This window comes from Hibiscus syriacus, unplaced genomic scaffold (assembly GCF_006381635.1).
Source record: "Hibiscus syriacus cultivar Baekdansim isolate YM2019G1 unplaced genomic scaffold, ASM638163v2 tig00110319_pilon, whole genome shotgun sequence".
Classification (NCBI taxonomy): domain Eukaryota; kingdom Viridiplantae; phylum Streptophyta; class Magnoliopsida; order Malvales; family Malvaceae; genus Hibiscus; species Hibiscus syriacus.
Window position 1 is genome coordinate 1149931 of NW_024062678.1, and position 60948 is coordinate 1210878.

Below are 60948 nucleotides of genomic sequence, written 5' to 3' on the forward strand. Positions count from 1 at the left end.
ATTTACAAAAAATCTATAATTAAAATTTTATATGAATTCAGGGGTTAAAATAAAATTTTACCCTTTCATTAAACCATTTTATATTTTTAATTTTGTAAAAAAAATATATAATTTATGAATTTAAATTTTTAAAGAAATATATAAAATTTTCTAACTTGTTAAAAAGTAAATATATAATAAGGACAATTTGATCAAATATACATTCCAATAATCTTTTATTCATTTAACCAAACACGATAATCTTACATTCTTGCTAAACCAACCAAACACAAAATACAACATTCCCAATAATCTTATTCCCTGATAATCTTACATTCCCACATGTAATACATTTCGTGAACCACACGCACCCTAAAGTTCAAAGGAAATAATGTTGTTTACTTTTTCAATATATCTTTTTCTTTTTTCTCTAGATCATCACGATCAGGGGCGGACCTCCATGGTGCCTGAGGTATCTCGGGCAACCCCTCATCCAGGGGAGGACCTCCATGGTGCTCGGGGTATCCCAAGCAACCCCTCCACAAGCGTCACACTCAATACAAGTGACACCCTTCAAAAGTGTCACCCCTGGAGCTCTTGCAACTCTGCATATAATTCAAAAAGAATGAAACATCTAAGATCACCATACTTCTACTCAGATTATCAATAATTATGAATTTTGATTCATTTCATATCTATTTTGAGGTGAAATCAATATCTTCGTATATATTGCACAATAATGTATATAAAGTGTATCTAGGCACGAACTAAGATAAATGATGGTTGTTCTTAAATGTTTCAAGTTTGAGCACAAGAGAGTGCAATAGGTTTAAGTTTTATTGTCAAATGGTTAAGAATCTTTAAAACATATATATCTTATAATTCCTAGACTAATAAAAAAAGGCCCTATAATCATGTTCAAATAAGTTTAAATAATGCCTCTTTTATTACTCCAACCATAATAGATTAAGGTATACAAGCAGTTATGATAAAGGATCATAGTATCGAAAGTGATTCATCGTTATGATCTGTTCGTACAAGTGATAGACTATTAAGTTTTATAATTGTTATAATGATTATAATTCTCTTTTAAAAAGACGTATGTAGAAATAAACATTAAAGAAATTTTAGAAGAAATAAACGATTGAACTTAATTTAAATAATATATATATTGTAATTTAATTTTAATTATAAAATAATATAAATACAGTTTTTATAAAAAAATTAATATATAAACAGTAAAACAAACTAGTTGATTAAAATAAATTTAAATTTTAAAAATAAATCAATTTACAGTGCAATTTATTATACCACCTCCTCCCTAATTAACTCCTCCAAACGATTAAAGTTTTCGAAGAGACAAAGTTATGCATTCTTAGATTTTATATTATCCGACCAATCATTTTTCTAAACAAGATTTTAACTAAATCATGTGATATGTTATAGTTAAATTTACTGTTAAATAATTATGTACTATTCAACTTGTCGATATGTGAAGTAATAATCATGATTATAGAGTATAGACATGATACTTGTAGCAAGAGTTACTGTAAAATTTTCTTATCAATATTAGAAAATAGTTTTATTAAAATTTTTCACGCACTTTTTAAAACTTCTAGATCAGATATTATCATTAATTATAAAACACCACAATCAACTATGAAATAAAGTTAAATAAGCAGAAATACAGCATAATCATATCACCATGGCTAATTCCTCACCGTCAATTTTAGTAATAATTCTGCACCGTCAATTAATTCCAATTTCCAAGTCTTTTCACGATGAAGCAGACATCTGGTGGACCCCGGATCACAAGACACGTTCTACGGCGTCGTTTCGTCACCTGTTCCAACGTGAATACATTAAAAGAGAATTAAAAAAGATAAAGAGTAAACTACACTTTTAGTATTACAACTATTACTTTTATTCCATTTTGGAAACAAAACTATTTGTTTCTTTTCAAAATCATACTTAATATTATGTTTTAATTTTATTCCTATCATTTAACGTTAAAAAATCAACAAAATTGCTAATGTTATTTTTTATTTTTTTATTCATAACGTGACATTACTTTAAGGTGACATATCATCATTGTTGTTAATTGTTTAATAACAAATGATCAAACTAAAATAAAAAATAAACATATATAAAATAATTGAATGATCAAACGAAACAAAATTAATAGTTGGGATTCTAAATCTGTAGTTTATCCAAAAATAAAATTAAGCTCACATTTCTAAGATTGAAGAGTGACCAGCGACCGTTAATTCCCTGCAAGTTACGGGCCCCACTTAACACGTGGGAAGCAGAATGTTAGCACACTTAGACATCGGAACAGACTCAACCAATATTATAATGCCGCGTGTTATCCGTTGGTCAGCATTGAAATCAATACCATGTGAACTTCCATTACTGATATAACCCAACTCAGCCAGCTGCACTCGCTACTCAGTGAACCATCTGGGATTCTTCAAGTACTGGTTTCATCTTTCTGGTCTCAGCTTTCTCACTGCTTGAAGGTATCCCAACAATGGCAGCCGTGACAGCCTCCACCCACTTCGTTTCACCAAGATCGCGTTTCACCAGCCATAAGTTTGTGCCCAGGAATCAAGCCATGGTTCACAGTGGTTTGAGGTGTCTGAACCAGGTAGATGCGTTGCAGATGAGAACCAATGGCAAGGCTGTTGCTACTAAGAAAGCTGTGAAACCTGCAAATCCCGGAAAAATCATTTGCGGGATAGGGATGAACATAGTGTTTGTGTCAGCTGAGTGTAGCCCGTGGAGCAAAACCGGTGGACTTGGTGATGTCCTTGGTGGACTTCCTCCAGCAATGGCGGTGAGTAGAGATTTTGGCTTTTTTTTTTGCTTCTTAAGTATGAGATAATAGCTAACTATTGCTTAATCATCATTTAATAGGCCAAAGGACACCGAGTTATGACAGTGTCTCCTCGATATGATCAGTACAAGGATGCATGGGACACAAGCGTTGTAATTGAAGTAAAGTTTCATGTTTTACTTTTTCTGATACTTCAAACTCCATTTAAGCAGGGATTTAAATTGCGGTCCGTAACGGTTTCCAACGGCAGACAACTATTTAAATCCCTGCATTGAAGTGAGCTATGTTTTGGGTTAGATTCTTAAAGTTCTCCTATATCACAGCTAAAAGTAGGGGACAAAGTTGAGACTCTTCGATTCTTCCACTGCTACAAACGTGGAGTTGATCGTGTCTTTGTCGATCACCCTATGTTCCTTGAGAAGGTCACTGAGTTCATGTTCCTGTGTAAACGATTCAAGTAATCATTTCTGCATTGATTTTAACTTCGCTATTTTGATGATTTCAGGTATGGGGCAAAACAGCATCCAAAATCTATGGCCCCAGGACAGGTGTAGACTACAAAGACAATCAACTGCGGTTCAGCTTGTTATGCCAGGTAAATAAAAAGTTTCCGTATAGTCAGGGGTGCTAACTGAGTTGAACAGCTCAAGCTCGACTCGATCAAAACACTATCAATGCTCAACTCGAATTGATTCATCTCCGGCTTGATTTGAGACCTTAACGAGTTGAGTCGAACATGGACAAGTTCACGAAGAGTTTTGTTGTGCAACCACTAATTTGTTGAAAATTTTGCAGGCTGCCCTACTGGCACCCAGGGTTCTGAATTTGAATAGCAGCAAATATTTCTCAGGACCATATGGTATGGAATATTGACCTTTGTTTTTTTTTTAGTCTTAGCCTTGGAGGTTTAACTATTCATGAAGTGGTTTAGGCTAATGTGCTTCATCATCTTCTGCAGGAGAAGATGTTGTCTTTATAGCCAATGATTGGCACACTGCTCTTCTACCATGCTATTTGAAGAGCATGTACCAGTCAAGGGGAATCTACATGAGTGCAAAGGTATATGGTTGATAGCGTCTGGTTCTCGTTGATTCCGACATTCGGAAGCTCAGAACTTACATCGTGCGTGATAAACATGACAGGTTGTGTTTTGCATCCACAACATAGCCTATCAGGGAAGATTTGCCTTTGCAGATTTCTCACTTCTCAATTTGCCTGATCGGTTCAAGAGTTCATTTGACTTCATTGATGGGTATGAAACCATAAGTGCTGCTGGTGTTATTTTCTTCCGTCGAGGAATTAAAAGTTTTTTTTTTCATCTTCAGGTACAACAAACCTGTCAAGGGAAGGAAAATTAATTGTATGAAGGCTGGAATATTGGAATCAGATAGAGTCATGACAGTGAGCCCATACTACGCCCAGGAGCTTGTATCTGGTGAAGACAAAGGTGTTGAACTCGATAACATCATTCGTAAAACTGGCATCACGGGCATCGTGAATGGCATGGATGTTCAAGAATGGAATCCTGCCACCGACAAATACACCTGTGTCAAATATGATGCAGAAACTGTAAGTGCTTTCTATAGCATCAGATTTCTCGGTTGGTTGTGGTATTGGAATACTGGTTTTACGGTAACGACGGTTGCAGGTAATGGATGCAAAGCCATTGTTGAAAGAGGCTCTTCAAGCTGAGGTGGGGCTGCCTTGTGACAGGGATGCTCCCTTGATTGGCTTCATTGGTAGGCTAGAAGAGCAGAAGGGTTCGGATATTTTGGCGGAAGCTATTCCGAAATTCATTGGAGAAAATTGCCAGATTGTGGTCCTTGTTAGTGTCAAACTTAAAAATTCTCCCTCCTGTGGTTGTTAGTGTTGCTTCAATGAGTATAGTATTGATGAAGGGGTCTATTTTCCTTTCAGGGAACTGGCAAAAAACCCATGGAGAAGCAAATCGAGCGGCTGGACCTCGAATATCCTGACAAGGCCAGAGGAATAGCCAAATTTAATGTTGCATTGGCCCATATGATCATTGCTGGTGCTGATTTCATTTTGGTCCCTAGTAGATTCGAACCATGCGGCCTCATTCAACTGCATGCTATGCGATACGGAACGGTAATTGCTTCGACTATTCCTTTCCTGCAACAACTGATTTAACTCGATGAATCTGCATATATATATATATATATATATATATAGGTTCCGATAGTTGCCTCGACCGGTGGACTAGTCGACACTGTCAAGGAAGGTTTCACGGGGTTCCAAATGGGAGAATTCAGTGTTGAAGTAAGTAAAAATTGTTTATATCTTTGTCGCCTACATAATCATGGGAAGATCATTCATCTGAATGTGATGTTTTTTGCAGTGTGATGAAGTGGATCCAAGTGATGTTGACAAGGTGGTAAGAACCGTTTGGAGAGCTCTCGCGACATACGGGACTAGAGCGTTGATGGAAATGATCCAGAACTGTATGGCACAAGATCTTTCATGGAAGGTTAGTAGTAGTAGCTCATGTAGGAACAATGCAGAGGAGCTTTAGGAAGAAATGAATAGTATACTAAATTGAAGATTTTATCGGTTTATGCAGGGGCCGTCAAGGTTGTGGGAGAAGATGTTGCTGAGCCTGGAGGTGTCCGGCAGTGAGGCCGGCGTGGAAGGAGAGGAGATTGCTCCACTTGCCAAGGAAAATGTTGCCACTCCCTGAGCATACGGTCTTGTAACATTGCAGCAGCCAAGAAAAGCTAAGATTATATATTATAGCAGCAGCATCTAACTGGTGTTGTTTATGTTGTCGATGACTCGAGGAAGGAATTTGTCTGCGTAGTGTTTTGAGCATTGACCGAGTTATGTGGAATAAAATAAAAGACTAAGTTCTAATTAAGGTGTCGTGTGCAAATGAATGCTGCGCCATATTTGTGCAAATGCATGTCATAGATAAGGTAAACCACAAGTTTAATACTCTAATTATCATTTTTTAAAAAATTATTAATCTAATTATTTTTTTAATATAATATTGGTTTCAAAATTAATGGTGATATTAACGTAAAATTTTCTTGTACACGTTAGAAAAATTCTAACAACAGTAAGATGGCTTTATTTTAAATATTAGAGTTTATAACTTGAATTTCGGCAATGTCTAGACAAAATTCACAATGTAAATATCAAATTCAACTTTTGAATGTTAGGAAAGATTAAAAGTTTGAGAGAAAATGATCATCCTCTCAAAACGTGTAAAAGAAAAGTTATGTTTTTAGCATGAAGGAATGGTTGGGCGTAGGGATTGGGCACAGGAATTGAATCTGATAGGTTTCGATTTAATTGGGTCGAGTTTTTTTTATATAAAAAATTAAATACAATCAGAGTCTGGTCGATTTTTAAAATATAAGATTGGATTAGGTTGGGTTTAAGTTTATAATGAAAAATATATGATTTTATCCGAAAAATAATATAATTATATTTTATATATTTAAGGATAATTATAATAATATTTTTATATTATTATTAATTAAATCTCTATTTTATTGAATAAAATTAATAATTTTATATAATTTCGGATCGAGTTGGAATTGAACTTTATCTCAAAAGTTGAATCGGCTTTTGAATTGGATAAAATTATCCTAAATTCGGGTCAAATTGAATTTCGGACAAAGTGTATAAAATTTTTAGATCTAGTTGGTCATTTAACCAGACCCATACTTATCCCCAAATGGGTGGATGAAGGTGGAGATGGAATGAGGCGAAATTATATGGCTTATTTTTTTTCTTTTCTGAAGTATGAAATTATATGGCTTAAATTGAAGGCAAACGTGATGTTTACCACTGACTGCAAACAACAACAAATGGAGGGAACCGAAAGCCTCTCCCACAGTCCCACTCCCACTACCGTGGTCTCTTTTAATATGCCATTTTTTTTCTCTCCTTTTATTTTTAAATAATTATAAGGTAATATATATTTAAAAACAATTATATATTATACATACGCAGCTGTTTGAATCCAGAATATTTATAAAAATAACATTTTCTTTTATTACTAAAGTAATTTGATGGGTTGTCTTCTTTTAATATACCATTTTTTCCTTTTTATTTTTGAATAATTATAAGGTAGTATATATTAACAAAAACTATTATTATTAATGCATATATTATACTTATGCAACTGTTTGAATCCGGGATCTTTATGAAAAACAACATTTTCTTTTACTACTAAAATAACTCGATGAGATATCTTCTTTTTGAATAAAAGATTTTATTAAATGAAAAAAATATAATATATAATAAAGACAATACAATTATAACATTAAAACTATACGTAATATTGATGAAAAATAAAATCGTAACTTTTCCTTATTTATATGTTTCATCTTTTAAAAAAACTTTAGCAAATATTAATAATATTCGTGTATTTGTTTGAACCTATACAATATCGATGAAGACGTGGAGATTAAGAGAATAAATCTGACAAATTATTCTGCAAACGATTTTGAATGCATCGATAAAATGTGGCGAAAGAGAATATAAATATACAAGATCATTGATTTTTCGTGATCATTATGATGAATACAACATGGCACGTTAAACTATCGTAACAATAGAGAAAACTAATCCATAAAAATCAATGAACAATGGCACTAATAAAGCAGACAAAACAATCACTTTGAAAATATATTATAAGAAAGAAAGAAATCAAAATCAGACAATGTTTATTTAGATATAAATAAAAAAATTAAACTGATAGAGACTTTATTATTATTAATAATATAAAATGTTATAAGATAATATTTGTTTGAAAGAATTTTAATTATTTGACAAAAAACGTCTAGAGACCTCTGAATATATTGTGATTGAATATAAAACATTTAAGAATAACAATCATATATTTAATCATTTTATTCGAGTAATAGAGAAAAATCCATGACAAAAGCGAATATGCCCTTTCTTTTATCTTCTTCCCATCACATATTCATGTATCACTCTCAAACCGCTCTGAATTCCATTAATTACTTTTACTAACTTCCTAATACTCATTTATCAACTTTCTCATTTGCTCATTACACTTTGATTGCGTTGTTCAACGCCTTTGCCTTCTTCTCCACTCGCATCTTTCACCTTTAAAACATATGCACGTTGAGCCAATCATCTTCTTCCCCCACTCACCATAACTATGGACCTCACTAACTTCTTCAACTATGGTTCCCTTCTTCTCATTGCACCTTGCTTGCTTCCAGTTATGGTTGGTTCAATCGGGGTAAACTATGGACAAATAGCAGACAATCTTCCACCGCCGGAAGACGTTGTGCCACTGGTGAAATCCATCGGAGCAACCCAAGTTAAACTCTACGACGCAGACCCCAGGGTCCTCGGCGCATTTGCGAACACCGGCATCGAATTCATGGTGGGGTTAGGCAACGAGTACTTGGACAAGATGCGAGACCCAGCCAAAGCTCAAGCATGGGTCAAACAAAACGTTCAGTCCCATTTACCGGCAACCAAAATCACCTCCATCTTCGTCGGCAACGAGGTTCTCACGCTCAACGACTCTTCTCTCTCCGATAACCTTCTCCCGGCAATGCAAAGCGTCCATGCTGCGCTGGTTAACCTCGGACTCGACAAGCAAGTCACCGTCACAACAACACATTCATTGGCCATTCTTCAAACATCGTATCCGCCTTCGGCTGGATCGTTCCGTGTAGACTTGATCGATCGTTTGTGCCAAACTTTGGGTTTTCATCAGAAAACAGGGTCTCCTTTCTTGATCAATGCGTATCCGTATTTTGCTTATAAGGCAAACCCCACACAAATCCCCTTGGATTTCGTTCTTTTTCAGCCAAATCAAGGAGTTACCGACCCAGAAACGAATTTACATTACGACAACATGTTATACGCTCAAATCGACGCAGTTTACTCTGCTTTAGCTTCGCTAGGTTACAGCAAACTCCCGGTTCATATATCGGAAACAGGGTGGCCTTCAAAAGGAGATGAAGACGAAGCAGGCGCTACACCGGAAAATGCCAAGAAATACAATGGGAATTTGATTAAATTGATGTCGGGGAAAACAGGGACTCCAATGAGGCCCGATTCGGATCTAAATATTTACATTTTTGCTTTGTTTAATGAGAACTTGAAACCAGGTCCAACTTCAGAGAGGAATTACGGGTTGTTTAAGCCCGATGGAACTGCTGCCTATTCTCTTGGGATTCGTGGAATCAATGTCGTCGCCGGTGGAAGTTCCGGGAATGCCGTGACAACGCCGTCGTATCCCACGGGTTCTTCCACTGATTATTTGTCGATATCTTCCGCAACGGTAAGTAGTAGTGGCCGTGGGTGAGGATGTTAGGTGTTCACCATTTTTCATTGTTGAATTCTCAGTTTTCGCTTTCGTTGTGGAGATTCCGTTTTGTTGATGAGATTTTAAGGGATGGAATAGAAATCCCACAGCTTTGATTGGATTCCGTTTTCTTTGCCTCTCATAATGACAAGCTTTTTGTTGATAGCAGAAAAGATATGGGCATGTGGTGCTGATGATAGCGCCATTGTTATTGCTTAAAACGTTGGTTTAACAGACGGATTCAATTCAAGGCTCTTTCTTTGTATCAGATTCGTTGGTGGAGAAAATAAAGGTAAATTCTATTCCCGTATGGAATATCATCAAAGAGGCAAAGAGTTGTATTATATGTTACTTTAAATCTCTAATATTAACCCTAAATCATGCATACGATATATGATAACATTAGAATATCGTTTGTGTTTTTCGGTGTCAGTATATGAGATAATAATTATTATTATTTAATATACAAATTGTAAGATTTTCACAAATCTATATATTTTAGTATTAGCATGATACCAAAAATAGTTACTTCAACGTTTACTGAAATGATCATTTTTATTTATTATTCTTGTTTTGGAATATTTTTGACCCCTAACGTTTTATTTTAGAGCAAAACTCTCTCTCTATAGATGAAAACTATTAGTTAACACACTATTAACGCTCCAAAATATGAGTTTTTTAACCTAAAATGAAACGTTGAAGGCTAAAATGCTCCCAAAAAAAATAGTAAGGGACAAAGTGACTATTATGTCAAATAGTAGGGGTCTTTTTGCCCTAAAATAAAACGTCGGGGCCAAAATGCTCCAAAAATAAAATAGGGAACAAAATGATTATTTTGATAAATGTTGGAGGCGAATTTTGATATCTTGTCTTTAGTATTACGTATCATATTTAAGGTTTAAGGTTTTTTATTTAAGAGGTAGGGTTTTAGATTTTGAGATTCAAATAAACACGGTTACGTAGACTTTAGTTTACTTGGATAATAATCCTTTAATTTTATAAGAAATTACTTACTACAAATAGTGCAAAATTTAGATTTCACAAAGATATATATATATTTAAACATCATTTGATATATTTGTATAACTTTACATTTAAATAAAACATATTGTCAATATAATCCAATTGCGGAATATTTTTCGTTACCACTTAATGAGATAATAAAGTTAATTTTATACGGTATTTCATATTTTAATACATTTATGTTAAACTATGTTAGCAGTGTTTTAGGACTGTTTTGGGTTGCTTTCAATATATTTACTTGTCACTTTCATTCATGTGGGTGTGTATGCCTTTCTTGCTCTTAAAGTCTTTTTGGTTATATACTGCAGGGTGTTATGTTTGGTGGAGAGGGAAGGCATCTCATATAATACTAGTTTAGGTCATAATAATTTGCTACAATTATTGTTTATATTCCTCATCTCCCTTTTGATTATTGTAGGGACCCCTACTAACATGTACCATTATTTTTTCTACATCGAACTCAAACCAGCAACCTCTTGATTTATATCGCTGTTCAATTCGGTTCAGAGTTGGTAGTAGTAGGAGAATCAAATAATCTTATATATAATTGCTGTAGTTAAGAGCTTGATTAAGAATAAGATTCCACAACCATTCTTTCCTCCTTTACAAAGATAAAATTCCCAGAAAGGTAAAGGTAAAGGGAAATGGGATGGAATAAAGTGGAACTTGATGCCCTAAAGAATAAAATTAACATTCTACCTAAACAATCTACTAATGTTTTGATGACTATAAAATACACCAGTCCACCGTATAAAGGAGGTAACAATATATCCTATTACTCTGTAAAAATAATTCCTTCATCAAAGTGAATAAACAAATTAATGAATTATTCAACTAACTTCAACCTACCTTTGAGTTGTGTCACCCTTTCCTGAGATACGGACCGTCGGTTTCATACATGCATGCGGGCTTGTCCGGCTTGCTCGTATATCTAAGTAAATCATCTGTTTGCAACATATAATAACAGTAACTGTCGCAGGTGAGCCCGGTCTAACCTCAATTGGAGGTTGCTACCGGACAGGGCTCAACAGATGGAATGACTTTACCATGCTTCTCCTGTCTCTGCCTTGGATACAGTTCTTACTCTCTTATAGAACAACAGATAAGCAGCTGAGGTTTTGATGTCGGATTCTTTGACCGGGAAACATGACTATCGTCAAAAAGGTACCATCTATTCTCATTGATCAACTGCAAAACCAGATTTCAAACGAAAATCAGTACGTCATACAGAAGAAGGTAACTCCAAAGATCCATGATGCAGATGTAGAATTAAGTGCATGAGTACTAGTCAAGTAGTTTATAACTTTACCTTAGCATAGGCAGTGTAGTGACCACCACCTAATTCACCATAATGGTTGCTTATGGCATATAGCCCATACACATAAGATTGTCCATCTTTGTTCATGACATATTTTCTCAAATCAAGATTGTGGATTGGGAAATTCACAAAAGTGCCAATCTTGTTCTTTAGGTATCTGCCGTAAGTGAAGCGTTTCAAGTGAAAAACGATTATCTCTGGTAGCATCCACAGGTCTAGCTTCTTTACAGCTTGTCTATGTTCCTTGCAACAAGGACAATACCTGCATTTATCATTTAGGACATTACACTAATGCAAAAATACCTGGTACAAGTAAAAGAGAGAACCCACAAACTTTTCATCCGACATACATTTAAACATAATTTAGGCACGTACCACATGTCATCTGGACCTAGAGGTTCTTCCATCAAGAAAGCATCCAAACATGAAGATAGTGAGATGGCTTCTTGCCGGGTCTTCTTTGCAGCAAACCCTGATTTATGAACCTCTGGTATGCCCTTCAAGTAGCTGGCATCGTATAACTCTTGTTCTTTGTAGGTCCAATCTAGCACAACCTTTAAGATCTTCCCAGATTCAAATATCGTATCCTTCTTAAAAGCTGTGAAGCTCGTAAACGTATCATCAGTTAAAAGGAGCGGGAGCGATAAGCCTGTGCTTGATGTACCCTCAAGTTCTGCCTTCTCAACTGTCTGAGCATCAGAACTACTGCATTGTAAATCAAGACCATCTGTGGGAAAGCCGTTTTCCTTGCCAATAGGAGCCTTAGCAGAAGAGTACATTCTTTTGAAAGGTGACAGTACTTTGAAAACAGCACTTACAATATCAGCTCCACTTGGTTGATCTTCCCCCATATAAGTAACCAGTGGAGTTCCAAAAAGCTTCGAGCCGCTCTTATGATACTCTGATGCAGATCTGGCAAGTCCAATACTTTGGTTTAACATAACGACGAAAAAGAAAAAAACAGTATATCTTATTCAACAAATTCTAGTGACTTTCTCCCTGCCCTCAAACAACATAGGCCAAATCTACCTCTTTCTCTTGGTGCTTAAGTACGGAATCGGATCGATATGAAACTACTTTCTCCCTCTTTGAAAAAGTTAAGTCAAAATAAGAACCCAAAGAAGCTCATTCCTTACTACCTAGTAGACTGCAGAAGTCATGAAAACTTCTGCAAATTTTCTTAACCAAATTAATACCACATGGTGTGCATAAATGGAAGACTCGGCTGACTTGGATAATTCGTACTTAAAAATAGCAAAGATAAAATTAATGACCAATGGCAATTATAGATGAAACTATGGACCCTATCCAAAATATCAAACTATGAAAAAAAATAATTTGCTTGGGAGAAGGAAAACTGCTAGAGAAATGAAGCAAACTTACTTTTCCGGGCATCGGTGAAAAATTACTAGCTTAGTTTTTCCCATCCCTTTTTTCGGATATCTAAAGGCCACAATATGCTCATCATCCTTTATCGAAATTAAAGGCTCCAAAGGCATCTCCAAATATCGGTAAATCTTGTTTTCGAATACCTGATATAGATTATCTACTACTTCTGCCCATCAAGGTGATAACATAAACGGATAAAATGAAGTTAATAAGCAACTCAAGATATGTTTACCTCTGCAAGCAGAAGGTTCTCATCACACTTCAAGCAACATGCACGACCTAATGCCGAAAGGAGATCTTTGCAGAAACCATTTTTCAACAAAGAGACGGTGTATGGCATGGGGAGACCACTTCCATCACCATAAAATACTGTCACTGTCATTGTCCTGGTGATAGTTGAAGGTAGTGGCAATGATAAATACATGAAGGGGTCGAATGTAATCGAAATTTTGCTGCAAACCGGGCAAACCAGAGTAGACTTATATTGACCCTGAAAGGCAAGAACGGGAAGAAAAAAACGAACTTCTAATTGCTTTTCTATGTACCAAAAAAACCTGATACACTACTTTCCAATGACACTACAAGGACGAAAATACGAAATGCAGCTCTGAATCAAAACACGCAGGTAAAATAAGAAGATTTATTACTTGGAAAACATCCACAATCACAGAATCGTTCCGAGCCTTGTGATTTCTCCAACACTCAACTGAAACTTCCTCATCAGGACGACCGTCGGAATCCTTCATTTCAATGTAAGGTTTTTGTTTGACTCGATTCAAGTCTTCATGCAGCCCATCCAGTAAGAAGGCCAAAAGTTCCTAAGGAGATTACACTCTACCATTAGTCACATTTACAGAATAATGCAAGAGGCCCATACTAATCTATACTAGTTACCCAATTGCCAAAAATGAAGAACAGAGTAGTAAGACATCGGAATATACTTGAGAATCATGCTGGTTATAACCACCAAATTGGGGTGCGAACCGAGAAAGTTTTCCCTTGAATACACGTGGAGCAATTGCCGTTCGTCCTGCAGAACATAATTTCCGTAACAACTCACCAAATGCAATTGCAAGTTCCCCCTACACAAGTACAGGTTATGTTAGAGATTTTGTGAAGTGCTCAAGAGGAGGTGTCGAAATAATCGAAAAGAATAGTTCACATTAAGGTAAAAAAGACTCGGTCGATAGCACTGCAGCTTACATGCATCCCCAAAGGATTTTTCGTGTTGATCTCATCCCTGTAATCTTTCAAGAAATACTCCATCAGAGGTGGGGTGTGCACTAAACATTGGAGAGCACTATTCATAAAACAAGTATTTCCCAGGTTCTGCAATCCAGCCAAAGCCACCTTCTCTCCTTTTTTGGGAGAGCTATTAGCATCTAAACCGTCATCCGTCTCTGTTAATCCCGAGCCTAACGAACTACCCGGATACAGATTTGATCTGTGACCCGAGGAGTGACCGTTGGACAAGGTTTGCCCTCTAACAATTGCCGAGGATGATCTTGAAGGTTGCAAGGAAACTGAAGCAAGTTTGTTTCCTGTAGAATCCAAGCCAAATCTTGAAGAATGATGCACATCAACTTGCTCCAGAAGAATCTGTAAAGTTTTATAAAACATGACGATGAATCAAAACCAATTAGAAACCGAAAGAGATAAGGACAAACAAAAATGATCCTCACATCTTGATCCATCTGCAAGTTTACTTCCTCCAGGCTTTTGTTCGAAACTAACAACTGTGCATGCTTTCTCTTGTTGAAGTAATCCCATATGCGAGCCTAGCGATATATAACGATCCACATGTAATCGAAGTCGAATTGAAACAAACAGATTTTCTTCTAAAAATAACTGTTAAACAATACATACTTAAAAGAGGGAGGAAAAGTAAACCTCACTTTATCCTGCTCTATTCCTCTAAGTGCACAGACCTTCTGGAATAGCTCGGTTACAGATGCCTAAACATACCAACCAACCAAATAGAAGTGAGGAAAAGGGAGAGTTATACTTATACCCCGCATTGTCTACAACAAAATTGCAAATTTCAAGTACACTTAAGACCTGAAACAAGTTAAGAAACAAAAAGGCAGTCGGAAATCGCTTTAACGGTTGGTTTCGCTTGGAATTATTTCCGGTTTCATCTTAGATTTCGAAACTCATGATGAACAGATATCGATACTAGAAGTCTGTGTTAACAGAAAAACTATAGCTATCATTTTCCATTTGGCCTGATCTAGATAAAAAAAAAAGAGAAAAACTAAACCAGTGCCAATAAAAGGCCATACCTTTCTGCTTAACCTTAGAATCGACCGACTCTCATCCCTCGAATCTATCAAGTTAAGACAAAGTGGGTAAACCTCCACATCGAAATTTCTGTGATATACACCCTGCACAATCATCTTTCTTGGCAATGCCGGCCCTCCTCCATACCTAATGAAAAGAAAAAGATATATGTCTCTAAAACAGAAAGATAAGTGATCGAACTAGAACGGAAAAGATGGGTACATTCAGGTATACAGCATACAATCAAGTTCCTTCCAATGAAGGAAGCATGTATCATGTACACTATAAATATCAATAGGAGAAGTTCAAGAGATGAAGCATTACCATTGATGAAGTTTTTCCCAAACACCTTGTGGCACCAAAACATAGTCCTGCCCTTCCATCAACGTTCTCCGAAGCTGTATCTCATGCTCCTTGCAATCACAATCACCTCCATTTTCAATAATGTCGGAGTTGTCGATAGGACCTGACCTTTCTGCCACCGAAGAAGAAGCCCCATTCGAATGCCGAGAATCAGAAGATTGATTCCCATTCAGATTTTTATCGGTGCCTATCTGGACATACCTCTCCCACCTTTGAAACCATCTGCAGAAAGCCCAAATTATACAGTAAAAACTAGGTAATTAAGTTAAATTTCATCTATATCGACATTCGATTTGCACATTGAAAAACTAAATGTATTTTCCTAATAGATTTTCCAAACAACAACACAAAGAAAGAAAGATCTGAAATTCTTGGGGGGGGGAAAGGGACCTGCTTGAAATGACGAAATACAAGTTGCCTTCTTTCAAACTTCGCTCGGATTCGTTTCTTAAATCAGTGACGATTTTATTTTCTTCCTCGGGCGTGCACGGCAAGCAACTTGCCCCCTGTTCCATCATCAATCCCGAACCCGGAATCGTCATGATCGATGAATCACCACCCTACGCATAAAAAAACACCCTTTTCAAAAGAATCACGAAAGCTTCAGTCGAAAATTCAAGCAGATATTGGATCCCATAAAATTATCAGAACAATAAAAACGATACAATGCAGGGAAAATGTAACCCTAAACAGATCGAAAGAGAGGGTTGGAGTTAATTTGGAGAAAGACGCTAAAACATACCGTCTTCTGAAGGATCTTGTCTTTCTTCCTCAACTTTGAGTCGCGCACCTTTCTATAAGCCTCGACGATAAAACGGGAAAAAAACCAAATCATAGAATCAAAAAAGGGTGTCTTTCTTTTTTGTCTTTTCTTTGTTTCTGCTGTGAAAGATTATTACTTTGGTTTAAACATAAAACATTGAACTCCGGTTTTATAGGAAGATTTCCCTTTTTTTATTTTTAGTTGACGCTATCCCTTTCTTAAGGAAAAAAAAAAGATTAAAAACCTTTTTTTTTATGAACAATGGTTCGAGTTATGCCATGTATTCTTATATCAAGCAAACAAAACATGAAGATCTAGTATTCTCCCCAAGCATCAACTTTGGTATGAAACTTCATGGCAGACATGTTTTACCTGCACCTCTCACTACCGCCAATAGAATACATATAATTATTAAAAAATTTTTATTAATAAGAATATTTTTATATATCATAATTTAAGTTGATATATATTATATAATATTATTAAAAATTATAAATTATTTAAATATATATTTTTAACTTACAACATCAGGTCTAAAATAAATCATTTACATTTTCAAAAGCACTTTTTGACAGTAATACTAAACATTATTAAATAATCTAAAAATACTTTTCAAATGTCTATTTTAAAAGTACCTTTCAACCCCACTTCTCAAAAGTAAGTTAAACTGAACCTTTATTTCTTAGGATATTCGGTTATCCGATTTATGCGAGTTTCATGAACTTATACAAATTTAGTATGAATAAAAATAAAATATCAATAAAAAAATTAAAATATATATTAAAAAAATTCTAGAAGCAACTGCTTCATATGATCGACTTCTGTCCATCCCCGAATGTTACAAAAGTGTCACCATTTCGGGTAGTTCTGCGATCCGGCGCCTAAAAAACGGTTAATATACGGCGTGACCGGTTAAACAATTGACCGATTAAAATTTATATCGGTTATGTTATATTATTTAACCGGAAATATTATAAAGTACAATAACATACTAGGTAGCGCTTATATAATGTAATAGGTAGCGCTTATATTTACCTATTTTATAAGTAAACCGGTATATTTAGACCGATAGTATTGTAAATTTACCTATTACATTATATTATATTGAAAGCGTCCATACTTTTTATAAAAATGATCGATACTTCTTTTAAAGTTATGTAATTTATGTTTCAATTTTTTTTAATAGTGTTTCATGTTTTTCCACCTACAATATTAATTTAATAATTTCATTTGCACAAAAAATTATTTGATTTTTTGATATTTTATAAAATATTATTTAGAATTTTTAATTTAATAATAATATATATCGTAACGTAAAAAATAAATCATTAGACGCCTATAATTACTAAATTAATATCTTAAAACTCACTCAAAAGATAACCTTAAATTAATGTTTTCCACAGTGAAAAAAGTATGGACACTTTTATAAAAAGGATAGACACTTTACAATATAACCACTACATATTACATTATATAAACGATACCTATTACATTATATAAGCGCTACATATTACATCATATTTTTACCTATTATATTGAAGTGTCCATACTTTTTATAAAAAGGATCGATACTTCTTTTAAAGTTATGTAATTTATGTTTCAATTTTTTTTAATAGTGTTTCATGTTTTCCACCTACAATATTAATTTAATAATTTCATTTGCACAAAAAATTATTTGATTATTTGATATTTTATAAAATATTATTTAGAATTTTTAATTTAACAACATTAAACCAAAGATAATAATAAATATGTAATATATATGTTTATTGTTTTTAATTTAATAATAATATATACAACATCAAAACACATTCCAAGCTATAAATTACAAGCTAAGGACACTTGAAGAAGCAAGAGAACAACTATCCAAGCAATCAAAAACGAGAAAATCCCAACATGATAACAACTGAACATATCATATCAATGTTCAAACTCAAGTTGTAGATTTTGATTTCCTTTTGCTTGGCATCATATGAGATTTAAATTTTGATTTCCTTTTGCTTGGCACCATATGAGTTTGGATTTTGATGAGCATCGGAAGTATTTCGGACTTATGATTTGGGTGGTACTCAGAAGCATTTCGGACTTATGATTTTAGTTGCTATTTGTTTACCACCCAGATCATACGCCCGAAACGTTTCTGACGCTTTAAAGTTGACCAAAAAATACAATGGTCGGGATTTCCCTCGCGTTTAAACGTTGGAAAAAAATAATGGAAATTAGGAATAATCAATGATAACATGCATATGGCTTGGGCTAATATTATAGTGGAGCCGAAATATATATTGAAATTCAAACTCAAATTGAAATTTAAATTCAACTCCAATTAATGAAATGAATTTGAAATGCAGTGTTAAATTGAACATGAAAATTGCATAATTGATTCATATTGTTCAAGTACATGCTTTATGAACCATCAAGCTAAAAGACAATATTGATTGAGTTCAAAGCTGAGTTGTGAGTTGATGGAGTTGTCACACTTGTCACATGGTTGGAATAAAGTAATTTGATTTAATAATTTTATTTGCACAAAAAATTATTGATTGTTTTGATATTTTATAAAAAATATTTAGAATTTGTAATTTAATAATAATATATATCGTAACGTAAAAATAAATCATTAGACGCCTATAATTACTAAATTAATATCTTAAACTCACTCAAAAGATAACCTTAAATTAATGTTTTCCACAGTGAAAAAAGTATGGACACTTTTATAAAAAATAGACACTTTACAATATAACCACTACCTATTACATTACCTATTACATCATATGTTTACCTATTATATTGAAAGTGTCCATACTTTTTATAAAAAGGATCGATACTTTTTTTAAAAGTTATGTAATTTATGTTTCAATTTTTTTAACAGTGTTTCATGTTTTCCACCTACAATATTAATTTAATAATTTCATTTACACAAAAAATTATTTGATTGTTTTGATATTTTATAAAATAATATTATAATTTAAATTTAACAACATTAACCAAAGATAATAATAAATATGTATATATATGTTTATTGTTTTTAATTAATAATAATATATACCGTAACGTAAAAAATAAATCATTAGACGCCTATAATTACTAAATTAATATCTTAAAACTCACTCAAAAGATGTATATACATAAATATGTAGTTAACAAACATACCTAAATATGTAGTTATTGTACATACCTAAATTTAATGATATATATACTTGTAGTTATTGTACATACCTAAATATGTACTGCGAATTTAATGTTGTACCCACCCTTTAACTACCACTACCAATGCCACATCATAGTGAAAGCATCACGACTGAAACATGTTCAAAATGAACCTTTGCTTACATCTCCATCAACTCCTGGAGCACTGAACTTGCACAACAAAATTTTTGCCATGGATATACTGATGTAGACAATGTTAAGCCAACCGATGAATGCCATGAAGTACATAATGTTTGATGAATCTGACAGATTGGTTGGTCAGCTCTTCTGTTCACGTGATCAAGCTTGGCACTTTTACAAGGGATTCGCACGGGAACATGGGTTTAGTGCACGTAAGGGAACAACACGGCTTGACGTGGAAGGGAATGTGAAGACACAAGAATTTTGTTGTTCCAAAGAAGGGTTTCGAGTATCAAAAGTCAATACTGTTGATCGTCAACGTGCTCATACGCCAGTCACAAGAACATGATGTAAGGCTAGAGTCGTAGTTACAGCAACAATATACAAACGATCAGTGGGTTATAGTAAGTCTGATCAGAAACATAATCATGCATTGTGCACATCTGCTATGACACCATTTATGCGTTCTAATAGAGCTGTAAGTAAGGCTGATATCGATGAGGCAACAACATTGAAAGAGGTCGGTGTTGGCACGTCACAAGTAATGAACTATTTAACGCAGCAGGCATGGGGCTATCATAATGTTGGATTTACACATAAAGACCTCTACAATGCACTTCAAAGAGGTAAAGCAAAGGAAATCGTCGATGGGGATGTGAATGCGCTTATTGCCTACTTTGATTATAAGAAACATGATGATCCCGGGTTTTTATGACATACTCGGTAGACGAATCGGGGCATTATATAATCTTATTTGGTCGGATTCTACATCGAGATCGGATTACACATGCTTCGGTGATGTAATTGCGTTCGACACAACGTACAAAGATAATTTGTATGGTCGACCAATTATGCCTATTGTTGGTGTCAATCATCACCATAACACAATTGTGTTTGCCACTGCCATAATCGCTGATGAGACGTCTCAATCTTTCGAGTGGGTGCTACAGAATTTTTTAGAAGCCATGATGAATAAATCACCTATTTTCATTGTAACCGATGGGGATAGGGCAATGCAGAGGGCTATCAAATCTGTTATCCCTTATGCTAAGCACAGATTATGTTCTTGGCATCTTTCTCGCAATGCACAAGCTAACATTGGTGACCCAAAGTTTACAGCAGCATTCTCAAAATGCATGGCTTCCTGGTGGACAACCAAGGAATTTGATATTCAATGGCGTTCGATTGTTTCAGAATTCAACGTCCAAAAGCATCCATGGGTGATTGAGAAGGAAATACACGACACTTATGGGCACAAGCATATCTAACCGGTAATTTCTTTGCCAATATTCGCTCAACACAAAGGTATGAGTCTATGAATGCTTCACTAGCTATTGCACTGAAACACAAGAAGACATATTTAGATGTTGTTCGTGCAATTGAAGATGGAATTAGTAGAATGCGTATGAACGAGTTGAAAGCGGATTACTTAAGTTCCATACGAAGCCCTTCCAGATAACAAAACTGGTCGACCTTGAAAGCCATACCGCTGCGATTTTACCGCGAATCTTTCGTGTGTTCCAAGATGAACTTATACGGAGACATTGTACCGGATTGAGGCAGAGATTAAGTCCTTATCAGATGAATGTCAACATTATATTTTGTCAAAGTACGCAGAAAAAAATAGGAAATTTGAAATTAGTTTGATCTCGACGAAAACTCTAATTTGCTCCTGCAAAAAATTCGAGACCGTTGGACTTCCGTGTCGCCATCAACTTCACATTTTGAAGCAATTGGACTACACATATTTGCCCGGGACTTTGATTCAATAGGTGGACTAATGATGCGAAGGCTTCTGCACCCAGCTATGTTGATTTGAATGTGTCTCCAGAAGTGATGCAAATGGCAAGGTTCGCTGCTCTACGTCAACGTCAAGTAGGTTTTACATTGCATCAAAGACAGACGAGTCTTTCAAAACCGCAGAGATGAGATGAAAAAACTAATAGAAGAATTAGAAAACTCGTTGGTTTGAATCATTCAGTCAACCAGAGCATTGTAGTAAACAATGTTCGTGACCCTCAACGAAAACAACGCAAGCGAAAAGAAGTGCCGAAGAACAAGGTCGAGAAGAAAATTAGGCGATGTGGGTACTGCAACGGTGAGGGGCATAACAAACTAACATGTCCTCAGTCAAGCTCAGTTTGAGTACAAGCACACAGCCTACATCAACTGATTTTTCGAAGACGGAATGGAATGACAACGATCTTTATATAATATATCGTAAGTATCAACATGACTCCTATTGTGTACATATAATATTTTGAATGAAGGAGAAAAACCGCGTTACTTAAAATACCGACCTTTTAAATGGTATCGACACATTTTCTTCCAATCTGGACAAAGTACCGACACAATATTATAAAGTGTCGATATAGTTGTAGACTTATTCGCTCATAAAACCGGTATATTTATACCGGTTATATTACAAAATTATCTATTACATTATAAATCTGGGTTCCGATGTAAATGTCGATACTTTTTAAATCGTATCGACACATTTTTCTTCCAATATGGACATAAAGTACCGACACAATATTAAAAGTGTCGATATAGTTGTAGACCTATTCGCGCATAAAACCGGTATATTTACCGGTTATATTACAAAATTATCTATTACATTATAATTATGGTTCGATGTGTAAATGTCGACACTTTTAACAATGTATCGACATATTTTCTTCCAATCTGGACATAAAGTACCGACACATCGATATTTTTTTAAAGATATGTAATTTATGTTTCAATTTTTTTAAGTATGTTTCATGTTTTCCACCTACAATATAATTTAATAATTCATTTGCACAAAAAATTAGTTGTTTTGATATTTATAAAATAATATAAGAATTTTAATTAATAATAATATACCGTAACGTAAAAAATAAATCATTAGACACCTATAATTACTAAATTAATATCTTAAAACTCACTCAAAAGATAACCTTAAATTAATGTTTCCACAGTGAAAAAAGTATAGACACTTTATAAAAAGGATAGATACTTTACAATATATTAAAAAAGTATAGACACTCAAATGTATATGTACACATAGAAGCAAATATGGAATAATTAATGAAAATACACAATATAATCACACCAAAAATAAATACACAAGAATGTTCAAATAATGTCCGACAAACAAATTAATCCGATGAAAAAGGGTTGTTTCTAACGAAGTCCGGAACATTAGAGGCCTTCACAAATTTTCCAAATACTCTCGTATGTTTCCGCCTTTTTCTGAGGACATACATAAATAATTTCAATTATCAAACTAATGAGGTGCAATTTTACTAAAAATAAATTAAATTCGCATAAGCATGAATAAATTTGTGTCATACCTAGAGCTTTGTCGTTCGAAGGGAAGCAGCATCAAAGGTATGTGGACATATGTAATTGTATTTCTATATAAACACATAAGTTGTTAAAATAATCAATGTCTGAACACCTGTTCAACTGGAAAAACATATTGCATAAATGCAACTTACCGGATTATAAATCATTTTTCCGTTGAATCATCGACCAAAAGTGTATTAGCGTTAAAATCTGGACACGCGTTCCAAACATCACTGAGATCTTTACAGTAGGTAACAGAATCGTATGTTTTGCATTTTGATCCTGTTCACAAACAGTCGAAAAATATGTAGGAATCATAGACAACGAAAAGTCAGCAAACTGTAATGACATTCATCTTACCCACACGAATAGAAAATGCTCGGAAAATACAGGTAGTTTCTCAAGTACACGGTCGACGTTATGCCTGAGATTGTAATCAAGTTTGAATGTTAACATTCAAATGTATGTTAACGATTTGACTACAGTAATTCAATTGCCTCAACATGTTCTAACTCATCTTTGAAGACCAAAGGGCAACAACAAATTGTCGACACAAAATTGCATAAATTCAATAATCTCTTCTGAGGACAACATCTACAACATGAAGAAAATGAGATTAAAGTTCTAGCTTATATGTTAAAATAATGGATAAAAGAGAATTAAAACCTGCCGGCAGTCTTGGATGTAGGCAAGGACACCATTGAGATCAAAAATTAAAAGTTTCTTGAAGGCGGCGTTGCAGACACGATATACTTGTTTGGATCATCATCTTCATCATCATCATCATCGTCATCATCTTCATCGCCAGCTTCACGTCATCATCTTCATCGCCAGCTTCATCGTCATCATCATCGTCATCTTCATCGTCAGCTTCATCTTTCTGCGACCGCTTGGTTGTCCACATCTGTTAAAAGAAAATAAAATAAAGTTCAGAACGTGTAAATGTTAGAAAAATAGATAATGAATTACCTAACTCGTTTGATGCGCTGACGTAATTCGTTACGCACATGGAGACTTCACGTTGCAATGATGAAATATCGGATCGCATTCCACTCACAAGGGAATCAATATGCTCCCGAAAATTGACATGTATTCCATCACGGTCTTAATTGTGACATCCTCTGCAACTGGAGCTTCTTCCATCATTGCGTCTCCACTTGGTTGCTCTTCTTCATGGCCAACGGGGTCCATTTCCTCCCTCTTTGATCTAATCGACTCCTTGACACGTTCCAACCGAGTTTTTCAAAAAAATCATATCCCGCTTTTTAATAAATACCATGTCAAATCTGCGGGTTAATCGAACAGGGGCGTCATGCGAAAATCAACTTCCTTCTTCTTCAACAGATGGGTGATGACACATCCATATGGTAGTGTAGTTGAAATTGTTGCTCCCTTTGTGACCATATATACAATTGTATTAAATATGAGTTTTGCAATGTTTGGGCCGTTTTGGATTTATACTTTGCTATCCACCAATAATCGTTGTCTCGAAGTTGATGTTTTCCCCACTAGCCGGATATACCATGTGAGCATTTTGTGAAACACTCTCGACTCTACATCGAGGTGAATTGGGCTATTTCTAGTTACCCGTTTAATTGTAGACCAATCTACACCATTTTCATCTGAATCCCCTGTATTCGCTACACCTAAACCCTCCGCAAAGTTTTTGGAGATATATATCCTTCCCATGACATGTGTATTAATTCCTATTATATTAGTCTTATTAGGCTCGTGCTGTAAGGAAGCATTGTTGTAGAAGACTCTAACTAGGTTGGGATAATATCTTGGTTCTACACCAAGGAATCAAGCCAACCAAGATGTAATATGGATTTAAACTAAATGAATATTATCATCAAACAAGAAACACAGGTCAATGACACGTTCGGGACGAATCTTCCTTACTTTAAAACTCGTCTGCCATCTTTGTTTCTCCATGTCGGATCTAAAGTTCAAAGTTTCGAAGGACCTGATTTCAGAAGAATCGTTTGTTACAGAAGGAGGTGGTTGAGAAGAACTGGGTTGAGAAGAGCTTTGAGAAAGACTTCGCTTCTGACGCTGACGTTTTGGAGCCATTTTGGTTGGATGCTACCCCTATTACAATGGAACACAAACACATTCAGGAAAAAAACTCCAATATAGAAATCAATCAAACCCATAAAATATCGATAAATTACCTGAATATCTGATCGTCACTTATGATACGGTAGAAGAAAGAGGAAGATATGCCTGCTTGCCTTTATGTTTAGGGTTTCTCGATTAAGAGTACTATATATCGTAAACGGTGGAAAAACACTTGATATTTAAATTAGTATCGACACAAACTATAACGTGTCGACACATTATTTAGACATATTCTCTCATAAAACGGTATACTTGTACCGGTTAGATTGAAAAATTACATATTACATTATACTTTTGGGTTCGATGATTTTGGGATCGACACTTTTTATATATGGATCGACACTTTATGGGTGCACCTGTTTTCCATTCATTCTGGAAAAAAAATATCGACACAAACTATATTAGTGTCGACACATTATTTAGACATATTCTCTCATAAAACCGGTATAATTGTACCGGTTAGATTGAAAAATTACATATTACATTATACTTTTGGGTTCGATGATTTTGGGATCGACACTTTTTATATATGGATCGACACTTTATGGGTGCACACCCTGTTTTCCATTCATTCTAGAAAAAAAATATCGACACAAACTATATTAGTGTCGACACATTATTTATACATATTATCTCATAAAACCGGTATAATTGTACCGGTTAGATTGAAAAATTACATATTACATTATACTTTTGGGTTCGATGATTTTGGGATCGACACTTTTTATATATGGATCGACACTTTATGGGTGCACCCTGTTTTCCATTCATTCTGGAAAAAAATATCGACACAAACTATATTAGTGTCGACACATTATTTAGACATATTCTCTCATAAAACCGGTAGACTTGTACCGGTTAGATTGAAAAATTACATATTACATTATACTTTTGGTTTTCGATGTTTTTGGGATTGAACTTTTTATATGGATCGACACTTTATGGGTGCACCCTGTTGGCCATATTGTAAATTTGCCTTTTACTTCAAAGTATCAACATGACCCTTAATGTGTATAAGAAACATGTACAACAACATACTGCTAACTTTTCTCATCTCATTCATAATTATATTCACATACAAAAATATAAATTGTATACAAAATTATAAATCTTATACAAAATTAACCCTACATTTACATCATTGCATCCTTTTGTTATTCTTATGTAATATTGCAGCTTTTGTTATCTCCGGTCTTCGTTCATTTTGATTGTGGCTTACGAGATCGTTTAATATTCGCGATCGATCCCAGTCTCCAACAACCTATATTCAAATTGTCAGAACGTTAAGTATTGTCAACTACAGCATTCAATCTACGACTTTTAACAATTTTACCACAAACGATTTTTTCTATCCACTTACAAAATCACCAGTTGCCCTTGTAGAACCGATCGATTCCATCCACATCATCACATACATGCCGCAATCATGTCTGTTACAAAATTTGAAAACCACGCATGTCAATTATGATGAATACTGCATAAATTAAACTTTCTATTTGTGATAACATCTCATACCCATTCAATTGCTTATTCTTCTTATGCTCCACAAATTTGAAATTTTTCAAGGGATACTTTCCTAGAGATCCACAATTGAAATTTTCAAGGGATACTTCCTAGAGATCCACAAGACTCACCCAAATGCGTTTCTTATTATAAGAATCTAATATTTTAATCTGCATTAAAATAGAAGAAGTTATGCACCAAAAAAATTATGCATTATAATTTACATAAGTCCTTTCATACATACATGCATACCAATCTCTTAGCATCCTTCACTCTCTGTTTAGCTGCTTCAGTTGTAAACATACTATCATATATTGTTACAACACGATCTACCATATCCAACACCAACAGATACCAATGTGAATTATGGTAGTTATTGTGATCATGATCTGCAAACAAATTTCACACCCAATTTGACAAAATTCAACATTCTATATCCGAAAACATCATTTGCAATTGGTATGGTGTCTTACCTTCTCACAGTCGGTGAATTTCACATAGTTATCCAATATGACACCCCAGAAGGTATAAATACTCTCAACACTTTCTTTGTTGTTGGCATCCAACGCCTGTTGCTGTAATTACACAACAAACATTATTAATTTACCGTCTATAACACTACTTTTCAATATTTATTAATTTAACTCACCACTAAGAGGTATGGAAGGTAGCCAATCCTCCGGAGTGACTTTTGAGAATCGTAGCATATGGTCCAGGCGAGCAAATCGATAACCTAACAAAATTAATTACACAATCAGAACATATTCAATAAGTTTTAACATTTTCTACTTTCTACTTACCACACCGCCAACCCATTCCGTAGGCTTCAACGTTGCAACGTCGTATACAGTAGCGAATTGATTTCCCATTGAGATTACATAATATCTGTATGAATCATTAGGATTAATATGTTGTCATGAAATATTTAAATATCACTCACAAAACAATATATTTCACTTACCCCGATTCTAACTCGCTATTCCATAAATAATCACAAATTGCAGCTTCGATGTCATCAATTCCGCTTGGAATATCCGCTTTTTCAACCTACAATTTGCATACAATTTTGTCACAACAACATAATAAAAATCAAATTAAGTATTCTTTTATTAAACTTACCTTCTGCTTCTTCTTCTGGGGTGCAGGACATTCCGAATCCAAAACTGCTGCTATAACACTCTCCGGTGTATAAATGACATCGACTTCCTTCCTCCTCATTTCTTCCATCTCTTCTCTTCCTCTCCCTCTTTTCTTCTTCATATTTTTCAGTTCATCGTACTTTTTTTCTACATAGCTCTTCATCTCTTTTATTTCACCCTTCAATTGAGCTCCTTCATCCGAGTATTTATCAACCACCCCCTTCACCCCGTAAGTTCACTCCTCAAATCCACAACCTCCTTCACCACTCCCTCAAATTTTCTCCCGTCACCATCTTAATATCACCCCTTAACACCCCAACTTCTTTCACCACTTCACCCCTCAACACCTCTACTTCTTTCACCACTCCATCTATTTTTCCTTCCACTACCCCTTATGCCTCTCAAGTGTATCTTCGACTCTCTCGAGTTCTCTACGACTCGATCAAGTTTCTCTTCGACTCTTGATTGTCTTTGCATGATTTCAAATTAGATTTTTTTGATATCAGCCAATTCAGACATCAAAATGTCGAAGTTACTATGTTTTCCCTCACCGTCGTCCCACTCACCGTCATCCCCCAATACAACCATCCCTCCCTTCTTCTCCTCTGCCTCCACTGCCTCCTCTACATCCTTGCCAATAACCTTCAAAATTTAATTACAATATTAAGACATTGATTATATTCTTAATATTATTAATTACATTTTTTACCATTTCTTGCTTCTTCCCTCTATCCAACTTCAACTTCACCATCACTCTAACCACCTCTTCCTTCCCCATGCACGGATGCGTGCCACTCCGGTTCTTTCATAAGCCGGCACTGCCTCACAGCCCGACCAAAAATCGAACAGTGCAACCTGCATTTATAATAAAATTTATATTTTTATATAAAAACACAAAAAGTGATTCAACTCATTTACCTCTAAGATTGCTATGCACCCTTTGAGGTATCTCTGGCTGCCCTTTTTAAAGGTGATTATTGATTCAATCAATCTCGAATGGATATATTCAGCCCAATTGAATTCACCCTTCAAGCCTTCATCGCAAATGAGCTTCATATATTCCTTGTTCGTTGACGTATCACCCGTTGGACAAAGAAATATCCCGACAAGGTACAATAGAACTCGGGCCTTCAGCACATCCCCCCAGTAAGATCCACTTTTGATATCCTCTTCAACTTCAGCATATGTCACCTTATGATTCAAACCATATTTGGAGGCAAGTGCTTTCCAGTTCTTACTCCTACAGACTTCTATAACACTTTTGCCTTTGTTTTGTACCCCAAGACGGCTGCAGCAGTCGATACCCCCAGAGGGAATGAATAATCACCATACTTAGCCATACATTGACTGACGTCAAATTGTGCCATCAAGGATCGACACAATTCCCTCCGAATAGGTCGATCCCTTACTCCGATCAACGATCCAAAACCTATTTCTCCCAGCACATTCAACTGACCCTTCTCCTTAAGGTGTTTAATTAATAAATTCACCCTTTTAATGCTGCATCTTGTCGACACTTCCTACATTTTTTAACAATATAATGTTATAGTTCTTATATATTTGTATCAACGTATTTACAAGTTTAATGAATACCTTATTTTCATGTGCTTTCCTCCGTTCTTTGTATTCTTTACTATCATTCCTGACTGTGTGATGTAAGGTTCCTTTTCAGCATCACTCATTGAATTCCATTTGGACCTCACATCTTTTTTCACCTAATATTAAACATAAACGTTTCTTAATCAATACATTAACACTAAATACTAATACTACTCAATGTCAATTTCATTTTACATACGAACCGCTCTGTGTGCCATCTCCCTTCATCCTTTTGCATTCGGCCATACTGTTAACATTTAAAATTTGTAATCAATTTAAAGTTTATCGATACTTTAATCCAATTACCATTTCAACAATAATAACAAAAAGACATTGATACTTACTATAAGTACATATATCCACCCTTTGGTTACTTTCGAGTCTCGGCCTCAATTTCAAAGTCATCTGCTCCACCAACAATTTTCCAACCCATTGACTCCATTTTTCCTTCATATATCAGTTTACGCAAATCAAATTTTTTGTTACATACACTTTATTCAATATACAAATATAGATAACTACTCTTGTGGTAAAACGGTTTTCTTCAAAAGAATTTGAATGGCCACACCAAAATGTGTCGGCACATTTATACAACCTATAATATCATTTTCTACCTATAATATTTAATAAAAGTATCGACATTATATTTTTCCTTGAATATCTATTTCTACTGCAATCGGTCCCAATGCTTCCTTACTCCAAAACCCCAAACAACACATAAAAAACCCTATCGCGATTACTGTAATAATAAAAAATTAGGGTTTTGACAACATACTTTTCGATTCGACTGCAGCAACAAACAAACAAACTTCGCTTTAGAAACGCCTTCTGAAATGCAGCAACAATTACGCTTCGATTTCAAAAACTCGTCCGTTCTATCTTTTTTCAGAGGATATTTAGCTATGGCCTTTATATTTTCATCGGATATGTTATTTATATTTAATCGATACAAATACAAAGTGTCGATACTTTTATGTCAGGTATCGATACTTTCGAAAGGATAATTACCTATTTCTTTGAAAGTGTCGATAATTTATTACACGTACTTACGAAAGTATCGACACTTTCAATATATCCGGTATCATTTTACCGGTTTTATCATTTTGATACCGGTTTTATCATATTTTACCTGTTATATCGTTGTGGATCGATATATTTTTTAAAGTATCGACACATTATAGGCGCTATAACTGCTTCTCTTTTAAATTCACAAAGTGTCGATCCTTATATAAAGTATCGACACTTTTAATATATCCGGTAACGTTTTACCGGTTTTATCATTTTGTTACCGGTTTTATCATATTTTACCTGGTATATCGTTTTGGATCGATACATTTTTTAAAGTATCGACACTTTATAGGATTTAAAACTGCTTCTCTTTTAAATTCACGAAGTGTCGATCCTTATATTAAAGTACCGACACTTTAAATGTATCTGGTAGCGCTTGACCGGTTTTATCATTTCTATATCGGTTTTGTCATAGTTTTACCTGTTATATCGTTTTGGATCGACACATTTTAATTTGGATCGACGCGAACCGGTAGCACAATTTTTTAATATTTCTTCATGACTTAGACATACTTTTATAAGTATGGAACACTTTTATAAAAATGATATATTTTTTTAAAGTTATGTAATTTATGTTTCAATTTTTTAATAGTGTTTCATGTTTTCCACTACAATATTAATTTAATAATTTAATTTACACAAAATATTATTTGATTGTTTTGATATTTTATAAATATTATTTAGAATTTAAATTTAACAATATTAACCAATATAATAATAAATATGTTTTCAACAGTGAAATAAGTATGGACACTTTTATAAAAATGATATATACTTTTTGAAAGTTATAATTTATGTTTCAATTTTTTAATAGTGTTTCATGTTTTCCACCTACAATATTAATTTAATAATTTCATTTACACAAAAATTATTGATTGTTTTGATATTTTATAAAATATTATTTAAATTTTAAATTTAACAATATTAACTAAAGATAATAATAAATATATTTTCACAGTGAAATAAGTATGGACACTTTTATAAAAAGGATAGATAATTTACAATATAACAAAGTAAAAATATGACAAAACCAGATTCATTATGACAAAACCGGTAAAATTTACTTGATATGTTAAAAGTATGGACACTTTTATAAAAAGGATAGATACTTACCGATAACCAAAGTTTACCTGTTATCAAATTTTTTAATAGTTTTTCATATTTTCTACCTAAAACATTATTAGTTGTCAACATAATAGGTACCGCTAAACCGAATTTATTAAATACATTTTAATGTATCCGGTAATGCTGTATATTAGCCGTATATTAACCCGCCTTTCCTGAGACATTCCCCACCATTTCTTGCCTTTGTCGCAGAAATTATCCCTCGTTAAAAATGATTAGGTTCCTCTATTCCCACGGCTTTCAACAAAGTATACTAAACATGATCTCGCACTCAGCATCAATAATTTGCATATTAAAAACATTACAGAGATTATATAAGAGCCAATTACTTATTGGAGTATTGAAGAACATGATAGAAACAGGTTTGGGCACCGATTCTAAGCACATGAGCAATGGTTTCCATGTGAGGAGGATGTTATGGTGGTCGGATGTTAGGATTCACCATTATAACAGAGAAAGGCACGACACTCAATATCCTAAACTCAAACAATACGAAACGGTAAAAATCCTGAATTCAAATTTAAAATTCTCTCACAACAAATCGTGATTTAACAACATATTCTTAAGCTTATTATACTCAATCTTGCACTCTAGATAACAATTATCCATCATAGTCAATTGGTTTGTCTCTATTTTCTTCTCCACACCTCTTTATCCTGTGCGACGTTATTCTTCATCTTCTTCGTGGTAAGAAAGTCACCAAAAGTAACAAGACTTGAAGAAAAATACAATGATTTGAAACTAGGATGTAGTAAATATGTATTAGAGTTCGCATAATGTTAGAAATGTCACTAATGTTTGAATAAATAGTCATTTTAGTTCATATTTTTTTAGAAGTATTTTATCTCCCAATATTTTATTTTAAGACGAATAGACCTCTAATGTTTGACTAAGTAATCACTTTAGGTCATATTCTTTTTATTTTGATGATTTTGGTCCTCAACATTTTATTTTAGGACAAAAATACCCATGTTTTAGATCCTTGACCATTTATTAACTAACAGTTTCAGAGTCTTTTGCCTCAAAATGAAGTTTTGGGGGACAAAATCATTCAAAAAATAATATGGGACAAAGTAATTATTTAATCAAACGTTAAGAATATTTTTTTATCATTGTGCCATTAGAGTTTTCACCCCAAATCTCCCCTTAAATATTCAGGAAAATTAACACCACCTTACAATAGAAACTCCACGTCTTTCATTACGCCAAACCTAAACCGCCACACATCCAAGCTTGTAGCCGTTTGGAAAATAATAAAAATTAGCTGACACTGTTCCCATATGTAATGGGGTAAGGGGGAGATAGGTAGTATGCTGCCCCCAACACCAGGTTGAAAGCAACTTCCGTTATGAATTACCCTCAGTAGGAATCGATCTCACGACCACAAAGTTAAGAGCCTTGCGCTCTACCAACTGAGCTAAACGGGCAATTTGGAAAATAATCATTACGATAATTCCAAAAAAATGACCTATTAAATACATAAAATGTTTCCAACATAAGTCTTGAATCAAGTTATTTTGACATTCCTTCAGCTAGAGAGACAAATTGTTATACCTCATCCAAATATCCTACACAAATTCCTACACACAACAAAACACTATGTTAAAAATCAAAATCTCTAAAACAAGAGGACACAATCATATCTATTTAGCCTGTCAACCTATGAGTAACCATCATAATCGTAGATATGATGTCGATGTCACGAGTTACTATAAAAACCCTATGAATATCGTCATCAACAAAAATCATAATTACAAGTTTACGTTCTAAGCATAGACGTTTTATTTTAAAAAACCTCAATAATTAATTAAATATAAAAACAATCCCAAACAACACTATTTAAAAAAATAACCCTTAAACTACCCATGTAGGATTACCTCACATTCTATAAAACGTGTTTAAAGACCTTGCTTTCTTTAAAATGTGAGATACATCAAATTTTATATAAATGCACTGAACTCATTTTTCGTTAAACGGGAGGTAACTTTTTGCATAACACCATGTTTGAGAATATTTTTCTAAAACAACTGATCGGGTTTTTTTTTGTTCAAAAAATATTATTTGAAGGTTATTTTTTTTAATTAATTATTGGAAGTTTTTAAAATAATAACGCCCTAAGTATATATATACCTTAAGTTTGATGTTAAGATGCGTCTTACAAATCACATCTTTTAAAAAATGTTTATTACGTAGCATATAATTATAAAAAAGAAAGAATTGAAAAAAAAAATTCTAATCTGAAACAAAATGAAACCTCTTCAGGCGCACGTTAGCAGGACTGATGGGCTCTCGGATGCGGTTCTCGTTTGCTAATTTATGTTTCTTGTTCGCAATTCTTGAGTGTTCTTCACTTCATTTTTGCTTCAATTTTGATGGAATTGATGGCTTCTGCTCTTGATTGGAGGAAACTTTTCAACGGTACGAAGGAGCATGCCCTAGATTTCTTTCTGCCTGTAGTCTCGGAGGGAACTGCTACTGTAAAACCTCCGTCTGCTATATTTGAAGAGGGTATTGCTGAATGGAGTTGTGCTGTGGTTGGACAATTTATTGGCTCTCATCCTAACTTTGGATCCATGCAGAGGATTGCTGAGATTCTTTGGGGGAAACTGTCTTCGGTTAAGGTGAGTTTAGCTGGTTCAAACCTCTATGTCTTTACATTCTCGAATGCTGAAATGAGAGATTGGGTTCTAGAGAATGGCCCTTGGCACATTCAAAATAAACCCCTAGTTTTAAGGAAATGGGAGCCGAGCCTAAAGAAACTAGATTTTGACTTTAAGCATATTCCAGTGTGGATCCAGCTTTATAATGTTCCTCTTGAGCTTTTTTCTAGAGGAGGCCTTAGTTATATAGCTAGTGTTGTTGGGGTCCCTTTGTATATGGATTCTGTTACTGCTTCGAAGGAGAGATTGGAATTTGCCAAGGTTTGTGTGGAGATTGAGGCTGGAACATTGTTGCCAGATGTTATCAATGTAGTTTTGCAGGATGGTTCTGTAGTGGTGGTTCGTGTCTATGCTCCATGGTTCCCTAAATTCTGTACTCAGTGCAAAAGCTTTGGGCATCAGACTCACTCATGTGCTGAGATTTCTAAGGTTAAGGGGAAAACTAAATATAATATGATTTGGAGGAGGAAGGAAAATCCTCTCCCTGATTACCTTGAGAAGCCAGATAATAAGGTCATTGTAGGGGCAAAAACTGCTAATCTGAAAGTTGAGATGCTGAGGAGTTGTCAGTTCATGCCTTGCAAGAATGCACAGGTGATATGGCGCATGTGACTGTTATAGACAATACTGGTCCCTCTCAAGTTCTTGGTAAATCTGTTTCTGATGTAACTGATAAGAATTTTCAACTTTCTGTTGACCAAGTTGGTGAGAGCCTGTCAGGGGTTGCGGTTGAGAAGTCTTTGCTTCCTGTGGTTCAGATGAACTCTAGCTGTGGTGAGTTCCCTACCCTGCAAGATTCTATAATTCTGAAGAAGAAGACTCGGGGGAAGAAGATGGTTAATACAGGCTCTTCTAGTAAGATGGATTCACTTATTGATGGTGGTGTTGATGGTAATAAAAAGACTAGGGCAGCTTATTTGGGAGTTGCAATGCTCTTGAATGAAATCAAATCTAAAAAGAAGGATCATTTGGTGAAGGCTAAAGATACTGTAGTTGGTGGTGCTAGTATTGGTGTTCCTCCTGTTACCATTAATAGATGATCATAAGCTTCTGGAATGTTAGGGGCCTCAATAATGGGCTCAAGAAAGAGAAAGTTTTTAGAAGATTTGAGAATTTAGAAGTTGATGTCCTATGTTTCATGGAAACTAGAGCAAGGAGAGTTAATTTTCCTAGTTTTGCTGAGGTACTGGTTACTGATTGGAACTTAGTAGATAATTATGAATTCTCTGATAGGGGTAGACTTTGGTTACTTTGGAAAAGGCTCTATCTTTCTCTGTTCTTAAGATAAGTGATCAGGCTATTTCGATTGTTGGTAATGTGGCTGGTCATAGAATGGTTATTACTGCTGTATATGGCAGTAACAACAGTCTGGTGAGGAGAGGTCTTTGGGCTCATCTGAAGAGTTTGGAATCTGTTATTGGTTCCTCTTCTTGGGTGATTGGGGGTGATTTCAACATCTTTGTAAATGCACATGAGAGTTCTGATTTTGGTGAGTTGGGTACATACACTAATTCTGACATGGATGATTTTAAGGAGTGTTTGGTGGACTTGGAGCTTCAAGATCATCCCTACATTGGTCATTTCTACACTTGGTCCAATAAGCAAGAAAATTCCTTCTTAGCTCGCAAGCTTGATAGAATTTTAATAAATTCTCAGTGGTTTTTTGAGTTTCCAGACTCTGTTGTGGAATTTAAAGCCCAGGGTGTTTCTGATCACTGCCCTGGTGTCATTTGGACTCAGAAAGGGGCTCAGGTTCATAAACCAAAGCCGTTCAAGTTCTTTAATTGTTGGATTGCTAATGAGAACTTTCTGAGGGTTGTTAAAGACTCTTGGCAAGAGGATTGTAGGGGCAATGCTATGCAGCTGCTTTTTAACAAGTTGAGGAGGCTTAAGCCAGTTTTAAAGGAATTGAACAGAAGTTATTATTCTGACATTTCTGGCAGAGTTGCTGCAAAAAGGGCTGAGCTTGAATCTATTCAGCTTTTTAATCTTGTCCATGTGAATCAAAGGAGGCTGGAGGGGAGAGCAAACTTAGAGATGATCTTGTAGCTCTTGAGGATGCTGAATCTGAATTTTATAAACAAAGAGCCAAGGTTCACTGCTACAAGAAGGTGATATGAACACTCGGTTTTTCCATCAGAGAGTAGAAGTAAATAAGAAGAGGAACACTATTAAGATTATTAAAGATGATAGTGAGATTTATCATGAATCTTTTGAGAGTATGGCAGTTGTTCTTGAGGAATTTTTTAAGAATCTTATTGGAACTACTGACCCTAGTGTACAGGATGTTCTACTGAGTGGCTTAAATCTGTCTTGACTTATTCCCTTCCCCCTGGTGCTGCTGATGGTCTTACTTCTGAGATCACTAATGCTGAGATTAAAGATGCATTGTTTAGACAAGGAAACAATAAAAGTCCGGGTCCTGATGGTTACACCCCTTGGTTCTTCAAGGTTGCATGGGACATTGTATGTAATGATTTCTTGAAGGCTGTAAGGTACTTTTTTCAAACTTTAACCATCTTGCCTGCTTTCAATGCCACTGTCCTAGTCTTAGCTCCTAAATCCTTAAATGCATGCATGGCTAAGGATTTTAGGCCTATCTCATGTTGCTCTGTGTTTTACAAGACCATCACTAGAATTTTGGTTTCTAGATTAGCTTTATTTTTCCCTGACATGATATCCCTTAACCAGTCAGCATTTGTTAAGGGAAGAAACATAGCTGATAACACTTTGCTTGCTCAAGAAATTGTAAAGGGATACTCTAGGAAGAATTTATCTCCTAGATGCACTATTAAAGTTGACTTGCATAAGGCCTTTGATTCAATTGGTTGGGATTTCTTGATGATTGTTTTGGAAGCTATGGGTTTACCTGAGGTTTTTTGTGGATGGATAAAAGCTTGCATCACTACTCCTCGCTATTCAATTTCTTTGAATGGGAGCTTGGTGGGGTTTTTTTAAGGGTGCAAAGGGGGTAAGGCAGGGGGATCCTCTATCCCCTTATCTCTTTGTTATCGTTATGAATGTTCTATCTACCCTTTGGATGCTGCAGCAATGAATGGTGTGTTCAGATTTCACCCTAAGTGCAAAAGAATTCCCCTCACTCATCTTTGTTTTGCTGATGATTTGTTATTGTTTTGCCATGGGTCTTTGGATGCTATATTGGGAGTAGTTAGTACGCTTGAAAAGTTTTATGAGATCTCAGGTCTTAAGTTGAATGCTTTAAAGTCTGAGTTGTTTGCTTGTGGAGTGGCTAGGGATGAGCTTGAAGTGATCCAGAGTGCTACTGGTTTTAAGTTAGGCCAGCTTCCTGTTAGATACCTTGGGATACCCTTGGTCACTCGAAAGCTCTCAAGTAAGGACTGTTCTGCCTTGCTTGTGAAAATCAAAGGTAGAATTGACAATTGGTCTAGTAGGAAACTCAGCTTTGGTGGTAGATTGCAGCTTGTGAAGTCTGTCATTTTCAGTATATTTGGTTACTGGTGCAGGCAGGTTATTCTGCCTAAAGGGGTTATGAGGGATATTGAGAAAATTTGCTTGAGGTTCTTTTGGAAGGGCAGTGATACTTCAGCAAGAGGGGCTAGAGTCAGCTGGAATCAGATTTGTACCCTTAAATCTGAGGGTGGTTTGGGCCTTAGGAAGCTGGCTGATTGGAGCAAGGCTTGTTGTTTCATGCTTATTAAAAACATTCTTGCTGGGGAGGGGTCCTTATGGATTGCCTGGGTAAAATCTTACTGTTTTAAATCAGTACACTACTGGGAGGTTGATAGTAAAGCTCAATTTAGTTGGACTCTCCGCAAGCTGATCAAAATGAGAGAGGAAGTTAGAAGACTTTTCTGTTCTATGGCCAATCTGTCACAGATTAAGGGCAGTTGGATTTGGGAAAATATTAGACAAAGGAGAGAAAAGGTTGACTGGCATCGGCTGATCTGGTTCCCAGCTCATGTTCCTAAATTCTCTATGGTTGCTTGGATGGTGATGCTGGATAGACTGACAACAAAGGACATACTTGGGCGTTTTGGTATTGTGACTGACAATCTATGTGGTCTGTGTGGGGCTAGTCAGGAAACTCGTAACCATCTGTTCCTGGAATGCTCCTATTCTTGTGAGGTTTGGCGCTCTATTATGAACTTTTATGGTTTGCATTACCAACTGCCGAGTTGCTGGGATGATGCTATACGCTGGATGGTCCTGAACTTTAAAGGTAAATCCCTCTTGATTTATATTCTCAAGTTAGCTTGGACTAGTTTTGTCTACTTTATCTGGGAGGAGCGAAATCACAGATGTTTTAGAGGAGTGACTCGCTCGACTGACTTAATTGTAAATAGAATTAGTGAGACTGTTAGAATCAAGCTTCATAGATGTCATATGAATAGGTCTGATGCTGTAAATAGTCAGTTGTGCCTCAATTGGGGGCTGATATTGTAGTCATATTGTTCTTTGTAGCAGCCCTGCTGCTTTCTTTTGGATGAATAAAATTTTACTTATCCAAAAAAAATTATAAAAAAGAATTCATGTTTTATAAATAAAATTGATTAGATATCATTATAAAATAAGTATTGTTCCAAAAATATTATCCTAGTAAAATCTTTTAACTTCCAATTTTCAAATTTATCAGACCAGCCACCTATCTTTGTGTTTGTTAATCCTATCTACCTAAATCTTCAACCTCAAAATCTGAAACAGTACCTCAGTGGTGTGACGGTAAACAATATTAACCAATAACCACACCACACGTCATAGTGTAGAGGAGTGATGGATGTCGCCAAAGCTTCGTACTACATACATATCATATAATGTCATACATGCATACATACATAGCCATCTAAGAAAAAAAAAGAGTGTAAAATATTGTTTTGTATTCTTCTTTCAACAAACGCCGTAAGAAATGGAAGATCTTTCCTTTTTTTGACTGCCCCTTACTTTGTTTTCTGCTGTTATTTATTTCCATTTCGTTTTCTCCGTTGTCATCTCGAGGTGAGCTTGTAGTTTTTTCCATCATCAATGGAAGATTAATGTATACTCTGCATAGTTCCGAGACGATTCCACCATTTTTATATTCCCAACATTTCAAACTTGATTTTTTTTAAAGTTCATCCTTTTGTTTTTGTTTTTGTGTGTGTGTGTTTTGGGGGGGGGGGTTTATAAATTTCAGGTCTTTTGTGTTTTAGGAATAATCATCAGGCCATGGCAGTTGTTGAGAATGCTTCGAACCAAGATGCAGCTGCAACAGCAGTGGCATCAAACGATCAGGATCAGTCAAAGCAAAACCGAGTTCGGTCAAGGATTGATCCGAGCTTACACCAGGATGATCAGGGGTTATACAACAAGATCGGTGTTAGCCATCCTCAATCCAACGGTGGGGATTTACAGAGGAACAATGGTGGTGCTGGGGATGAAGTTGGGGATAGCTTCAAGAGAGAGATGAGGGAGTTGCAAGAACCTGTTCTCTAAGCTTAACCCCATGGCTGAAGAGTTCGTGCCTCATTCAGTTGCTGACCATGGACTCAATGGAGGGTTTTTCACTAACAACTATTTTCTGCAAAACAACAATAACATCTCAAGGAATGGCCAGGCAAATGGCAACGGTGCTGGTAGGCAGGTATGCCATCAAAAACCCTTTTTTTTATTGGTTGCTTTGTTTACTGTTAAATTAAGATCATTAGTCATCTTGGAGTGAAAAATTAGTATAGAACAAAATGAATAAAATTGCTTTGTTCAGGGTTTGGAGGATGAAGATCTTCAAGCATCAAGATTTTCTTTTTAGATGTGATATGCTTTTGGCATCTGCATAAGAAATTTGTGTGTTTCTTTGGTTTAGTAGAGGTGTCTGTTAATGTACATCTTAAGCAGTATGAAATTTCAATGTTCAATTTCCAAATATTAGCAAATTTCTATCATACATCATCTCAATTATACAGGAGAACATCAGCTAATCTCATGGTTTTGTTCACTGATTTTGTACTTTTTTCAGAAGAAAATTTTCAATCAAGGTAAAGGGAGATTGAACAACAGGACAAGTATGGCCCAGTCAGAGGAGATTATCCGTAGAACTGTTTATGTGTCTGATATTGATCAACAGGTATGTATAGTCGGCATTTTGAGTTTGTTAGGATGCTGCAATTGGTTCTGTAATCTCTGCTCTTTGTTCTTTTGGATTCATGTAGTCTTGCTTGTCCGGATGTAGGTCACTGAAGAGCAGCTTGCTGGTTTATTTGTGAGTTGTGGGCAGGTGATATGTGTTCTTTGCTTGTTTTAACAGTTTTCATCAAAACGATGTATCTCAATGAATTTTGTTTCTTATGAAGGTGGTTGACTGCCGCATTTGTGGTGATCCAAATTCTGTACTTCGTTTTGCCTTTATTGAGTTCACTGATGAAGGTGATGTTTCTAGAGTTATTTGATGCATAATTTAGGGGATTGAGACTATAGCTGTAAAACTTGTTATTTATATGCTTTACTGCATGGTGGTTTGGCTGTGCAGAAGGTGCACGAGCTGCTCTGAATCTGGCAGGGACCATGCTTGGATTCTACCCAGTTAGGGTGCTACCTTCGAAAACAGCTATTGCACCTGTTAACCCAACATTTTTGCCGAGGGTGAGGCCCATTGCTGCCATTTATTGTACTGGAACTCGTTGATAACTGAGTCTTTGAAGCAAAATTCATTCTCCTCACCTATTCGGTTTTTTTCTTTTTTAATATTTGTAATTTGTAATTTCGATTCCAGAATGAAGATGAACGCCAGATGTGTGCAAGAACTATCTACTGTACGAACATCGACAAGAAGGTGAGGTGCTTTTTGCATTTTGAAATGCTGACTATGAATAATAATCCCGATCACCAACAAAAAAGGCCCTTTACAATAATTATATGATTTTACTCTGTGCAGATTACCCAAGCTGATATTAAACTCTTTTTTGAAACAGTTTGTGGGGAGGTTTGTTATTCCATGAATACGCACTGTTATGTTTCTTCTATTTATCACATCAAAACCTATGCGGGAATGCATTTAAATGGACATCTTTTCTGATGTAGGTTTATCGCCTAAGGTTGCTAGGTGACTATCACCATTCAACTCGCATTGCTTTTGTTGAGTTTGTAATGGTAATTGTTTCTTCATCTTCATTCACACAATTTTTTGAACATTCCTGAACAAGTTTTCTCTAGTTTCTGACGGTTTGATGAGATAAATGAGGGTGTACTTTTTAGCTCTTAAAGGATTTAGGCTAGACAGTGAAGATGAAGTTTGTATTAGCTCTAAATAGTGGGGTTTCCGATCCTTTTCCAACCTAAAATTTTGTTACAAAGTTCAGGCTTGTTTTAGTAGGAAGTAGGGGAAACAAGAACAGAAGGCAAGGTAGTGAAACGAAACTGAATATTGTTCCATTCAGTTGATTCTTGGGTAATACCCAAAATGGTCCTTTCCTCCTTATCTTCGGGAAGTTCTTGTTAAAGTTCAGAGAGGAACGTTTAAAGAATTCTTGTTGTGTTTGGATCTTCCATTCCTTCTGATTTTTTCTTAATATTATAAGAAGCTTAAGGGCTTTTAGGGTACTCAATTGAGATATTGAGGGAAGCATATTGGAACATCTTTCCCTTTGAATTCACCTTGGAGTTGCTTGAAAAAATAGCAACAATTGCTACCATCAAATTTTATCTGTTAGCATGTTGCCAAGAGCTTTATTCCAAATGGTTGTGAAATATAATTAGCAATTCACCAACCATGACAGGATTAGTAAGCTACAATTCTCAATTAGGAAATTAGAACTACTATATTTTATAACTATTGGGCAGGGTCTCCGAGAGTATCTGACTTTCTAATTTGCTAAGAGAACAATGTTAGCACGAAGCATTACCCATCTAGTCAAGCATCAAGAATTCTCAATAGATGTTATTCTGCCTTTTGCTTGTTGTTATTGAATTTGCATTTAAAACCAAGTGTATAACATATTATTGTTTTCTCGGGAAAGTTGTGCGTATGATCATACGTTACTTAGATAGCATTGACCCTGCATTTTTTGAGTCTTTCGTGTCATCTTGTGCATGGAGATGATATTCTTTGCTTCCCTTTTTCAATGCAATGATGCAAAGTAGCTAGGTTAATTGTTTCCGATAGAAGCATGATCCTTTTAAGTTGATTTCCATGTGTGCTGTCCATTAAGGATAACTTTTGTGCTTCATTTCAGCATGTCCTTTATACTCCAATAACTTTTATAATGTTTATGGATCTTTTCCATACCAATCTTAGGGGAAAGTCCATTAAATCTTCCCCAAGTAATGGGACAGTGATACTTCTCGTTTCTAACATGGGGTTAGATTGAGCCATATATGCTCATGAACCTTGAAGAGCATGTTCTTGTCTTTCACTTACAACTTTTGTATCAATTACTGTACTCTTTGCTTTGGTGCTTCCTACATTACTGATGATTCAAAGGTTGTATTCCATTACGGTACGGTACACATTTGCACAGCAATTGCAATTTTGCTTATTAAAGTATAAAATCTTTTGTTTGTATCTTTGCTATTTGCTAATTACTGTAACTTGCATGACAAGGAAAAGAATGCTTTTGATCAGCAAATGATTCTGTTTGTCACACTATCAAAGGAATTATTTGACTTGTCTTGGATTGGAATGCCAAGTGATATTGTAAATTACATCGGCTTATCGGAGATGTTGTCTAACTTTTGAAACGAGTTTAAAGTTGGCGAGTGATATGTAGCTCCTTTTAAATCATCTCATGAGTCATGATTGGGTTTCTTCAGTGTTCATGAGTGAATGAATATGTAATCTTCTCTTATTCAATCGCAGGCTGAAAGTGCGATCGCTGCTCTCAACTGTAGCGGCGTGGTTCTGGGATCACTGCCCATAAGGTCAGATTCTTGGATTTCCATCATTACTCAAAATGATGTTTTCTTCTTTTCTTTTCTTTTTTGGCCATAATTTGTCTCCAAAGATCAATAATCTATTTTGATTGTGTTCTCAGTCAGCCTTTGTTTTTTCTTGTGTATGATCAGGGTAAGTCCATCCAAGACCCCAGTTCGGCCACGCACTCCTCGCCTCTCCATGCGCTGAATTTCTCGGACCCTACTTAGTATCTGTTTTTGTGTGTGTGTATATATATATATATTTAGAATCCATACGCACATCCATGTAAAGATATTTCCCATGTTGATCGTCTGTTATTTGCCCCAGAGTCATCTTCTGTTTGTCCTTGCAACTAACAGTACATAGAGTTGGATGGAACTTGGAGGCTTTGAATGATGTTAGGCATTATTACTCACTAATGTTGACTAGATTTTGTCCCAAATCAAACTTTTCTTTGCACACATCCTGGTAGTTAGAAGCTATGTGACAGATGGAGTGGTTCTTTAGTAATTTTCTGTAACTGGTAATGCGCAACCTTTGGATTGGTGACCGGTGCAAATAACCGCTCTATCGAACATTCTTCCCTCCTTTCCTCCTTCCACTTAAATTTGTGCATTTCACATGAACTTATACTGTATTATCTTGACATTGCATTACTAGAATACAAAGTGACACGTAAATATGTTACTACAATATTATTTATTTATATAGGAGTAGGGAATCTGCAAATGGATGGAAAAAACTCAGAGTTGCAGAAGGCATCTAAGAGATTTCCCGTCGACTAGCAGCTGAAAGGCTTCGTTTATCTTGTCGAAGGGAAGTTCGTGCGAGATGAACTCATCCAAGTTCAGGGTCTGGAAACAAACAAAGAAGACTCAGTCCCATTGGAGTTTTCAAAAGCAATTTGCAGAGAGGAGCAGAGGGTTGAGCTTTGACTTACCCCACACATGCATTGCTGGGCAAACTTTGGGAGTTGGGTTTTGCCTTTGAAGCCTCCAAAGATGGATCCTATAATTTGACGCCCATTAAACAACTCCATTGGATGCAGAGGCAGCAGCATCGGGCTCGGGTGAATCCCCAGCAATACGGTCAGTCCCCATCCCTGTGTCATCAAACGTGGATTACAGACAGATGCAACTGAGAACCAGAGGTATCGACGTTTACGGATTCAGAAATATTTTTTTAACATAAATACATACATGAGAGAGATGAAAAATGAGTTACCATATGGGTCGACAAAAATGCTTCACGGAGAACTTCAAGGTTTCCAGCACATTCAAAGCTGTAGTCCACACCTCCCAATGTTAGTGCCCCTATTTTCTGCAGTTAAAACCATTTGCATCAAGTTCCATTACAGGGGCCTTTTGTGGGCACAAATTTATTACTAACCTCGTGCACTGGAACTTCTAGATCCTTTGGGTTTATGAATTCTGTGATCCCCACGGCTTTGCCTGTTCCAACATTACCCACAGCATTTATAGCTTATGTCTTACATTAGGGTAAACTAAATGTTAATCTATCATGGATTTTAACTTCAAATATTATCACGTTAAACTTAAAAAGTTATATAATTATTAATAATTTTGATTATAATCGAGAATATTATACTAGGACAAGTTTTAACCTAAAATGTTACATATCCACTTAAAAAGTTTTACAACTGATTATATTTTCAATTACAACGAAAATATATTGACGGTAGCTATTTAGGTTGCGACCAGAATAATCGTACAATTTATTATATTGTTATAGAAAATATAATATTTTCAATTTCAACTTCAAATATTATCCATTTTACTCTAAAAAATTACGCTCTTTGTAAATTTTTTAGTTATAATCAATTTTTTTAATCTTATATTAATCGGTTGTATTTTATACTCATCAAACTACTTTGGTAAATAATATTACGAGGGACTAAATAGTACCTTTGGCAAATTTGCTAGGGTTAATGTCAACGCCTATAATTTTTGATGCTCCTCTTACTCTTGCTCCTTCGGCTACCTGCCCCATTCCAGTTCATTATTTTATGTCAGATTCAATTACTTCAGCACATGGGATCAACCATTATACAGTGCATGATTTTCTTAAGAGTTAATGGCATTACATGTCCTCAAAGTATGATATTCATTTTAAATTAATTTCTAAACTTTTAATTATTCTAATTTCATCTTTAAACTATGACTATCATTCTAAATTAGTCTTCAAACTTTTGAAAATTTCAATTTCATCCCCAAATTATGACCTTCATCCTAAATTAGTCCCCAAATTTTTTTAATATTCCAATTTTATCCCAAACTATACATATATACTAATCACATCTATTGTTAATAAAATTGTTAGGCCAAGTTATATTATTATATATTTGAATAAAAAATTAGGTTAAACTATGGTTGAAACTAATTATATATTTGGATGAAATTGGAAGATTCAAAAGTTTGGGGACTAATTTAAATGAGGGTTATAGTTTAAGAATGAAATTAGAATATTTAAAAGTTTAAAGACTTATTTAAAGTGAGAATTATAGTTTAGAAAAATATACTGCAATAACCTTTTTCTTAAAATAATGTACTATCTTAATTTTTGTTGGATTCTGAAAAAAGCAAACTGCCAAGGAAATCAGAAATGTAAGCATACATATACATACATACTTATATAATATATATAAGGACGGATATAGTATTTTATGTTTTTGGCAAACCGTTAAATTTTATAAAGAAACAAATTTATAAAATTTCAAAGGGTAAAAATATATTTTAATAAAAATATAAAAATTAAATATATGATAAATTTAAATTTTTAGTAAGCCGAATATCTATATCGGCTCCCCTTGATCCATCATTGTATATGTATGTATTTTGCATGCTTGAATAATTCAGAAACGTCCAAAAAAATGTATTCCTAGTAAAGTATAAGGGTATGTTTGTTTCACGGAATTTATTTTCAAATTTCGTGTTTGTTTCACGTAAAACGTTTTTCGGAAAATGTTTTCTAGTGTTTGGTTGGAGGAAAACTAGTTGGTCAGCGTAAAACATTTTTCTGGTCAACAAAATTTCCTTTTGTTTTTTGGAAATTAACTTATGGTCTGATTTTTCGTAAGTCATTTTCCGAACTTTTTACTTCAAAAAACAAATACTCAAAATAATTATATTTTATGAATCTAATATTAATAAAATATATTAATATCATTTCAATCAAAATATTAATTATTAAAATATTTAAAATATATTTATTAATATTTCTAATAATATAATATATTTTAATATTATAATAAATAATCAATTATATTATAATAATATAAGATATTATATTTTTATTTTAATAATATATCATAAATTATTAATAAAATTTATATTATTTATTAATTTCATAGAAATAATATTATTAAATTATTAATAATGAATAATATTATTTATATATTTAATATTAATATAATCTAATATATTTTAATAAAGATATTTAAAATATACTAATTAATATTTTTAAAATATATAATAATTACTTTAATAAATTAATATTTATTAATAAAATATAAAATAATATTTAATAATAAATAAATTATTTTAATATTTTAAAATAATAATATAAAGTTTTATGATAAATAATATTATTTATTGTATTTAATATTTGTAATAAATAATTTAAAAAACTCATCCACTAATGGAAAAAAGGTTTAAACAACACATTCTAAACATCGTAAAACGTTTTTCAGAAAATGTTTTTCAGAAAAATGTAATTAATTTTGCGGAAAACATTTTAATTCATTTTCTAGAATTTAATTTCTAAAAAAATCAATTACAACCAAACAAACATACCCTAAATTTCCATAAGTAAACTTGAGCTAATGTGAGTATGTGACAAAAGGGTCCAAAAACAATGAACAAGCTTTGCATTTAATGGTTCAACAAAAGCGACCGACTTACAGCGAGTCCCACGGCACCCAAGCCGAAGATTGCGACGCTTGATCCCGGTTGCACGTCCGCAACATTCCAAGCCGCCCCAACGCCTTGACCGATACATAAAATTAAGTCATGTCAATATGGTTGGAAAGAGTATTGACGGTAAGGCAAAGTTGGGTTCTCGGTGTGTATTATACCAGTTGAGACACCACAACTTAAGAGGCTCATCTTCTCGAGGGGGGCGTCGGAGTCGATCTTTACGACGCAGGCGGAATCGATGACGGTGTATTCGCTGAAGGTGGAGGTGTTGAGAAAATGAAAGATGGGGCTCCCGTCCTTGGTTGAAAACCTTGTTTTCCCATCATTTAGCATCACGCTTTTCAATGGGTTGACTCCAAACTTTTGGCAGAGATTCGTTTTCTGGTTTTTGCAGCAGGTACAGTTGCCACACTCGCCTTGGAAGATCGGGATCACATGGTCACCTTTTGTTATGTCTTCAACACCTTCCCCTACGCTCTCCACGATCCTGAAACCGAACATCATCATCAGAGACGCACGCATGATTTTATATTAATAATTTACTTTCTAGAAGGTGCATGTCACATACCCTGCAGCTTCATGGCCTAGAATTCGAGGGTATGCTCTCTGAGCTTCATTCTTCAAAACAAAAACAGAAAAAAAAACCATAGGGATCATCGGACTGAGTTCATCCATGAACGAGTCAAATATAATAGAAATGATGATCGGGTTTTCTTTTACCTCTCCTTTCCAAGCACTGAGATCCGTGTGACAAATTGAAGTGAAGAGAATCTTGAGCCTCACCTCCATTTTCTGAGTTGGAGCCACTCGAACATCTTGTATCACCAGAGGCTCTCCAGGACCCCATGCTACCGCCGCTGAAGCCAGAAACGGATTCAAAAATATTTTCAAGACAGTCAACATAAAAAAATCGGATTTTAATATGAACAATTATACTTACATCCGTCGCCGGATTCAGGGATCTCGGTGATGAGAGAAAACACAGATGAAAACTAACATTAAGAGTTCTTACCTTTGCAAGTGATGGTTTTCCCTGCAGTGTCGGTTGACTCAAATGAATAATTGTCAACGGCATCCATTTTTTCCCTTCTCTTAATGAACAAAGCCTGTTTCAGGACTGATACTTATAAGCTTAGAGCACATGGGTTGATGATTAAAAAACAATATATGCTTTGTGAGGAATTTTCTAATCCCAAAATTATTGCTTATTTTACTGGTTTCTAAATTTAAAGTTTTATAGATAAATATGTTACTTGGTCTAAATACATGCTGTGTTTAAATACATCACGTCAGATTTATTATATTATTATTATATTCAATCGAATATTATTACCAACAGGCTGCTAATCTAATATTCAAATCTTCGACTGCTGCTCTTAATTCTTAAATTTATGATATCCAGAATTAATAAACACCGGAAACCATTAAACAACAGTTGTGTCGGTAAGATTTATGTGTGTTTTATAAATTGTTTGGTAAATTTGGATAAACTTAAAAAATATTAAATAACATTCATAATTTAAGTTTAAACATTTACGTTAATATGATGTGTATACATCATTAATAACTGAAAAATAGATTTTATTTTATGGATGTTGTAAACAATGAAATCCAAATAAAAATTTCTTAATCATTTCAGTCCAAATCCCGATCATGTTAATGTTTAGAATAAACTAAATGTTTAGTATCTAAACTATTATTTTTTATTCGATTTTGTATTCAAACTTAAACTTTTAAATCATATCTAATATTTAGTTTAAGTTTTATTTTGGTGTCTGTTGTTAAAAAATTAAAGATGGTGTTGATGTGTTAACATATAGTAATGACACATCATCGTTAAAAAAATAGAAAGAATATCACATCAATAATTCTATTAATTTTTTTAACAAAGAGTGTCAAATTAAAACATAAACTAAAAGTTACAAAATATATAAAATTAAGATACTAAAATAGAATAAAAATAATAATTTAGGTACTAAATGCTAAATTTACCCTAATATTTATAGTCAATAAAGTGCAATTCACAACTTGGAAAAAAGAAAAGGATGGACAAATAAGGGCGTAGACTGGAGGCCAAATCTAACATATCAGTGTCCATATCAACCATCATTTCATTTATGAATAAAGAAAATTAAATTGAAAAATTATTTTATAATAAAATTATATAATATATAATTAATAGACATTTTTGTGAATAAATTTTTATGATTAAAATATGACATTTTTCATAATATTTTTAGTTATCGATTGAAAATGTGATTTTTTCATAATATCTTAGGTTTTAACAAAATATGTTATAAAAGTCAAGTTTTAAGTTGTGCCTTCTGACCAACCTAAAATATTATGTTTTTTATCACATTTTTATTCGCATCTATTTTTACCCTTTTTTAATCTTAAATTAGGTTACATTTCTTTATAATTTTACACTTTTTAATAACAAGGAATATTAAAATATAGTCGTATTCTTAAAAAAATAATTTGATATAATTAAGCATTTTTTATTATTTAATTAATGATTTAATGTTGTATTCCTTAAATTTTATTAATTTTATATATCTTAAAATTTTAATATAATTTCTAAAATTTATACCTGACATCAGAGATGGAATCGTAATATAGGTGGGAGGAGCAACAGCCCTCCAACTTGATGTTATAATTACTTTTTAAATCACTGGTAATTTTGAAACCATTACAATTAAGACATTGTTCCTCCCAATTTTTTTTATAATTATTTTTTGGATACTTTCAGTTTTAAAATTAATAAAATTAAACATTGACCCCAATTTTTTTGGTTTAATTACTTTTAAGACCTTTGAATTTTAAAATTAATGAAATTAAACCCTTAATCTCTTATTTTTTATAATTTAATTATTTTTTAGCCCTATTTGTTTTGAAGTTAAATAACTTGCCCCCTCATAGTTCAATTATGATTCGTTCCTATTTGATCTGAAATAAAATATTTTATCCATCCCTATTTTCAACTATTGAAACCTTCAAATAATTCATTATGAAATGATGAAGATGGAAGAATTTCATGCTAAGAGTTGGATTCAATAACGACCCCAGAGGGAGAGAAAACATGTGCCGGCCGTTCCGGGGCATTATGGGACCACTACATCTTCTTCTATTCACACGTAAATAAAAAAGGGATAAATATAATTTGGTACTTAAATATAAGCACATTGTGTTATTTATTTGTTTATTTATTAATTGAATATTTAATTTCTTTATATTATTAAATACTTATTATTTTTGTTTTGAATTATACATGGTTAATTTCAATTAGTTTACAGTTATAGTTTTGACGTTATTAATATTATTTTGAATAATAAGGAGGCTATGCCAAACTACATTAGAGATCGTTTGGGTGGCCCATGAATATCACGATCAAGGAGATTATGAAGAGCAGGAGGAGCTTCAGGGAAGTGACGAGGGAGACCATCAGTGGAGATAGCAGCTTTGGCGAGGTGGTCGGCAATCAAGTTGCTCTCTCGTTTAATGAGTTTAAAGTCCAAGGTCCAATTCCGAAGGAAAAGCTGGGCGATCATGAGCACAGGGGGCAAGGAGGACGCCATAGAAGTAGGTGCAGTGAGCAAGTTATAAGCATCAGAATTATCTGCTTTGACGTTATTTAATTAAAGGATAATGTAGATTACAAATCAAAAGTTAAGTATTGAAATTTCACTACCTAGGTGTATTTTGGTAATTTAATCCTCTCAAAGATATTTTAATTATTTAAAGTATTTAGGCCTTCCTTAGTCCTACTATCTCATTTTTAATCATCCATCATCTCCTCAAATATTTTAGAAGTCAAATTTTGACTTTTTAAGTATAGGGTACTGATACCAGACAAAAGGTATCGATATTCAAATATAAGGATATCGATAATGATATATTACAATTCAATTTTAATGATAATATTGATACCTAAAACTTAGAATCGATACAAAAGGGACATTATCGATACCTCAAGCATATGCATCGATACTCCAAATACAATTTGCCTAGATTTTAACTCGATTTCATACAATATCAATACCTAAAGAATGATATTGATATCAAAATCCAAAAATAACTATTTTGAGCAGGGTCATTTAAAATTTTTAATGACCATTTTTTAAAATCCAATAAGTTTAATGATCATTTTATAACTTTTAAAGTTTAAGTGCTCGAAAGATCATCTTGTATAGTTTAGTGACTATTAGTGTATTTTACTCAAAAGACGTTTAGCTTAATCTACTACTATCTTCTTCCTTTTCTTGTCATTTTCTCCTAAAAGAGCTATATGAAATGTGTTCCATCTTTCTCAATCAAGTGTATAGAATGATGAAATATTATGTTAATATTAGAGAATGAGACCCATCTTATGATCACACTATAATGAATAAAATATAATAAATTTATTCTATTTAGTACTATTTATTTTTATCAATTACTACTAATATTTTTATTTTGTAGCTATATTATTTTCAACCATTATTATTTTTAATTAATCATTGGTATCTAATCTATTAACATAATAATCTAAATAGAGTTTTATAGAGTATATGTTATGAGAGTGATCCTCCTAACCCAGTTTACTTTATTCGTAAACGTCAGAATTCGAACCATCGATCTTGCTTAATAAATCTAGTGTCTTATCCCACTAGATCAATTGATTGTTGGTTTATTTTTCTTCTTTGACTCGACTTTAAAGCATTTTTTAATTAATCACCTATATCATGTCTATTGATCCTCTAATCCATATTGAATTTTACAGAAGTCTATTATGGGGTGACCCTCCTGTCTCATTTTGCTCTATTTACAAACGTTAGATTTCGAATACCTAACCTTGTTTAAAAATATCTAATGTCTTATCTTACTATACCAATCAGTTGATGTTAATTCTTGCCTCTTTGTTGCAAAAGTAAGAGACCACGTGTTGCAAAGGTCTAACCGGTTGCTGTTACTTCAAGGAATTTTACTTGCCTCTTTGTTGCAAAAGTAAGAGACCACGCGTTGCAAAGCTTTGCAACTATTCAATGTTTAACTAAGTCATTATGAAATGGTCATTAAACTTATGTTAAGATATGGAGTCAATAGCGAGGGGCTGCCATCTAGAGGGCGAGAAATATATATGCCGTCTGTTCCAAGGCATTATGGGAGCGCTGCATTATTGCGTGGAAAAGATCATATCAAGGAAAATAATTTTTTTAAATTGTATTACTATATTTGATTTACGAAAAAGATCATTACACATTATATTTTATTACTAACAATAATATTTTTGGTTAAAATGATGAGAATATAATTACACTTCTAAATTCTTAGGTATCGTACTTTTTTACCATTTCGACAGAATACCTCTAATATAATGAGTAATTTTCACCTGAATATATCGCGATTCCATCTTATTCTTATTTTTTGTTCCCTTTGGGTTTCCCAAGTTTTTGTCTCGACTAATTCGAACCGACCTATGTCGTACACCTGACTTTAGTGAGTGAGTCTCCGAGTGGAGACTTTTTGCTTACACAAAACCACGAACCCTAGACATGTTTAGGTAATATCAAATTGCTTACCACTTGAACCAATCTCATTGGTGAATCTGTCACAATTTTTATTCTTTGTGTTTTATTCAAAATCATATAATAATATACAAAGAGTTTGATTTAGTAAAATATTAATAAATTTAAGTAATTAAAAGTATTTTATATTTTTGATATTTAATATACTAATAATTTATAATTTTATGAGGTGAAAATGATATTATTCTAAAAAAAAGTAATTATTAAAAATAATATCTAACTTTGAGTTATTAAAAAAGAATCTTATACATTAAAAAATAATATCTTTGTTCACTTGAAACCACAACATTATTCTTATTCATATTATATTATATTTTATATAAATAAATATGAAAATTATTTAAAAATATAAGTTTGATTTACTAATTATATTAATTATATGTTAAATGTATCTTTTCTCAAAAGTGTGTAGTTATTAAAATATTTTTATGAGTTTTTATTCAAATGTTTATAATTTAATATTAGAGTTTAACTTAATGAAAGAACATATATTAAAAGGATATTTTGATAAAATAAATATTCAAGTAATCTTATAATTCTCGGACTAAACACCCTTTATTCACTACTTAAACAAAAAGTTAAATATAATTTTTAGTACCTAATTTTAGTATTTATGTATAATATGGTATTTAATTGCTTTTTTATGTGAAATTAGATACTTAATTTTTCTTTGGTTTTGTTATGTATCTAATATTTTCTTTTAGGTATAATTATAAAATTAACTTTAACGTTTGCACAAATAATTATATTACTACCTTTTTTGGAAATATTTTAGTCCTAATATTTTAATTTTTGGTCAAAATAGAAACTATTGCATGAAAACCGTTAGTTGTCTAACAATCAACATATATTACTGATGTGACATTTTTACACGAGTTCAATTGTCGATACGGAATGTGTCATGTCATCCAAAGTGACATGACATATGTCATATCAATAATTGAACACTTGGAAATTCTACGTCATCAACATGTGTTGATGTTATTTGTTAGTTAACTAACGATTTTCATCCAACAATGTCTATTTTGACAAAAAAAATTGAAACGTTTGAAGATATTGCTACAAATTCAAAAATTAACCGTTAAAATTCTAAGCATGAAAAAAAAAATATTAGATACCCAATTCTACCACTAAAATAATTCCACCCAAAAAAGTGAACTACCTAATTACAACATTAGAAGAATTAAATACCTAAGTACACTATAAAAAAGTTAATATGTAATTACACATAAATACCAAGATTAAATACCGAAAGTTATATTTACCTAAAAACTAAACAAATATAAATAGTATATAAATATGAATCCACCTAATGTTTCCACCCACATTTAATACTATTGTACGCTAGCGATGAATCTTATGCTGAATAAAATTCTTTTTTTCCTTTATCGACTTGGATTATGTATAAGCTAATATCTATTTAAAAAACACTTTCAATCATTTAACATTGAATGTTTATACCCCTAGCATCCATGACGCTCGAATTCAAGACTACGAAGAATAACAACATTTCTTTTATCACCGAGATTGCTTAATTCGCATTAAAATTCTACTATTTTTGTTCTACACTCTTTTTCAATTTCTTTGTTGTTTAAAAAGTTACACTGTCAAAGGGTATGAACAAAATACTTTGAATATCTATTTTTATTAAAAAAATAACTTTAAATAATTATTTTAATTAAAAACACTTAAACTATTTAAATGAGAAAGATAATATATGTTAAATAATTATTTGTGATATAAGTCTAATATTCATTATCACTCAAATATATAAAGTGAAACCCAGAACCCTGATGACATTGACATATCTGATGATCCATTTGTTTTCTGTTATTCCAATTGATACTCACGGCTGTTTTATAAATACATGTGCAGCTTTATATTGACTTGCAATATTAAATTTGGTTTGTTGAACTTAAACCCTCTATTATATTATTATTATTTACCAATAACCACGTCAGCCTTAGCTCACGGTCACATGCACTTTTGCGCTATATTATTATTCTTTACCTGATTTTTTAAATTATATGTATTTAATCAATTTAATTTAAATAAAAATTATTTTTATAATTGAACATCATTTCATTCATTTAGATGTAAATAACATCCTATAGTACAATATTAATGAACAATCAGGATGTTAACACTCGAACAACATTAAAAAAAATTGCATGTGTACGCTTATTGAGCAAGATTATGAGTCGTTGCATTTCCACTCCGATTCACATACCGGCGCCTTACATTATTGAACTCATTCACTAAGCTACGAGTCTCTTGAAGATAATGTTTCACAACGAAGAAATTGGGTCGTGAATAGGTTAAGCAGATTACTATATTGATTGCGTCACCCTCCAAAATGATCGATTTTCATTGGTGATTTTTTAACAAGACCAAGCCCTTCAATGAACGTTTAAACTTCAACAAGCTCTGCAACTAATAATCACTCGTCTCGTCACGCATAACCCGTAGTCATCGTCTCATTATTATCACGATCAAAGACTCCAATGATATCTTTTCGAGTTTTGCTCGATCCTTTTAATTTATATTATTTCTCACAACGTTAAAATTTAAGCTATTAACATTATTTAAGCGACATATTGTCTCATCCACGAAACCAAATAATCGTCAATCTTTATCTAATTTATCTTAATTGTGTTCACTACTAAAGCGTAAAGCGTAAACATATTCCATGATTTCTGTTCTTTCTTCTTTCAAAGTTAACATATAGCAGACAAAGATTAATAAATTACGGAGTTGTCTGTGACCGATTACGTATCCATTACGGATAGGTACAATAAGTAAAATAAATATGTTTACTAGTATTAAATTTTTTAGTCTAATTAAGCATACGGATTTGGTTTAAAGATGTAATTTTATTTTTTTAATCTAATCATGTATTTAATTTATCTTTCTAAATTCAATTAGTACTTAAATTGAAGTTTTTGATTTAGATTGATACTTACAATAAATAAATAAATAATTTGAACTATGAAGCTTGTTATATCTTCCACCGTACTCTACTATTTCCAAGGAGTTTTATCTGAAAATCACTCATAAAGTCCAATAACAAATAATATATACGGTCCAATGGATATTGGATCATGGAATAAACATATTAGCCTTGAAATATTCACGATCTTATATCCAACTCAACTAAAGGATAACTATATAACTATCAAATATACATACGAGATATATAATAAAATACCTCCTGAAATTCTGTGAAGCTCTCTTTTTTTCCTCCAGGAGGGTGGGAACCAGCTCTACCCCTTTACATCTGGACCATAGTCGACCGATAGATCTTCGTATAAATCAGAAAAGGTGAACCGTAAATCATTGACTTAACCACTTATTTTTTTTCATTATCTAAACAATCATACACCGGAACCTTACCCGTTGTACATCAATATTATTACAGTGAGCAGGGATGGAGCCAGGATTCCAACTTGGGAGATAAAGTATAACTAGTAATAAAAAATAAGGGGAGCAAAGTGTAATTAACCATAGAAAATGAGGAGGGAAAATTAAAAATAAACTAAAATTAAGAGCTCTAATTTAGAACCTACCCATATATATTTTTAATAATAAAAAATAGGGGACAATGGCCACTGGTAGGAGTGAGTATTCGATTGAGTCAAATTGAGTAAAAAAATTTCGAGTTGATGAGTTATATTTTACAACTAGAACTTGACTTGAAATTTTTTTGAGTCGAGTTGAGTTTGTGAAATTAGAGCCGGGTTGTTCGAGTTTTTATACAAATTTAATTATAATTATTTATAGTAATATGGTACAAATTTGTTTCAATTTATCAACTTTCTATAACCATATAAGATATATATATATATATATATATATATATATATATATATATATATTTCTTCATATTCTTTTCATATTATAATGTTATTTAATAAATCAAATACAATATGAATTTATAAAAAAATATTTATAATATTAATTTCAAAGAATATATTTTGAGAGTAAACTATTGATAGGAGTAGAAGGGAGTGAGAAATTGATGAGAATAAAGAACAAACTTAAAATAAAGAATGAACTGAAGAAATAAGGAAATCATGTAAGATTGAGGAACTAAATTGAAAATTATGAAAAAAATATCTAAAAGAGAAATTAAAAGTACATATGTATTTTATAATGGTTTAGGAGCATGTGGTTTAAATTTGGTTAAAAAAACTTAAAACGAAGGAAAAATTGAAGGAATAAGCAAATCAGAGACTAAATCGTAAAACTATCAAAATATTTTTTTGATTTTCAAATGACTCGGAATTTTCAAATCCCAAATCCGATAATTTGAATTGATTCGAATAACTCGACTTGAATAATTCAAAATTAAATATATATATATATATATTAATTTTTCAAATTGAGTCGAGTTTTGCTCACCTCTAACCTCTAAGACGAGACATAACTTCGTTCCTGACAATGAGCCTGTATCTTTCTCTCACCATAAAAAATCAGTTAGATAACAAAAAAAAAATCCAAACATAAAAAGAAAAAGAAACAAAACTTTTTGAGCCCTAAACAATCCACACCAAAAATAATTCATAGATAATTTAAATTGTAAGACATTTGAACCATCCAAATTTGTCTTTACTCTTTACCCCATGCTTGAACTCAAACTTGAATGGAGTGTTATTTCTTTTATAAATAACAAATATAAACTTTAAGAAATAAAAATCAAGAAGAGTGAGATTCATCGTTTAGATATTTTGTAAAAATTGGAGTTTGACAGTCCTACTTTATAATTTAAACTTCAATCTATATGATAGTTGAATAAAATAATTTAACATATAGTTTAAGATTATTTGATTATAGTATTTATACTTTTATTTTTCAATTAATTAATAATACATATTTAAATATTATTCCATCCATTTTCTTTAAAAAAACAACTTATAGTAATGTATATATTATTATGCTTTGATTTTTCTTGGTGAAAACCAATCAAATAAAATTATTCAATTAGAATAAAAATATAATCTCAATTACAATATTACATATAATCAAGGTTATTTTCTATTTGTTGTTTGAATCAATTCTAAATATAGATTTACTTCATTTAAATTTTGTTATAATTTTATAAGTGGTTTGTTTCCTTCTAAAAATATTAAGCTACATACCTTTAACTTCGTTATAATTTTATATACCTCTTTTGAGTTCAAGCCTTTTCGAGTTTGAATTTTATTCAAACTTAGCTTTTCCTTGGTTTTTTCGAGCTCAAACTCATTTTACCACCATTACTTGATATTAAGACTTCAGCCAGCAATGTTGAACATAACCCGAAACCTCAAATCCGAACCCTACGTAGAAGAAAGAGGACAGGCAAGAGTTATAGAAAGACCACACCCCCATGTTTCCAATTTCATTTAGACAAGGACATCTGAAATAAACATTTTTCCAGACTTCATAGGAACTATATTTTCACTTTCTTCAGAAAACACCAAATGCACAAATATCTATCTAATTCAATTGATGATCATAAATTTGTAAACTTCACTGGCTGACTGCTCGGCTTCCAAGTGCAGACAGGGAGTAGTTTCATGGTAATCCTAAAGAAAGCCCTCAACCCCACGGCCTGCACGAACCTCCCGATAAATCATGAGTGCTTCTTCCATTACTTGAGCTTGAGCCAGCAACTGAGCTCTTTTCCTTCCTGAAGGATGCGTGGACAGATAATCTTGCATTGTTGAATCCCCTGCAACCTTTCCTAACTTCTCAAACACTTTGGGAGCAACTTGAGGATCGTAGCCAGCAGATGCAAGCAACAACAGTCCAATGTAATCAGCTTCAAGTTCCATCCTGTCAGAGATCACATAAGGGTTAAGTACTGAGAACGACGGAAAGAACGAAGGGATCTATCTTTCATCAGTCCTCTTGCCATATTTCTACATTTAAGCACAATTAAACAACACTTGAACACATTTGTGGTTAGTGTCAAATAGAAGAAAATCTGGGTTACAGCATGGACCGGAACTGTTAGGACATGCCCAAGAGCTTTAGCGATTCACATTTGAGGGATAAGGGAAACCCCAAACCAGAAACAATTTAAACTTTCTCAAAGCCGAAAAAGGAACTCGTAAAGGCAAGGAAATTTTATTAATAAGAGAAAAGGTTCATAGCCATGAGTCCAGAATCTACAGAAAACATCACTTTGAATCTCTTAAGCAACAGTTTATCCAGTGGATTAGGATCAATATCAAGTACGTTTATCGGTACCGACTTCTTAGTTCTCACATCTCACTGCCCAATGAAGGGGTATGTTATAAAGAAGATAATGATGATAAAATCAAACGCAAAAGTCGTCATCACAACTCTCAAACTCTATCTCGCAGTAACCGATTTACAGGAAGGAATCTAATAAGTCTGCAAAAGATTGTAGTTGCTCTGCAATTAACATTGCAGAATGCATACCTTGGAAGAACTAAACCGGATCATATATTGAAACTAAAAAATGATTAAAGAAAACTACAGATGAGTCCATCTATTGCGACAGATAACGAGATCATGAATTCTGTGTGTTCCAATTCTAGCATCAAACTTATATCTGTGTGCATACAGTACACACGCTGCACATGAAAAATCTATTAAATTTAAAGTATAAAACCTGTATAACTAAGGCCACTCATTTATACTTTCCGGAAACACAGTGTTCTACCAAGAAACCGCTTGATACAATCAAACCATTTGATGGCAACAAAATTTCAGAGAGAACTCAATGTTTTCTCAATCCTAGAAAAACTCCAATTCGGTTTTTGTACAATATAATTCAATTGACATAGATACCTCCGAGAGAAGGGGAGCCTCAAGAGGAGTGCAGACATTGTGCTGGCCAAATCAGGCATAATGAACTGATAAAGAATCAATTGTAGGATGGAAAACCACAGATTCTTCGTAATTGATTCAGCTATATGTCGAGCCACCGCATGTCCAACCTAACAGATAAACACAACTAAGAAGACATCATTCCCATATCCATAAAAGAAAAATGACAGCATGAAGTAATAAGCAATATGAGCTTGTATATATATATATATACCTCATGTCCAATTATAGTTGCTATCTCGGGATCACTTCTAAAATGCTCAAGCAACCCTGTGAACACCACAATCTTCCCACCAGGCAAACACATAGCATTGACAACAGGTTCTTTGATAACCAGAACTTCCCAATTCAAGCCTGTTAAATGAGATGTTGTCGGCTGTGATGATCCTCCCTCTTGATTTTTCTTCCTACTTTTCTGAACCCACTTATCATCGATAATCTCATCTTCACGGGACCAGTTCATCCCCACGTCTCCTTTCCTCAAACTCGTCACTGTATCATGTACAAACTCATGGCCGAGCGAACTCTCCGGCGACCCATACTCCAAATCGGTCGCTATCCGATCATGGCTCAACCCTCTTTGCAACGAATCGATAATATCTTTAGCTATCAGCCTCACTCTAACGCTTTCCGGGTGTACAGCAGGCAATATCTTTCCCTTGTAAGCCGCTTTCAGCTTCTCAAATTGAGACTCCCCCATCTTTTTCTCCGTTTCTTTAGACAAGAGCACTAAATGTTTTCGCTTTGTATAAGGAACAGTTTCTAAATTGCCAAAATATACAGTAATTAAAAACCCTGAACCGATCAAGACAACAATCAACGCATTCCTTGGATTCTTGATCCACCATTGCGGACCCCGTCGCCGGAAATGTTGAACACTGTATCGATCGACGTAGTAAAATCTCTTTGCGCCGTTAAGAAGGGGATCGTAACAATGATTATTAGAAACTCCTAGTCTTCGCGAGAAAGAAGAATATGAAAATAACCCAGAAAAGTTCGATGAAATCGAAGACCCGAGGTTCTGGGAGATTATTGAAGACGAATCTCGAATCGGAGATCTGAAAATAGGCCCTGGACTGAAACTCTGGCGCAATGTATTAGCGGCAAGCTTCGCCCTTCTGCAGTATGCCATGATGTTGGAAAATAGTATTAGGCCAACGGTGGTTTAAGAGCGAGAACCGCCGGCTTGTACACCGGAAAAAATGGAAGAAAATTTGCGAATACGATGAGGTAAAAAGCACAATTGTTCAATGACAAAAGAAGCGGTACAGTTCTGGTGCTTTCTCGCACTCGGAATTCATATGAATATAGTAGGTAAAGTACATCCGTGGTCACCAATTTTGGATTTGGTTCTATTTTGATCATACAACTTTAAAAGTATCTTTATTGGTCATTAATATTTTAAAAGTTTTATGTTTTAGTCCTTCATAGTTAATGTTTTAACGGGACAATGATATTTACTTTGTTTTACTTGTATGGTAATATATTTAGATTTTAATATTTATATATTTTATTAAATTGTTGTTGATGGTAATAATATGTGATATATTAGTTGTAGGCCTTCTTATTTAAGTGGTAAGCATATCTCAAGGTCGACGTCT

General features: G+C 33.7%; 5 protein-coding genes and 2 pseudogenes across 6 annotated transcripts; 4 read left to right on the forward strand and 3 right to left on the reverse strand.

The window, feature by feature from the left end:
- Nucleotides 1-2423: 2423 nt before the first annotated feature.
- On the forward strand, nt 2424-5549 carry LOC120117306 (granule-bound starch synthase 1, chloroplastic/amyloplastic-like). Its single transcript, XM_039137597.1, has 13 exons — nt 2424-2815; nt 2896-2976; nt 3139-3237; nt 3321-3410; nt 3611-3674; nt 3774-3874; nt 3958-4067; nt 4141-4384; nt 4464-4640; nt 4733-4924; nt 5009-5095; nt 5175-5303; nt 5397-5549. Exons 1-13 carry the CDS (start codon nt 2510-2512, stop codon nt 5511-5513), a joined length of 1797 nt encoding a protein of 598 aa, XP_038993528.1. The 5' UTR covers nt 2424-2509; the 3' UTR covers nt 5514-5549.
- Nucleotides 5550-7878: 2329 nt separating this feature from the next.
- Nucleotides 7879-10549, forward strand: LOC120117308 (glucan endo-1,3-beta-glucosidase 11-like). Of its 2 annotated transcripts, none has more exons than XM_039137598.1 (3): nt 7879-9110; nt 9301-9426; nt 10466-10549. In XM_039137598.1, exons 1-2 carry the CDS (start codon nt 7971-7973, stop codon nt 9364-9366), a joined length of 1206 nt encoding a protein of 401 aa, XP_038993529.1. In that variant the 5' UTR covers nt 7879-7970; the 3' UTR covers nt 9367-9426; nt 10466-10549. The 2 variants fall into 2 exon arrangements, with proteins under 2 accessions (XP_038993529.1, XP_038993530.1); XM_039137599.1 differs by having other exon boundaries at nt 9304-9426.
- A 318-nt stretch (nt 10550-10867) lies between these two features.
- LOC120117307 lies at nt 10868-16403 on the reverse strand (annotated as a pseudogene).
- Nucleotides 16404-37196: 20793 nt separating this feature from the next.
- Nucleotides 37197-38570, forward strand: LOC120117178. Its single transcript, XM_039137484.1, has one exon. It carries the CDS (start codon nt 37197-37199, stop codon nt 38568-38570), a length of 1374 nt encoding a protein of 457 aa, XP_038993415.1.
- Nucleotides 38571-39277: 707 nt separating this feature from the next.
- Nucleotides 39278-43450, forward strand: LOC120117312 (annotated as a pseudogene).
- Nucleotides 43451-43707: 257 nt separating this feature from the next.
- Nucleotides 43708-48042, reverse strand: LOC120117310 (alcohol dehydrogenase-like 4). The gene is made up of 10 exons (XM_039137601.1): nt 47956-48042; nt 47664-47800; nt 47512-47561; nt 47102-47430; nt 46929-47011; nt 44934-45009; nt 44398-44459; nt 44233-44328; nt 43949-44110; nt 43708-43862 (listed from the first exon to the last, which is right to left on the reverse strand). The coding sequence occupies exons 1-10, from the start codon at nt 48020-48022 to the stop codon at nt 43752-43754; spliced, it is 1173 nt and encodes a 390-aa protein (XP_038993532.1). The 5' UTR covers nt 48023-48042; the 3' UTR covers nt 43708-43751.
- A 1302-nt stretch (nt 48043-49344) lies between these two features.
- Nucleotides 49345-60507, reverse strand: LOC120117309. The gene is made up of 4 exons (XM_039137600.1): nt 59562-60507; nt 59309-59457; nt 57967-58324; nt 49345-49354 (listed from the first exon to the last, which is right to left on the reverse strand). The coding sequence occupies exons 1-3, from the start codon at nt 60477-60479 to the stop codon at nt 58075-58077; spliced, it is 1317 nt and encodes a 438-aa protein (XP_038993531.1). The 5' UTR covers nt 60480-60507; the 3' UTR covers nt 49345-49354; nt 57967-58074.
- Between the last annotated feature and the right edge of the window lie 441 nt (nt 60508-60948).

What these genes read in the sequence shown, in the direction of transcription:
- LOC120117310 (XM_039137601.1), bottom strand. Translation starts at nt 48,022, where the DNA reads ATGGATGCCGTTGACAATTATTCATTTGAGTCAACCGACACTGCAGGG. An exon ending in TCAGTGCTTGGAAAGGAGAG is followed by an intron (nt 47,562 to 47,663) that starts GTAAAAGAAAAC and finishes TTTGTTTTGAAG; the next exon opens with AATGAAGCTCAGAGAGCATA. An exon ending in CCCTAGCAAATTTGCCAAAG is followed by an intron (nt 44,460 to 44,933) that starts GTACTATTTAGT and finishes ATGTTGGAACAG; the next exon opens with GCAAAGCCGTGGGGATCACA.
- LOC120117309 (XM_039137600.1), bottom strand. Translation starts at nt 60,479, where the DNA reads ATGGCATACTGCAGAAGGGCGAAGCTTGCCGCTAATACATTGCGCCAG. An exon ending in CAACTATAATTGGACATGAG is followed by an intron (nt 59,458 to 59,561) that starts GTATATATATAT and finishes TTTATCTGTTAG; the next exon opens with GTTGGACATGCGGTGGCTCG. An exon ending in AGGCTCCCCTTCTCTCGGAG is followed by an intron (nt 58,325 to 59,308) that starts GTATCTATGTCA and finishes GATCTCTGACAG; the next exon opens with GATGGAACTTGAAGCTGATT.
- LOC120117308 (XM_039137598.1), top strand. Translation starts at nt 7,971, where the DNA reads ATGGACCTCACTAACTTCTTCAACTATGGTTCCCTTCTTCTCATTGCA. An exon ending in TGTCGATATCTTCCGCAACG is followed by an intron (nt 9,111 to 9,300) that starts GTAAGTAGTAGT and finishes TTTTGTTGATAG; the next exon opens with CAGAAAAGATATGGGCATGT.
- LOC120117306 (XM_039137597.1), top strand. Translation starts at nt 2,510, where the DNA reads ATGGCAGCCGTGACAGCCTCCACCCACTTCGTTTCACCAAGATCGCGT. An exon ending in GGTTCAGCTTGTTATGCCAG is followed by an intron (nt 3,411 to 3,610) that starts GTAAATAAAAAG and finishes AAAATTTTGCAG; the next exon opens with GCTGCCCTACTGGCACCCAG. An exon ending in ATTGCCAGATTGTGGTCCTT is followed by an intron (nt 4,641 to 4,732) that starts GTTAGTGTCAAA and finishes TTTTCCTTTCAG; the next exon opens with GGAACTGGCAAAAAACCCAT.
- LOC120117178 (XM_039137484.1), top strand. Translation starts at nt 37,197, where the DNA reads ATGAATGGTGTGTTCAGATTTCACCCTAAGTGCAAAAGAATTCCCCTC.